Genomic DNA, 71,768 nt, shown 5'->3' on the forward strand with positions numbered 1-71,768 from the left:
ATTTGGAATGGTCCTTCCCATGAAGGTTCAGTTGCTCCAGTTCGCTTGAAATTCTTGATATAAACTTTATCTCCTGGGTTCAGGTCATGCAGAGAAAAGTCTAATGGTCCAGCTTGTACTGCAGCTCCGGATTCATGAAGTTCACGTAGTTTGTGCTGTAACTCCTGTATATAGGAAGCAATAGTAATATCTCCCCCTAATAGCGATGTATAAGCCGGGGAGAAAGGCTTAGCCTGTATAGGCGGATGTCCAAAAAGCATCTCAAATGGTGAAATATGTAAGTCTCCTCTAGGCCTGCTTCTAAGATAAAATAGGGCCAGAGGGAGAATTTCAGGCCATTTTAAATGGGTCTCAGTGCATAATTTGCCAATCATAGTCTTAAGTTCTTTATTCATCTTTCCTACTATTTGGAGAGGAGAAAAAAAAACTGAAAAAGGTTAATTAATATCAACAAAATCAATACAATCTAAGAAGAATCATCTTTATTATACTGGGAAGTTCCCTGGGCACCCTCCTGAAGGGCACCTCTCTGAGGATCATTAGTACCTCGAGTAATTTTTGGACGAGCGCCATTTCTCATATATTGTTGAGTATTATCATTAAAATTTTCTTCAATTTGAGCATTGTCATTAAATTCCCAATTCCTATTTCTATAATTCTGGTTTCTAAAGTTCTTATTTCTATATTCATTATAGTTATTTCCATAGTCATTATTATAATTTCTAGAATTCTGGTTTCTATAACCATTATCATAATTTCTATAGTTATTATTTCTAAAACCATTATTAAACTGTGTATTCCTTCCAAACATCTTAAGAAAGGTTCTACATTCCATCATTTTGTGGCCCTTCTTCTCACAGAAGTGGCAAGTAATGGATTGATAATTGGATTTCTGGAGAGGGGCAATTGTCGTTGGTTCATTATCATGCCCACTTTCTAATTTAGTTATCCTATCTATTACACATCTCATTTTTTTCTTCATTTCCTCCATGTCATCATTATTCTCTTTCTCCTTTTCTTCATTTCCCTTAAAAACATATATAGCTGTTTTTCGCAATTCTTCAAGGTCCATATCTGACCATCTTGGGCATTGTGTTTTAAAATAATTTTTAATTACTCTGCAAGAATTATTTACAAAGATTCTTCTAACTTGTCTTAAACTATTCTCTTTATTTAAGTCCCAATCTAAGTATCTGTCCCCAAACTCGATAATTCTGTCCATAAATCTGGAGGGTGTTTCGTTTTCCTTTTGCTTAATTTTTTCCAGTTCCATCCACTTATCTGTACTGTCCGCACATTCCTTCATGGCCGTGAGGATGGCCTCTCTACAACGGTATAGTTGTAGATAGTCCTCAGGATTATTATAGTCCCATTCGGGATCCTGAGATGGCCAATGTGCTGCATTACGCCCCCGGGTTTTGTTGACATGAGCAATTATTTTATTTTTTTCACGTTCACTTAAAAAAGCCTGTAGTAAGCTCTCAACGTCCTTGTAAGACGGATTATATTGAAAAAATATGTCTCCCATCTTTTTTGTTACTAGAAAAGGATCTTGTTCATATGTGGGGATATTTCGTGTAAATTCATTTATTTCTTGGGGAGTAAACGGTATCCTATGTCTTAAAGTCACCACATCCCCATTTCGTCCTATTTCAGGTACTTCTCTTAGAGGAAACAGGCCTCTAGTTGAATTTTGCACCTGTGGGTCAGTTTGACAAGGACAGGTTTCTCTAGGAGGACAAGATCTCCCTTGCATTGGAATTTGGTTTTCTGTAGGAGAAGGAACATGAGAAGCTGGGATTGCAGGGGAAGGGTTTTGGGGATTAAATTCAGACAAGATTTGCACTGCACGAGAGAAGCAGTCTGTTAACTGGGCTATAGGGAAGGTGTTTTCCATCTCTATTTCAGGGAAGGAAATTTCCTCATTCAAAGGTTCAGAAACAGGTCTGTTTCTGGTAGAGTGGGTGTTTGCCCATTGATCCTGTAAGAAACATTTTAGATCTTCTAATTGGGCTTGCATTTTTTCCTCAATTTTTCCTATTTTATCTTCCATATCTCCCATTTTATCCTCAATATTTCCTATTTTATTCTCAATATTTCCTATTTTATCCTCAAGTTTTTCTATTTTATTCTCAATATTTCCTATTTTATCCTCAATTTTTTCTATTGTATCCTCAATTTTTTCTATTGTATCCTCAATTTTTTCTATTTTATCCTCAATATTTTCTATTTTATCCTCAATATTTTCTATTTTATCCTCATTTTGTTTTATTTTATCCTCATTTTGTTTTATTTTATCTTCATTTTGTTTTATTTTATCCTCATTTTGTTTTATTTTATCCTCAATATTTTTTATTTTTTCATCTCTAAATATAGTATTGAGGAGTACAAAAATGACAGTACCTATTAATATAAAAATTTGGAGGTATCCTTCATTCCTCAATGCCCCTACTTCTTCAGCTGCCATATAATTGTCAAAGAATGTAGTACTCATTTTTATATGTATATTTTGTAATTTCACAAAACACGTGGGGAGCAGGGCAAAGCAACAAACTTTCCACAGGGTTTTTTTTTTTTTAATCCAGGAAGTTGTTCCTTAAGGGAAAGGATATTTAGAAACAGTTCTTCCAGCCAGGACTTTAGAGTCCTGTTGCTGAGATTTAAAAACAGCTGTTTTCTGTCTATCAGAGTCACACAGCTGGGAAGTATCTGAGGTCCGATTTGAACCCAGGACCTTCTGCCTCTAGGGCTGGCTCTCAATCCGCTGAGCTACCCAGCTGTCCCTTAAGATTAAAGGGAAGAAAAAGAAAAAACTGCTGATTCCAATTTAACTTAAGGAGAAAAGAGAAAAAGTTTTTTATACTCACGTGTTCTAGCAGCTGTGTCTTTAAGCCAAGTTTTTTTTTTTTTTTAAAAAGGACTAAGTGGTGAAACAGTATAGTAAAAAGGCAAGGAAAAAGTTTTATTGAGAGGATTCTTTAGACTCCCGTGTGGTCAGCCACAATGTTACAAGGGAATCACTTTAAAAGACTGATATATATTAATTTAAGGTCGCCAAGGAATCAGCTATGTAATTCCTAAATGAAAAACTCAAGTCAGCCGTCAGCCTTTTTTGGAGTTTAATTACAATAGGAGCAAGAAAGGAATTAGAGATATATATAGAGAGAGAAAGGGGAGAGAAGGGAATAGGGCTTAAATACCCCTTCTGTTTAGGCTGGGCCAAAAGGCCCAAGCCCTTAGATAGCTGGGGCAAAGAAAGGAGATCAGTCCCTTTCACTCACGTGTCCAAAATGGAGAAACAGTCTCAGAGGCCCCCACCTTCAGCTTCCTTCAGAGCAAACTTCCTCAGAGCCCAGGAACCACTCCGACCAAAAACTCAATCCTCCTTCCTCCAGTCTCCAGACCCTCCTATCTTTAAGGAAACCATCCAAGTTGCCTCCCCTCAGTCCTCACATCTACCAATCACTCTTCATCAATTTCCCTGTCAATGGAGGCTCTCGCTTAACCCAGGACCGCCCAGAGGTTTCTGGCTTTTGCACATGTCTGTTGAAGGTCATATTTTCAAATGATTAAATCTATACTCCTTTGCTACAGCCCTTTCTAAATCCTGTTAACTTGAGTATGGTAGAGATTGGAATAATTAAATTTTGATCTAGGCTGCAGCCCTTACTCAATCCTATTAGGACTGAATAGGGTGGAGATTTATTCCAAGTATCTCCATTGTATCAATTCTAAAATCAATCAAGACTCAAAGAAATTCCTGTTCTATGCTTAAGCATAGGTCAAAGTCCTTTCCATTGTTCAGCAAAGGGTTTCTGTCCTAAAGTAATCTTAAGAAGGGAAGAGAAGGAACCTCCCATGCCAATGGAGTTCCCATTCCAATAGACTATCAGTAAGAAATTTTCCAAGTATGAAATATCCCAATGGTGAAATTTCCAACATTTATAAGTCTAAGGAAATTTGAGGTTTACACCTATGAGATTGTCTCCCATTTTCTCAGTAAATGAAGAGTCTAATTCATATGGATTAAGTTTGGCATTGCAGATGTGATAATAGGACTGGAATAGCTAGTTAGAAAGTTTCCCTAAGTTTCAGTTCTCTGATTTTTAATAAAGGATGATGACTCTAGCATTTCATGTGTTGGTTATATTCATAATGGTTTTCTCCATAAGGATCATTTGATGTTGACTAAGTTTTCTGCTCTGGTATAAAGAATTTCTATATTCTTTAAATACATATGGTTCTTCCGGTTAGTTCAAGTTGATGGTGATTTCACCCTCACTACTTTAGTTCAGGCCTTCTTCACTTGTTGCCTACTAAGCTACTATGTTAACAGCCCTCTCCATGTCATGCTTCAACCAGTAGGCAAAATAACCTTCCCATAAAAGAGCTCTGTCCATACCACCCCTTTGCTCAAAAACCCATGGTAGCTCAGGAACAAAGTCTTCCATCAGTCTTTATATCCATATACTTTCTGTGTAGAATGAATTCTCTGGTGTTGAGTATACTCTCTTCTCAGGCAGAATGATACCCCGCATTCATTACATTCATAAGGTTTCATCCCAGAATGAATTCTTTTATGTTCTACAAGTTGTGTGCCCCAACAAAAGGACTTCTCACATTTATCACATTCATAAGGTTTCTCTCCAGTATGAATTCTGCGATGTTGATTAAGTTGTGCTTTCAGGCGGAAGGCCTTCCTACACTCACTGCATTCATAAGGTTTCTCTCCAGTATGAATTCTCTGGTGTTCTGTAAGCGCTGTGTTCAGACGGAAGGACTTCTCACATTCATTACATTCATAAGGCTTCTCACCAGTATGAATTGTCTGATGTTGAATAAGTTTTACTTTCTGGCTAAAGGCCTTCCCACACTCAGTACACTCATAAGGTTTTTCCCCAGTATGAATTTTCTGGTGTTCGGTAAGGTTAGAGCGTCTACAGAAGGCCTTCCCACACTCATTACATTTATAAGGTTTTTCCCCAGTATGAATTCTGCGATGTTGATTAAGCTGCGCTTTTAGTCGGAAGGCCTTTCCACATTCAATACATTCGTGAGGTTTCTCACCAGTATGAATCCTCTGGTGCTCAGTAAGAGTTGTGCTCAAGCAGAAGGCCCTCCCACACTCATTACATTCATAAGGTTTCTCACCAGTATGAATTCTCTGATGTTCAGTGAGGTTTGAACGCCTGCAGAAGGCTTTGCCACATTGATTGCACTGATAAGGTTTCTCACCACTATGAATTTTCTGATGTTCATTAAGCTGTCCTTTCTGTCGGAAAGCTTTACTGCATTCATTACATTCAAATGGTTTCTCACCGGTGTGAATCGACTGATGCTGAGTAAGCTGTGCTTTAAGTCTAAAGGCCTTCCCACATATGTTACATTCATAGGGCTTCTCACCAGTATGGATTCTCTGATGTTTAGTAAGAGCTGCACTCAGGCAGAAGGCTCTCCCACATTCATTGCATCCATAAGGTTTCTCACCAGTATGAATTCTCTGATGTTCAGTGAGGTTTGAACGCCTGCAGAAGGCTTTGCCACATTCATTACATTTATAGGGTTTCTCGCCAGTATGAATTTTCTGATGTTCATTAAGCTGTCCTTTTAGTCGAAAGGCCTTTCCACATTCATTACATGTATAAGGCTTTTCACCAGTGTGAATTGTCTGATGTTGATTAAGTTGGGCTTTTAGTCGAAAGGTCTTCCCACATACGTTACACTGATAAGGTTTCTCACCAATATGAATGTTCCGATATCCAGGAATCTCCATCCGTAGGCAGAAGGTGCTCCTATGTTCATTATTTTGAAAAGGTTTCTCTCCAATATGAATTTTCTCATGAAGGGTAAACCCTTTCTTTGGGTTAATCTCACATTCATTACAATCATAAAGCTTCTCTCCAATACATATTCTACTACTTTTGATAAAGGTTGAATTATACATAAGGCATTTCCCATATTCGTTATACTTAGACATTGTTTTATTTGAGCAGCTGTTATTGCATTTTTTTTTATCTGTATACAGTCTAAAATATTCTCCATGTGTGTCATATGCAGTTAAACTCTTTCCTACTATCTGTTGTGAAAAAAGGATTGGCTCTAGACCAAAGCTTATGTCATAACGATTATTTTCATGGACTCTAAATGATTGGGGACAGTTCTTTTGTGGGATTCTGACTTCCCAAAAAGGTTTCTCTTCATTCCTCAGATGATTTTCCAATGTGGCATCACACACCCAGGATTTTCCTAATGAAGAAAGGAGAAGACCATCCCTCTTAATTACTTCCTGGGATAATTCTTCCATTGAAATACTTAGCTTTGGAGTAGACTCCTTGGATTCATACTTAGTTTCCCAATCTGAAAGAAATGAAAAATGTAAACAACCATTGCTACTTCTGCTACTGTATATATAATGTGTACTGTTCGGCTTCTGAATCAATGGAGAAAAATCATTATCAAACCTTATCTTCCCACAAGATGTGCTTCAGTTCTGTCTCATATTCTGGTCTCCCTCCAAAAGTTTCTGTACCTAGATGGATCCAACTCTAGCAGAATATGCAATTACTTTAAGGTCTTTCTTATCTAGTGCAAACTCCTAACTTTTCTACTTTTAAAATCGGTTCCAAGTAGTTTTTGTAATGATGACATTCATTAAATAAAATTATTCTCTAAACCTATTTCCTAGCAAACTACATTCCTGTTTATTATTTTTTGTTGTTGTTTTTGGCAATTTGGCTAAAATAATTAAAGCCTGCTCCAGTATAGTTTGTGCTCTATTATGGATCCAACAGTGGGCTACCATATGCATTTTCTCCTCTTTTTAAAAAAACTTTTACCTTCCATCTTAGAATCAATACTGTATATTGGTTCCAAGGCAGAGGACTTAAGTGACTTGTCCAGGGTCACACAGCTAGGAAGTGTCTAAGGCCAAATTTGAATCCAGGACCTCCCATCTCTAGGCTTGACTTTCAATCCACTGAGCCACCTACCTGTCTCCCATATACATTTCCTTTTAAGTCTTCCTAATGGAGTACATATCAGTAATATATTTTTCTCTCTTTTAAACTAGTACTATGTAATTTTTGTAATAACTACTTTGGAAAATAATTTTAAGATCAAATGCTGCTAGACAATTTTCTATTCTTATCTTTATGGATTAATACCATTGATATTCTTAATCTCAAAGCTTTTCATATGAATTCTGGTATTGTTTTCATATTTCATAGAGAACTGTTGTGAATCTTAAAACTGCTCAGACTCTACTTCAGAAGATTTGATTAAGCTATTCCCCATTTTTAACAATGTAGGTACTTGGTCGGGAATGTATTGAGAACTTTTAAAATTACTCGACCCTGCTCAGACAGTGCCTTAGGGGAAGATAAAGTTGTAAACTCCTTACTGAACAATGAAAAGTCCCCAACTCATACTTATAGTGAAGCAAAAACCCCAAGCTAGGTGGTCTATTTTTAGATCTAATAAAAAAGAGTGCTAAGTACCTATAAAGGTTAAATTAATCACTAAAAAGTCAAGCAACTTACAAAAGGCAAGCTTAACAAAAGAGGTGTGAAGTTTTAGTCTAACTGGAGAAGGTGAGAACAAAAGATGATAAGAACTAAGAATGGGCAGTCCTGGGAAAAAGCATCTACTGTGATTGGTAGATGTAAAAATTTAGGAGAGGTGATATAAGAGAAAAAAATTTTTTAAAAGGAGAAGGATTGAACTCAGTTGTGGAATTCAAGAGTTCAGTGGAGGTTTGGAGCTTGAAGATGATCTTGTGGTGAGTGATAAAGACTGACTTGCTCTCCCCTTAGACTCAGGCCTAGGCCATTTGGTCTAGGCCCTTTCTACTATTTTCTCTCTCTCTCTCTCTCTCTCTCTCTCTCTCTCTCTCTCTCTCTCTCTCTCTCTCTCTCTCTCTCTCTCTCCCTTCCCTTAATTCTTTCATTAATATTAATTAAAATCTCCATAAAACCCAGTTGACGTGGGTATTTTCATGCTTGGGAATTTTCCCATGGCGACCACTTAATTTTTAATATAAATTAAGACACTAAAAATTATCTTTACAGTTTGGCCGAAACATTTACAGTTTGGCCGAAACATTTACAGTTTGGCAATTCACAGTCTTGAAACCCACATTTTCGCAGTTACACTGTCTTGGTAATTAAATTAGTACCACATAATAATCTGTAAACAAATTTACTAGTACTATCATGCTCATTAGATTAGTATAGTTCATTCATGAACACTAAATCTCTTTCAAATCATTTAAGTCTTCCTTTCTTTCCTAGAAAATAACTTGGATTATTATATATTATCTTCCCCGATAGAGTGAGAGTTTAGCTGATAAGGGTACCATCTTTTCTCTGAACAAGGCCCCAGCTTGAGGGAGCATGAGGGAGAGTAAAGTCTTGCCAGCTTGTCTCCAGGATCTGAGGTCGTTTTTAGTAACTCGTGGTTTCCCTATCTTTGAGCGATCCTTCCATTCATATGGCTGTAAACATTGAGTATAATGTTCTCTCTGCTTCCTCTTTCATTCAGCTTTACTTCCTACAAATCTTCCAGATTTCTCTAAATTTCTTAATGTTCACATTTTATGGAACAAAGTCTTTAATTATCATCAAATTCCTTAGTTGTATAGGCCATTCTCTAATCAGTGAGCACTCACTTCATTTCCCTAATTCATGGGCACCCACTTTGCTACCTTCTCTCGGTAAGAAAGGGCCACCCAACTCTCCTAATTGCCAGCAACTGCCACTTTTTGGGCAGATGTGTCAGGCTAGCTAAAGCAGCAGGGCACCTTGAGGGAGAGACAGGAGGCAGGATATGCCAAACCAATCTAACCACTTTCTTTTTTTTTTTTTAAACCCTTACCTCCCATCTTGGAGTCAATACTGTGTATTGGCTCCAAGGCAGAAGAGTGGTAAGGGCTAAGCAATGGGGTCAAGTGACTTGCCCAGGGTACATAGTTGGGAAGTATCTGAGGCCAGATTTGAACCTAGGACCTCCCATCTCTAGGCCTGGCTCTCAATCCACTGAGATGCCCCCAATCTAACCACTTTCATTACCATCTCCCCACAGACCCTGATAGTGAGAGTTCAGGACATTGGTGTCAATAGACTTGGGAAGTGCAGTGCTCCCAGACCAGTATCCTTAGCCATCATTCTGGGGAAACAACCTCTAGAAAGATGCATAGTAGTCACTGTTCCTGCAGGTGCTTTGGAAAAAGCAGATACTTTTTAGACCACAGGCGCTAAAGACCCAGAAACAAGATCCTTGTAACAAAATGCCTTGGGCAAGGGTGTAAAGTGGTGCAATGCAATTTGCAGTGGAAATGATATTAAAGAAGAGACATAACTGGCTTTCCGTTTTGGAATAAGGACCATGAGGCCTTTCCTTGACTTGCTGCTGGAAACTTTCCTATGTGTTGATTCTCCCATTAGAATGTGAACTCCTGGAGAGCAGAGACTATCTGAATTTTGTGTTTATATGCCCAACATTTAAAACCGTTCTTGACATATAACAAGCAAATTAGAAGCGCCAGAAACTTTCAAAGCCATAGAACTAGCTCAGATAGCAGCAATGCAAAAAGGTCTATAGTTTGAGACAGTATCTTCTCCCCTGCCAGGTAAACAGAGACCAGTTTTAACACAAAAAAGTCAAAGTCAAGAAATAAGGTAGAAAAATGAATAAGCAACAAGAAAGAACCTGACCATAAAAAAGCTACTATAGTGACAGGGAAGATTAAGACACAAATGCAGAGGAACAGAGCTATTTGCAAAGCCTCAAAAAAAAATGCAAATTGGAAAAGGGCCCAACAAAAAATTCTGGAAAAGTAAATGAACAGCAAAAAAAATTTTTTTAAATCAAATGAGAGTGGTAGAGGAAAAGTTGGAGGGAAAATGAAAATGATACAAGGAAATTATGAATAGAAAATTAAGAGACTGGTAAAAGAAGCTCAAAAAATACTGAAGAAAATAACTTCTTAAAAAAACAGAACTGGCCAAATGGCAAAAGAAGTACAATAATTCACTGACGAAAAGAATTTTTTTGAAAGTAGAATTGGCCAAATGAAAAAAAGAGGTACAAAAGCTGACTAAAAAAATGACTTCTTAAAGTAAGATCTGGACAAGTGGAAACTAATGATTCCATGAGACCTCAAGAAACAATAAAACAAATTTTTTTTTAATTGGGGAAAAAATGTGGAAAAATCTCATTGGAAAAACTAAAGTAGAAAATAAGACCAAAGAGAAATAATTCAAGAATTATTGGACTACTTCAAATATGTGACAAAAAAAGAGCCTACACAATCATATTTGAAGAGATCATAAAGGAAAACTGCCTTGATAGCTTAGAACCAGCAGGTAAAATAGAAATTAAAAGAATCCACCAATCACCTATTGAAAGAGCTCTCAAATGAAATATTGCAGACAAATTCCTGAGCTCCCAGGTTAAGAAGAAAATGTTAAAACAATCCAGAAAGAAACCATTCAACTATCATGGAGTGATGCTCAGAATCACTTAATATTTAGTAACTACTAGTATAAAGTAGTGGAGGGCTTAGAATATCATATTCTGGAAGGCAAAGTGTAAAAAATGGAGACTTGAACCCAGGACCCCAGTTCCCAGAAGTCCTTGCTCACTTCCCAGAATGCTTTGTAATCACACTGAATTCTCACCTGGGCAAGATCACAAATTATTATCTAAAGGAGTTCTCCACCTACTGAGGGGCCTTTCCTACTTCGGCTTCCCAGCAGACGCATCTTTCATGATGTAAGTGAAATTGAATGGGCCTTTCTGGGCCTAGACACATGCTTTCTTATTCTGTATTTTCTTTAATCCTTAACCTTTAATAAACCTCATAAAATATAATACTCCTTGGCAGAGAGAAACTAATTTTAACTGTTACAAAAGGAACTAGGATTAAAACGAAGAATAACCTAGCCTGGGGGGAAATTAACATATAATTAACATAATTAACATATAATGAAAAAGAGGACTTTCAAGCAATCCTTATGAAAAAATAAAAGCTGAATAGAAAATTTGATCTTAAAATACAAGATTTAAGAGAAGAATAGAAAGGCAAACATAAAAGAAAAATCATACAGGTCTTAATAGGGTTAAATGGGATTATTTGCATCCCATTATGAAAGATGATTAGTGTTAACTCCTAAGATGTTTATCATTATTAGACTAATCAGAAGGAATCTATATAGTCAGAGCATAGGTATTTGAGCCAATTTTGTTGAGATTATCTAAAAAAAATGGAGACTGCAGAAAGGAGAAAAATGGGAAAAATTATCTCACATAAAGGAAGTACACAAGGAAGATCTTTTATAGAGGAAGGGAAAACAGGAGGAGGGTGGTGCCAATGCTTGAACCCTATTTTCATACAAACTGGTTCAAAGAGGGAATAATACACACTCACACAGTCAGTAGTATAAAGGCAGTCCGTGATTAGATGCAAAACAGACTTTCGAAAAGAAACAGGGTAAAAAGAGAAAGAAGAAGAAACAGAAGAAAAAAGCAATTGAGGGAAATATAGTTAGTAATCATAATGTGATTATGAATGTGGATGGGATGAATACACCCATAAAAGAGAAACAGACAGAATAGATTAAAAACCCAAATCTAATAATGTGTTGTTTAGAAGAAATATACTTCATACAGAAAGATGCACACAGAGTTAAAATAAGGGGCTGGGACAGAATCTGTTATGTCTACGTGTAAAAAAGGCAGAGGTAGCAATCATGAACTCAGCAAAAGCAAATTGTCCTCTAGGTAAAGGGGATATACAGGGAAACTACATTTTGGTAAAAATAACATAGACAATGAAGTAATATCAATACTAAACATATATGCATCAAAATTCTTAAAGAAAAAGTTTAACGAGTTACAGGAGGAAATAGTCAATAAAACTATACTATTGGGGTACTTCAACTTTTCTCTTTTAGAATTAAATAAATCTAATCACAAAATAAATAAGAAAGAAGCTAAGGAGATGAATAGAATTTTAGAAAATTAAGATATAATAAATAAACCTCTGGAGAAAACTGAACGGAGTATATCCTTTTTCAGAAATATATGGCATATTCACAAAACCTGCCCATGTATTAGGGCATATAATCTTACAAACAAATGTACAAAAGCAGAAATATTAAATGCATCATTTTGAGATCATAATGCAAAAAAAAATTACATTCAATAAATGGTCTTGGAAGTACAGATTAAGAATCAGTTGGATAATAAATAATCTAACCCTAAGGAATGAATGGATCATAGAATAAACTGAAAATTTCATGAAAGAGAATGACAAGACAACATCCTAAAATTTGTGGGATTCAGCCAATACAATACTTAGGGGGAAATTTATATCTCTGAAGGCTTACATCAATAAAAAAGAGAAAGAACAGATCAATTAATTGGGCATGAACATGAAAAAGAACAAATTAAAATTCCTCAATTAAACACCAAAATAGGAATTCTGAAAAATCAAAGGGGAGATTAATAAAATGTAAAGTAAAAAACCCACTGAACTAAATAAAACTAGGAGCTGGTTAAAAAGAAAAATGAAGGGGGCGGCTGGGTAGCTCAGTGGATTGAGAACCAGGCCTAGAGACGGGAGGTCCTAGGTTCAAATCCGGCCTCAGACACTTCCTAGCTGTGTGACCCTGGGCAAGTCACTTGACCCCCATTGCCTAGCCCTTACCACTCTTCTGCCTTGGAGCCAATACACAGCATTGACTCCAAGATGGAAGGTAAGGGTTTAAAAAAAAAAAGAAAAATGAATAAAATAGGTAAATCATTGGTTAATTTGATTTTTAAAAAGAAAGAAAAAATCAAATTATCAGTATCAAAATTGAAAAGGGTGAATATATCACCAATGAAGATAAAATTAAAGCAATTACTAAGACCTATTTTGCCCACTTATATTCCAAGAAAATAAAACAATTTAAGTGAAATGGATGGACATTTTAAAAAAGCATGAATGACTTGGATTAACAGAAGAAAGAGAAATAACAACCCTGTCTTAGAAAAAGAAACTGAACAAGAAGTAAATGAGCTCCCTAAGAAAAAATCCTGGGGGGCAAGTTGGATTTACAAGTGAATTCTACCAAACATTTAGAAAACAATGAATTCCAATAATATGTAAGCTATTTTTTAAAAAAATACATAAGTAAAGGAATCTTAGCAAATTCCTTCTATGACACAAATACTGTTTTGGTATCTGAACAAGGGAAGGCAAAAAGAAGAGAAAGAAAACTATAGACCAGTTTGCTTAATGAATATCAAAGCAGAATCTGTGAACAAAATACCAGCAAGAAGATTACAATAACATGTCATAGGGATATTATACTATGACCGGATGGCATTTATCCCAGGATGGCAGGGCTGGTTCAATATTATGAAAACTATAAGCATAACTGACGACATAATCATATGATTATAAGTCAATAGATCTAGAAAAGGCTTTTGCCCAAATCCGACACTCATTCTTATTAAAAAAACAACAACTAAAAAGCACAGGAATAAATGGAGCTCTATCTAAAATAAATAGTCTCTATCTAAAACTAGAAGCAAGCACTATCTATGAGATAAATAGAAGCCTTCCCAATAAGGTTTTAGTACCTTTGATCCAGGAGCTTTCAAAATGTGCACACCCTTCGATGCAGCATTACCACTACTAGGTCTGTATCCCAAAGAGATCAAAGAGAAAGGAAAAGGAACTAGGTGTCAAAAATATAGCAACTCTTTTTGTGCTGACAAAGAATTGGAAATCTAGGGGATCCCCATCAGTTGGGGAGAAGCTGAAATTTAAAAACGACGAGCAGGATGGCTTCAGAAAAACCTGGAAAGAATTATATGAATGGATGCAAAGTGGAGTGAGCAGAACCAAGAGAACATTATACACAGTATCAGCAATATTATAACAATGATCAGCTGTGAAAGACTTAGCTACTCTGCACAAAATAAGGATACAATTTCAAAGGACCCAAGATGAAAACTGCTATCCACTTGCAGAGAGAGAAATGATGAACTCTGATTGCAAATTGAAGTATCATGTTTTTGGTCTCTTTCTTTTTTTCTTCTGGCAATATGGCTAATATGCAAATATGTTTAATTGATATATTTCTTACCTTTTCAACGCAGGGGAAGCAGTGGAGGGAGAGAATTTGGAACTCAAAATTAAAAAGAATAAAGATTATAAAGAAATGTAACCCTAAAAATTAAAATAGGCCAACTGAGCTATTGCTTGCAATGATTCACCTGCATGGTTGGACTCACTCACCTGGATGGCTAATCCTTTGTATGTCTCCCTCTGGGATCCATGGTGCTTCCCTTCGCTCCAGCTGGCAGATGACATATGGTTTGGAAGATGCAAGTCCTGCTCAATGGAAACAGAACAGGGCTCAGGTTCGGAGAACCACATTAGAATGAGATGCTAAATCCTGTCTCTGTGGATGATGGAAAGACCCATAAGTAACATAGGGTGCCTCTACAGGATAGCTGAGGCACGTCCCATAGAAAGTCCTTGGGAAAATGACAAAGGGAGGAGGGGCTTTGGGAAAACAGGGGACTGACTCACTGCTGGTGAAGGCATGAACTGGTCCTGCCATTCCGGGGAGCCATTTGGCACTCTGCCCTAAAATGATAACACTGACCCAGCGATGCCACTACTAGATCCATACCCAAAGGAAAGCAAGAGGAAAAGGACCCAGAGGCACAAAAATACCAATTAGAAAAAAGAAAACGATAAGGGAGCAAGCATGCATGTAGCACCTCCTATTTGCCAGGCACCTTGCTAAGCAATTCACAAATATAATCTCATTTGATTCAAAGGAAAACCCTTCTCATGTGTAAAAATGGACTGGAATCCAGGACTTCAATCCCCACAAGCCTTTGCTCCACTTCCCCAGAATGCTTTGTAATCTCACCTGGGCTGAGATCAAGAAGGGATTTAACGTGATTGCAAAGGCTTTTGGCTTTTTTTTTGGACTTCCATTTTGGAGCAAACGCATCTCTTTCATGATGTGAGGTTATCTTGTCTAGGCCTCTCTGGCCTAGGCACAGTTTTCTTATTCTGTATTTTCTTTAATCCTTAACCTTTAATAAATCTCATCAAAATATAATACTCCTTGCAGAGAGAAACTAATTTCTACCTGCCTCAGTCTCCCTAAATTTTAATCTTTACACATGCCAAGTGAAATGAGCAGAGCCAGGAGAACACAGCACCCAGGAACAGAAATACTGAAATCATGAGAGATGGGGAAAGATGCAGCTACTCTCAGCAATACAATGAATGATCCAAGACAATTTCAAATGGCCCATCTTCCACCACAGGGAGAACTGATGAGCTCTGAGGGAAAAATGAAGATGATGCTTTTCTGCTTGCTTTTTTGGGGAGGAGGGTAACACAGATAATATGGAAATGTGTTTTGCATGGCTTCACACGTAGACCTGCTATCATGCTGCTGCCTTCTCAGTGGTGGGAGACAGGAAAAAGGGAGAGAAATTGGAACTCAAACATTTTTAAAGCAAATCTTAAAAATAAATAATAAAATTTAAAAAAGAATAACTTTTTAAAAAAGAAAAAAGTTAACCCTTTCATTTCTGAACAGGAAGATTATGTGCCTCCCGTTTCTTTTGGACCCAAAAGGATTAAAAAGTCTTTGATCTGTGCATGTCAAATATTACGTCCACTCGGAATCAAAGAACCACAGAATTAAGAAGTTGTGAGGTACCTTAGCAGACATCTCTTCCAACCCAAATAGCCTACAATATTGACTAAGGTATGAACCAAAGCCCTGCAATGGGAAGAATCTGAGTACCAGTGGAAGGGGATCCTTACCCAGGCAGACCAGGTTCCTATAGTTCTCCAGCATTACATCCCTGTAAAACTCCTTCTGAGCGAAGTCCAGGTGCACCCATTCTTCCTGGGTGAAGTCAATGGCCACATCCTTAAAGGTCACTGATTCCTGAAACAGCAAATACATTTGAGTTTACTCAGGAGCCTGGTATGGAACAGTTGAGATGTGAGGTTGGGAAGGAAACAATTCATTCAATTGAATGAACTGAATACAGAAAACATACCTAACATTATACATGCAATAATTACATATATAAATACATAAAATTAATTGTACATAACAGAAATGAGGTTTTGTATAATCCCTTTGATTTTGTAGCATGGAATATTTCTATTTGTTGATTATTGTTGATGAAAAAAATCATTCCAGAACTATCATGAATGCAGTGCATTCCCATATTAGTAGAGAAAAGGGTTCCACCAGAAGAAATAAACAAAAACGAAACCCACAAAGATGGAGGAACAAAGCAAAAAAAAAAAGCTTTAATTAAGTCAAAAGTGAAGATGCCCCAAGATCCTACAAAGAAAACACCAGAACCAGAGGAGAAGGCAGAGCAAGGCAACTTGAGAATCATGGGAAATACTGTAAAATTTAAAATTAAATCTTACTAGTAAAAATATTATATTTTACAGAGGTTTATTAATTGATCATTAGAAATCAAGGAATAAAGAGGATACAAAATAAAAACCACGTGCCCATGGCTGGTTAGCCATTTTCAAAATTCCTAACTTGCCACCATCACTGCTGATTCTACATCATGCCAAAAAGAGAGAGTGGGAGGCTTTACTGCCAGTTAAATACCAATAACGTGATCTTGCCAATGTGGAGAGATTATAGGAAATTTTGGGAAATACTAAGGACTTCTGGGGAATAAAGTCAAAGATTCAAAATCTCCACTTATACAATACCACGAATGGATGAAATCCCAATACTGTAGAATCGGTCATCATGGCTCTGCACAGCCTTTAACACAGTGAGTCTCCCTCTTCTCCACAATCATGTCTCTTCGGGTGGTTTTCCTCCTCCTCATCCAATGAACGTGTCTCACTCTCCAGGGCTCTTTCCTAGGCCTGCTTCTCTTCTCCTCTCTCTTTGTACTGTTCCACGTGGCTATGTCGATAGTGTCCGTGGGCTCAGTTATCACCCCTGAGCAGATCATTCCCACTTCTGTGCATCTGGTCCTCATATCTTACATCATCATTTTCTCTCCTGATAGTAAGGCTCTTCCCAGAATCAGAGTGAAAACCATTCCCTAAGCAATGGAGAGACATGCTCGTTTTCTCATATTCTCTCCATACCTCTAACTGCACGGAGAGAGGCCCCTCAATAGCAAGACCTGTCAGTAATGACTTCCACATACCTCCCTTCTCTCAGCTCTCTTTCTGAGAAAAATGAGGCCTTCATCTAGGAGTTTCTTCTTTTCCTTTTCTCTTCACTGCAATGCTCTTTCTCATTGGGGCTCACTCTCTCCTTTCCTCTACTCTCCGGTAAGGAGATGGCCCTTCTCCCATCCAACATTGAGTCCTCACGATAGTATCCAAATCTCTAAAAAAACCTTCCCAAGAGCAGCCTTTGCTGTTGTCCTCAATTTCCCCTTTCTCACCCAGACTCCTAATGAAGACTGTTTACAGCCTCTGCCTTCCCCTCTCATTCATCCACCTTTTTTTCCATCCAGTTTCTGACTTCACCAGTCAATTGAAATGACTATATCTAAAGATATCATGGTGGTCTTCATCTAGTCTTTATCTATTATGTCCTTTCAAGGGCCTCTGATACTATTCACCACACTCTCCTAAATACTCTCTTCTTTCTAGGTTTTTGTGATATGCTCTCTTGGGCCTCCTCCCACCTGCCTGACCTCTCTCTCGGTGTCCTCTGGTGACTCATTTTATATATGTATTCCCCTTGTGCAGGATGAGATTCAGTGTGCAATTCTCAGAGTAATATTTGGCTTGTAACCCAATTTTCAAGACCTTAGACTAAAACTACCCGCCAGTCCCATAAAATGTTTCATTTTCCTGACCTACTTTCTTTCTTTTTTTTTTAAACCTTCACCTTCCATCCTAGAATCAATACTGGGTATTGGTTCTGAGGTAGAAGAGCGGTAAGGGCTAGGCCATGGGGGTGAGGTGACTCACCCAGCGTCACACAGCTAGGAAGTATCTGAGGCCAGATTTGAACTCAGGACCTCCCATCTCTAGACCTGGCTCTCCTTCTACTGAGCCACCCAGCTGCCCCCATGACCTGTTTTCAAAAACCTTGAGAAGAGTTTATTTGTAGCCTGGGGAAAATACTAGCTCTAAGGAGGAGGACAAGATAAGAAGGAACAGGGAGTTCCAATTGTATCTGTCCCAGGCTGAAAATCCCATGATAGTCACAGGTTTGTTGATCATGGGGTTCTTTAGGAGTATAGAATGTTGAAAATCAGGGGCTCAAGATCTGAACTGTCCCAGTCTACCCCCACCCTCACCCCACACTGGACAGAGGGAAGGAGGAGAATCTTGTGTTAGGATTATTATAAAAGTCTGTGATTGTATGTAGGAGGGAGGACAGTTTTGTCCCAAGCAAGCCACTTGTGTGGGCAGCGTCTCCTTTTCTCCCCTTTCCCTCCCGCCATGCCTGCTGTTTTCTCCACATAAAGCCACGTTATCCAAGTCTCCTGCCTGCTCATTAGAGTGATTTCAGGGTGCGAGCTCCCCCAAATTCCACTCCTCACACCCATAACTCTGGTTATACTTCAAAGATAGTCCCGGCCATCTTCTTCATTTATTTCCACAGCACCCTTTAATGACAGCATCACCCCTTTCACTTAAAAACACCTCCCCAGGAGAAACGGCTTTCCCCAACATTCTATTTGGCCCTGGGTGTCTGTGAGAGGCGGTTGAAGAACCACGGTCTGCCCTCAAGGAGCTCAAATCTGAACAGACGCCATGGAGAAGGCATTCTACGTATGATAGAGATAGATGTTTCACACATACAGAGAGAGAAAATGGAAAGTGTTGGCATCCTCCCAACTAGGCAGGGCCTCCTGCAGATGACTAGGTTTGATCTGACGTCCTTGAGGAAGCCAGGGAAACTGAGGCAATGGTAAGTGGGCAGAACTCCACAGGCATTCGCCTATGCAAAGTGTGAATCTTGAAATTTCTCAGACTTGTGAATGTTCAAAAATTCCCCATTGGGGAATTCTCCATTGGGACAATTCCCTATTGGGACTATTCCCCATTTTAAACAGTGAAGCTACTTAGATCTAAAATGTGAGAACTCTACTTAGATCAGAAATGGGAAGACCTCTACTCCACTGTACTTAAGACTGCTTTAGGGAAGAAAACTCCTTGCTGAACAAGGAAAAATACTTAAACCCATACTTAAGCCATGCCTATTTTTAGAATTAATACAAAGGGGTGCTAAGTACCTATAAAGGTCAGGCAACTTGTGAACTTACAAGGAGCAAAGAGGAAAAAACTTACTCAGAGATTCTAACCTACTCAGGTGTGGATTACTCAAAAGTTTAGTCTACTCAGGTGTGAATTCAGAATGGGCTGTCCTTTGGAAAACGTCTACTGTGATTGGCAGATGGAAGAACTTAGGGGAGGAGACATAGGAGAAAACCCCCTATATAAGAAAAAGACAATCTCTTGAGAAGGATCTCTTGAAGGACAATCTCTAAGGAGGTCTCTCAAGGGAGGCTGACTCTGGCTGGAACTCCCTCTGAGGAGACTCTGTCCCCCTGAATCCTCGCTTGAACAGATCTTATGGTGAGTGATTAGGACTGACTGATCTTTTCTTTTAGGGCATAGGCCTGGGTTGGCCAGGGCTGCCTGGGCCGGTCTATTCTTTTCTCATTTATTTCCTTTCTCTCTCTCTCTCTCTCTTTCTTTGATTCCTCATTGTATTATTAATTAAATTCTCTATAAAACCCAGTTGACTTGGGTATATTCATAATTGGGAATATTTCCCTGGCGACCACCTTATATTTGATTTAAAACAAGACACTGTAGTGAAAACATATTTCCTCTGGTCACATTTACTCACCCACTCTTATATCTACTACAATTTATACCTTCCACTATTTTACTCACTACAGTTTACAACCTCAACCATTTTAACTCTTACAGTTTATGACTTCCCACTCTTTTAAATGCCACAAAAGGCACAGAGATGGGAGATGACAGGTCCCATTCAAGGAAGAGCAATGGTAGTCAGTGTTGTAAGAGCAGAACATGCACAGAGGGGAGAAGGCTAAAAAGATGGAAGAGGCAAGAGGAGGGCTAAGAAACAGCACTTTCTCTTTGATCCTGGGTGTAATGGGGAGACCCTGGTGATTACGGGGGTGGGGGGGCATCACATGGGCATGCTGACATCTTAGGGAGATCCCTTGGGGAGCTGAGCTGAGGATGGTTGGCAGTGGGGAGAGATGGGGTAGGAAGGCCGCCCTGATGTCAGGTGAGGAGGGCCGGCTCCAAGGCAGCAGCAGGAGGAGGAGACACCAGAGGGCCATTTCTGGAGATCTTATGAAGGAACCACAGGACTGACAACAAATTGGATCTGGGGAGTAAGTGTGAGTGAGCAGCAAGGATGACCCCAAGGTAAAGCACAAACCCAGGAACAGAGATCTTGGTGGTGCCCTAAACAGTCATGGGGAAGGTGGAGAGGAAGGAAAGCTAATGCGTTCTATTGTGGCTGGGGGCGGGGGGGCGCAAAATGCCGAGACATCCAGTTCAAGGGATAATAAACACCCAGAAATGTATGAACGGGCTTCTCCTGCTGTGGAGAATCTATGTATAATGTCAGCCATCACTCATGTTGATTGGCTTTACCAGCTCGGACTTTTCCCTTATTTTCCTTTTAAGCTTTGTTAAAAGGGAGGGATCACTGGATAGAAATTGTTGGAGGGATCCATCCAGAAAAGGCAAACCCCCACAAAAATAAAAGACGCCCATACAAACAAGATTCTCCAAAATGAATGTGGTCAAGACAGACATCTTTGGAAGACTCAGGAACTCTAACCAACATGATAACTAATCACAGTTCTGAAAGAGTCATGGAGAAATGCTGCCTACCTCCAGAAGACACCCAGAATGTAGAGAGAAGCGCTTTACAAACACTGGAGTGTCCGTCCCAATGTAAACCTTAAAATTTCTTAGACTTATAAATGTTGGAAATTTCACCATTGGGAAATTTCATACTTGGAAAATTTCCTATTGAGAGTGGGAACTCTATTGGAATGTGAACCCCATTGGCATGGGAGGTTCCTCCTCCTCCCTTCTTAAGATTACTTTAGGACAGAAACCTTTTGCTGAACAATGGAAAGGGCTTTGACCTATGCTTAAGCATAGAACAGGAAGTTCTTTGAGTCATGATTGATTTTAGAATTGATACAATAGAGATACTTGGAATGACAGAACCAGGTCTTGGAAATTACAATCTCCACCCTACTCAGTCCTAACAGGATTTAGGAAGGGCTGCAGCAAAGGATCAAGATTTAATTATTTGAGAATATGACCTTCAACAGACATGTGCAAAGCCACAGACCTCTGGGCGGTCCTGGGTTAAGCTAGAGCCACCATTGGCACAGGGAAGACATGGACAGTGATTGGTAGATGTGAGAACTGAGGGGAGGGAACTTGGATGGTTTCCTTAAAGATAGAGGTGTCTGAAGACTGAGGGGTAGTTGGTTGGAGAGGTTTGGCTCTGAGAGTTGGTGCTTTGAGAAGTTTGCTCTGAAGGAAGCTGGAGGTGGAGGCCCCTGAGACTGTTTCTCCATTTTGGTCACGTGAGTGATAGGGACTGATCTCTTTTCTTTGCCTCAGCTATCTAAGGGCTTGGGCCTTTTGGCCCAGCCTAAACAGAAGGGGTATTTAAGCCCTATTCCCTTCTCTCCCCTTTCTTTCTCTCCCTCTCTCTCTCCCTCTCTCTATCTCTAATACCTTTCTTCCTCCTGTTTGTAATTAAACTCCATAAAAGGTTAACTGCTGACTTGAGTTTTCATTTAGGAATTACATAGCTGAATTCCTTGGCGCCCTTAAATTAATATATATCAGTCTTTTAAAGTGATTTCCTTGTCACACCAAGGCAGAAGTATGGCAGGCAAATTGGATTAAGTGACTTGCCCAGAGTCACACAAGTAGGAAATATCTTGGGTCACATTTGAACCCAGGACCTCGTGACTCCAGGCCTCTATCCAATGAGCCACCTGGCTGCCCCAAGAAGCATATTTTTAAAAGCATGTCTAAGGAGGGAATTTGTCTTGCTTGACTCTACATATTTGTAGTAGGGGTATCGCTTTTCTTGCTTTCTAGTTTTGGGGGGAGTACACGAGGAAATAGTGGAGGTGGATAGAGAAAGAGGGAGAGCATGGTGACATGTAAAATGGATCATTTTGAGTCGTTAAAAAGGTTTTGTACAATGAAAACAACGAATGCCAAAATGGGAAGGAAAGCAGAAAATTGGGGGAAATGCTCAGAGAGGTCTCACGTCTAAAATACAGAGAACCCTGTCAAATTTCTAAGAGGAGGAGCCATTCCCCCACTGATAAATGGGCAAGAGATATGGATAGACCGTTTTGGAGGGAGACATCAAAGCCACATACAGGTATGTGAAAAAAGGCTCCACATCAGTCTTGATCAGGGAAATGCAAGCCAAACCGTCCTGAGTCTCGTCTCCCATCCAGGAGTGGCTACAATGACAAATGGTGGAGGTGACGCGGAGTGGGAGGCACTAACACACTGCTGGGGGAACTGCGCATCCGAGCCACCATTTGGGAGAGCCAGCGGGAATTCCTCCCAGTTACCATGGTCGGCACGTTTCCCCCGGCGACCAGGCAGACAGGAGGGGCCCCTCCATGTTCCCAATGTGGCTAACAGCTCTCTTGGTGGTGGCAAAGCCCTGGAAACTGAGGAGCCGCCGGGAGCCGGGGAGCAGCTGAGCAAGTTGTGGCATATCCTGGAGACGGCGCCCGGCGGCGCTATAGGAATGAGGGCAGGTTCAGCTTTAAGAACCTTGCCCAGACCTACGTGAGATGGAAGAGCCAAGAAGGCCACCGATCAGTATCTGAGGAGGAACGCGGCTCGGCCCCTCCAGAGGGAAGGGACGCCACTGGCCATCTCCTGGCCCAGGGAAGCCACAGAGCTTAAAGAGAGAAGGAAGCCCGCTTACCTGCGGAGGCCCAGCTGGCAGGGGCACAGGGGCCATCTTCTCCTCCCCAAGGCTGCCTCCTCCTGGGCCGGGCCGGCTCATCTGAAGCCAGAGCTGGGAAGGAAGAAGGGACTGTGAGGGGAACGGAGGCCCGACCCCACCGCGCGGTGCTCAGGGAGAGCTCCCGGGCATTCCTGCGCTGGGGCCATTTCAACAAGGCCCCGTGTCCAAAGAGCTCCATCAGTGAGGAAAGCGCGTCTGCCCTGGAGGGGCGTACAGTCTAGCGCCATGCACACACTCGGGGGCTGTCCCTTGCCTGGCAGAGCCAGTGAAGGCTAATGGGAGCAGGGAGAGCCCGAGAAGGAGGGCTGCGGCAGGGGCCTGCGGAAGGGCGTTCCCAAATAGCGCCCAAGAGAACAAGGCCTGAGAAAGGTCCCTGGCCTGGGGCTTGGAGAGGGGACTTCCGGCTGCAGCAGGAGCCCAGGAGGCCGCCCTCCGAGGGAGCGGAAGCGAGCGGAGGAGAGCTAGCAGAGCGACCAAGGCTCCACGCGTGCTCAGGAGGGACAGTGGGGTCCCAGGAGCTTACGGCTTTCTTAGGGGGGCGCGACAGAAGCTGGGAGAAAGAACGGAAGAGGCAGAGCACGCCTGGGAGAGGAGGGCTCCCTTTGGAGCTGCCAGGCCGCCTCCCTTCTCAGGCGGGGGCTGCCCAGGGGCCCCCGAAGATCTCGCTCAAGGCTCCTCCTTCTCCGCGGTGCCATCGCCTCTGCCTGCCCCTCCCTTCGGCTGGGGGGGCCTGGATGCTCGGTGCCACTCCCGCCCCGGCAGCGCCCAGCCCTCAGCGGGATCCGCCGAAGCCCCGCCCCCTCCTCCACCCTCGCGGTCCCCGCCCACAAAGGCAGCGGTCCGATCCAGGAGGGCCGGAGGACTCGCCCAGGGTCACCCAGCCAGTGTCGGCCAAGGGAGGAAAGAGCAGCGGCCCCGAGGCAGCCGGAGCGGAGCGGCTGGACGGTCCGGAGACACCCCGGATCCGTGCCCTGAGCCAGAGCCAAGCTTCCAGGGAGCACGCCTCCGCCTGGTGCCCAGAACCTCGGTCACGGCAGGGCCGGGGGCAGGTACCGCCCATTGGCCCCAAGCCACGCCCCCGACGTCCAATGGGCGTCTCGACTCGCCAAGGGGGAGGGGCTGACGCAGGGAAGGTGTCCTGCGTTCTCCTCCCACCCGCGAACCTTCCAAACGAGGCTTCGGGCGCTGGGCGTTCCTCGCTCGCCCAGGCCCGTCTTCGGGTTTCCCACTTACCGCAGCTTGGGCCGCGGGGCTCGGGCTCCGGAAGCGGCTCCGGACAGCGCGGAGCCGAAGCGACCGTCAGCCAGCGTACGATTCCTGGGAGCGGATGTGACATGTTATAACCCCGCCCCGCCCCGCCCCCGCTCGTTTCCGTTAGAATCCGAGGCCGAGGCCGTTTACTTTTTTTTCTGTACTAGGTATTACCTGGATTTGCCACCCGGGACAGTGCACCCTCACCTGGGCTGGCAAAGCCTCCTAGGAAATGTAGTTTGGGGGCAGGCTGCGCATGCCCACCAGAGGGGGAGCCCCGCCTCGGGGTGCAGGCTGCCCACTTCTGGCTGCCCCGAAGGTCTGCGCGTGCGCGGGCCTGGTGGGCGAACTGGACATCCAAACTGGTGCCAGGGCGCCATGTGCCCCATGTACCCAGGGAGCGCTTCTGAGCCCTGTCACACCTCTGCCCGGACCCTGCGCTCACGGCCATGGTCAGCCGCAGCCTCGGCTCTGCCCCCATTTCTCTCCCTGCCTCACCCGAGGAGATGGCACAGACCCCCCTCCCTCACCTTCCATCTCTTCCGGCCTCCCTACGCCTCCGCATCCTCCGGAAGGCTCGCTTGCCCCTTCCGTCCCGCCCCTTCTCACCTCGTTGTAGGCCCCCCTTCCTGGCTGAGCTGCAGCATCCCCCGCGGGGCTGGATGGGGAAGGGCGCTGCGTTGGGGCGGGGCCCCTGCTCTGGCGGCGCCAATTCACCTGCTCCCCGGCAAACGGAAAGCGGGATGTCGCTGACCCGGTACTGAGTTCCTGCCCTGGTCAGCAGCTCGTGCTCCCAAGGCCAGAAGGGCCGGGGCGGGAGGCTCAGCAACAAGGGGCGCCATCGGTGCCCGCTGGGGGCAAGCTGGCAGCGCGGCAGGCCGGGGTGGCCAGGAAGGACCAGGCGCCGCTCGTCCAAAGGTCGGTGGGGTGAAGCGGGGGCTTCCAGGGTTCTTGTCCCGGCACTGGCAGCGGGGAGGGACATCTCAGCTGCTCAGGCCTGCGGCGATGAACCGAGCCCCCACCCCCACCCCCCTGCTCTTCTTAAAGGGGCCACAGGCAGGCTAGCCTCGCTTTTGATGACTGACCAGCTGCCCGGCCTCTCCTCCACGGTCACTGCCTCCTTGGGCCGGCTTCCCTTGCTCTGGGCAGACTCCAAACCTTCCTCTTGGCATGCAGAACCAGCTGGTGCAGCATGAAAAGGCCAAGGGCAGTTCAGGGCCCGGGCACAAGTACTTCCGGAGCCGCGTCTGTGCCTGGCACCATGCCAAAGAAGGCCCAGGCAGAACAGGTGGGAGAGATCGGAGAGGGAAGACACCAGCAAGGGCGAGGATGGTGTAATAATGAAAATGAATGTAATATGTGATCACTAAAATGCTGCGTGTATTATTTAGAACTTGGTTTTGTTCAATAATATTAGCAAAAAAAAAATTGTGGTGGTCGCCATTTATAAATGAACTCCTGCGCCATGAGGATAAGCCATGAGGATGGTAGTATCTTTTAGCAATTTAATTTACTATAAATGTAGTAGAAGGAAGAAAGTAGAAAATCATTTTCTAGCCTACCACTCTAGAGTCTGATCCATAGAACTTCAGATCGCTCCCCAACAAGGTTCTAGTCTCCAAGGGGAAGTCTGGTGTCTCTTCAGTCTTACCAGCCCACAAGGGTGTCTTCTGCCTAAACAACCAATGCCCAATGGAGTAGAAGATTCAGCCCAGAAAACTGATGCCCAAGGACCTCGATCTCCTCTATGGTCTCATCTTTTATAGCCCTTTTCTCCATGTCACTTCCTGTCTCTCTGAGCTAGTCTATCACATCTCGGGAACCAATCAAAGTCTCTCTGACCCAGACTCCTAACCTTCTGGGTCATGTTCCATGGGCTCTTATCGGGTAACCTCTGTTTGGAGCGTTCCAGTCATGCTAGTGGGATGGGTCAGAGCAGAAGAAAGTTCATGACCCTGGGAGGAAGGGGTTCTCTTTTCATAATGGGTAAGATTTCTTGCAGAAGGCTGAATTGTAGGTGGGAGTTGGAGGAAGCAGGGGAATCCAGGTAGTGAAGATGAGACCTGAAGACCACCCAGTGGAAAGGCCTCCACTCTAGAGGTTGTGTCTCATTTGAGGAAGGCAAGGAGGCCAATACCTTGGATCTTAGGGCTTGTAGGAACAGTGGGAAGAAGGGACGAGGCTGTAAGGGGCTGGGTTATGGAAAGCTTTACAAACCAAAGACAGGATTTTGTATATGAGCCTTTAGGGAACAGGGAGCCATTGGAGCCAAAGGGAAGGATGGGTGGGGGCAGGGCTAACATGACCACACCTAGGCTTTTGAAAGATCCACTTGATAGATGAATGGAGGGTAGTGGAGACAAGAGAAAACCTTGAGACAGGCAGGCCCAGCAACAGGAACAACTATGGCAATCATTCAGGCATGAGGTGAAGAGGACCTGGCTCAGAGTGGTGGCAGGATAATAGGGAAGAGGACATATATGCTAGAGATGTTATGGTGACATTGATAGGCCTTAGTAATGATTTGTGAGATGAGAGCATTGTCATCAATGTCAATAATAGCTAGCCTTTGTATAATACTTAATGGTTTACAAATATTAACAGGAACTCAGCAGATGTCAAATAGCCAACAGGGTACAGGATAATCCAAACAGCAGGTAGGAGGTGAAGAACAAGCAGTCAAATGCCACAGGAAAAAAGCTAATCTCCTCAAGTCCACCCAGAGAGAAAAGCCACAGCCCCCAGACTCAACTGTCCCTCTCCAACAACAGCTGCTCTACCCCAGAATTCCAGAACTCTGCACTCTGCTGTCCATCTGCAAACACACACCTTACTTAACTTTTCCTTTAACACAATGGCCTTGGGATAGGTGTCATTTCCATTTTACAAACTGGGAAATTACAGTTGAATGATTTTCTTAGGATCTCACTAACCCTAATGGCTAATCCCTGGACACTCTCTCCAGAACTATCTAGAACTGTGGTGACAAACCAATTGCATGTATGCCTGAGTTCATTACTAGAAAGTGTTAAAAGTTAAAAACTCCAGGTTCCTTATTTCCATGGATTTTATTAATAACCACTTGAAATAGAGAAAGCAGATATATAGAGATTAAAGCTAATTTAACTTTAACAAAAGCCAGAGGGAGGCCAGGCCAGGGTGCTCCCCTCCCCTTCTCTACACAAACATGAGGAGACCACAGGCCCCTCTGCCTAGCAACCTAATGGAGTGCTCCCTCCCTCCCGTCTGGGGTAAGGGGAGCAGGACCTGTGAGGCATGGCACTCCATCTCTAATAGTTTTGCCATCACTGATCTAGACTTTTTCCCATGTACCTCAATGCATTGGGCTGGGATCCCATCCATACTTCACATGGAAAAGGTTTGGAATTCTGGATATAAGGAGAGAAAGGATTGGAATAACCACTGGGGGAAAGGCTTTCCCTAAATTTCAGTTTTCTAATTTTTAGTAAAGTTGAGTAAAGTAAACTTTGGTTTAAATACTTCATAATCTACTCATATCATGTTTTTCCACATGAAGTATCTGATTCTGAATAAGTTTTACTCTCTGGTTTAACCACTTTTAAGTGATTCATCAATCAATCCCCATAGTAAGAACCAGGCCCTGTGCTAATAAACACCAGGGATAAAAAGAGAGAAAAGACAATCTCTGCTCTAAAAGAGCTTAGAATCTAACAGGGGAACCAACATGCACACAAATGTGTACAAAGCAAGCTAGAGACATGAATGATATAGTGAATCATTAAAACAGAGAGGGCACTGGAATTAAGAGGGATTTGGAAAGCCATCTTGCAGAACATGGAATTTTGGCTGGGAATTAAAGAAGCCTGGGAGGTCAACAGTTGGAGCAAAAGGGTGGTCCAGGACCTGGAAATAAAACAAACAAACAAAAAATAGCTGGAGCTCAGAGCTAGACTTCCTTGTTGTGGAACAGCCAGAAAGTCAGGAATAGGTGCCAGGGAAATTGGCAAGGTAAGAGGGGGAAGGGTATTTATTCCTGGAAGCAACAAGATGCCTGATGTGTGTGGATCTGTGCTTTAGGAAAACCACTTTCCTGGCTAGAGGACAGACTGTAGAGGGCAGAGATTTGAGGGAGGTTGACCTATCAGCAAGATAATAAAGGGGTGTAGTGAGGAGGGACTGCACAGGGTGGGGGCAGTGTCAGAAGACAGAAGGAACTGTATTCGGGAGAAGTTGTAAAGGTGACATCAACAGGCCTTTGGCAACAGCAAGAAAATGTGTGTGTGGGGGGGTGAGAGATAATGGGGAATCCAAGATGACCCTTAGGCTGAGAACCTGAGGAACTGGATGATGCATCCCTTGACATTTACAGGCAATGTAGGAGGGGGGTTTAGGGAGAAAAAAATACTAAGTTATGTTTTGGAAATACTGAGTTTTTTATTTCTCTTGGCATTTTAACATGTCTGAAAAGCATGAGAGATTGGAATTCAGCAGAGAAACTGAGGCAGGTAAGCAAGATTAGAGAATAATCAGCATGGAGAGGATAATTAGATACCTGGGGGCTGATGTGACTGCCAAGCAGTGATGAGGGAGAAGAAAAGAGGACCCAGGATGGAACCCTGAGAGACACCTAGAGTTAGAGGGCTGATCCAGAGGATAATGTAGCAAAAATGAGTACAATTCTTGTTCTGAATTAAAGCTTTCTCTCAGCCATCATATCAATATAGTTTCTTTGTAGAATGCATTCTCTGATGTTTGGTTAGAGCTGTATTCCAATAGAAGGCTTTTCCACATTCATTACATTCATAAGGTTTCTCTCCAGTATGAATTCTCTGATGCTGAGTAAGTCCTGTAATCCATCTGAAGACTTTCCCACATTCGTCACATTCATAAGGCTTCTCTCCAGTATGAATTTTCTGATGTTGAGTAAGTCCTGACCTATGTCCAAAGGCCTTTCCACATTCATCACATTCATAAGGTTTTTCTCCAGTATGAATTCTCCAGTGCTGACTAAGTTGTGCTTTTAGACGGAAAGTCTTCCCACATTCATTGCATTCATAATGTTTCTCTCCAGTATGAATTCTTTGGTGTTCAGCAAGTCCTGTGCTTAGACGGAAGGATTTCCCACATTCATTACATTCATAAGGTTTCTCGCCAGTATGAATTGTCTGATGTTGAGTGAGTTTTATTTTCTGGCTAAAGGCCTTCCCACACTCAATACATTCATGAGGTTTCTCTCCAGTATGAATTTTCTGATGATCAGTAAGATTTGACTGCTTACAGAAAGCTTTCCCACACTCATTACATTTATAAGGTTTTTCCCCAGTATGAATTCTGCGATGTTGATTAAGCTGCGCTTTTAGTCGGAAGGCCTTTCCACATTCAATACATTCGTGAGGTTTCTCACCAGTATGAATTCTCTTGTGTTCAGTAAGGGTTGTACTCAGACAGAAGGCTCTCCCACACTCATTACATTCATAAGGTTTCTCACCAGTATGAATTCTCTGATGTTGAAAAAGTTTTAGTTTCTGGCTAAAGGCCTTCTGACATTCAGTACATTCATAAGGTTTGTCTCCGGTATGAATTCTCTGATGTTCAGTAAGGTTAGAGCGCTTGCAGAAGGCCTTCCCACATTCATTACATTGATAAGGTTTCTCACCACTATGAATTTTCTGATGTTCAGTAAGCCATCCTTTCAGTCTAAAAGCTTTTCCACATTCATTACATTCAAATGGTTTCTCACCAGTATGAATTGACTGATGTTGATTAAGCTGTGCTTTGACCCTAAAGGCTTTCTCACATATATTGCATTCATAGGGTTTCTCACCAGTATGGATTCTCTGATGTACAGTAAGAGCTGTACTCATGCAGAAGGCCCTCCCACATTCATTACATTCATAAGGTTTCCGACCAGAATGAATTTTCTGATGTTTAGTAAGGTATGTGCGATGGCAGAAGGCCTTCCCACATTCATTACATTTATAGGGTTTCTCACCACTATGAATTTTCTGATGTTCATTAAGGTGTCCTTTTAGTTGAAAGGCTTTCCCACATTCATTACATTTATAAGGTTTCTCACCAGTGTGAATTCTCTGGTGTTCAGTAAGGTTTGAGCGCCTGCAGAAGGCTTTGCCACATTCATTACATTTATAGGGTTTCTCACCAGTATGAATTTTCTGATGTTCATTAAGCTGTCCTTTTAGTCGAAAGGCCTTTCCACATTCATTACATGTATAAGGCTTCTCTCCTGAATGAATGGTCTTATGTTGATTAAGTTGGGCTTTTAGCCGAAACATTTTCCCACATATATTACACTGATTAGATTTCTCACCATTTTGAATGTTCTGATGCATGGGAATTTCAGTCCTTAAGGAAAAGGTACTTGCATATTCATTACTTTGGTAAGGTTTTTCTCCGTTATGAATTTTGTCAGGAAAAATACATTTCCTTAAGGAAGTCTTTTCACATCCATTAAATTCATAAAACTGCTCTCCAATATTTATTCCAGAACTGACAACAGAGGCTGAATTATAGTTATTGTATCTCCCATAGTCTTTATATTTAGCTGTTTTCTTTGAATATTTGAGACTACATTTCTGTTGATCTCTATGCAGTCTGATGTACTTTCCATGTGGGTCACATGCACTCAAACTCTTTTCTGCTTTCTGCTGGGGAAAAATGGTTGGTCCTGGTCTGAGGTTTCTGTCAGAACTAGTTTGTTCTCTTTGAGTTCTAGATGTATTTAGAGGTTTCTTTTGAGTTATTCTGACTTGCCAGAAATTCTCTTCTTCATTAGTTAGATGATTCTGTTGCCTAGCACCACATTTCCTGGATTCTCTCAGTGGGGAAAAGAGGAGACTATCCCTTTGGAGTATTTCCTTGGATGACTGTTCCATTGAAATGCTCAATTTTGGAGTGGGCTCCTTAGATTCTTCCTGAGTTTCCCAATCTGGAAGAAATAAAATACATAAACTCCCTTTGCCTGCTCTATACAAAATGTACCTTGTCGTTAAGGATAAGTGAAGACAAGGGCATTTTCAAACTCTGTTTTCCAGAAAAAATGCAATCAAGAACTGTTAGTAGCTCTCATCAAATAAAGAACACCTTCTTCCAACAGTCTCTGCTCATGGCTGGATCCAACATTAGCAGCCATATACAATTACTTCTAGGTCTTTTTTGGTCTACTGAAATTGATGGACCTTTCCATTTAAAAAAAAAGTTCTTGAGGGCAGCTGGGTAGCTCGGTGTATTAAGAGCCAGGCCTAGAGACAGGAGGTCCTAGGTTCAAATCTGGATTTAGACACTTCCAGCTGCGTGACCCTGGACAAGACACTTGACCCCCATTGCCCAGCACTTACCACTCTTCTGCCTTGGAACCAATACACAGTATTGATTCCAAGATGGAAGGTGAGGGTTTAAAAAAAAAAAAGGTCTTGATGGATTTCAGAATGACTACATCCATCAAGAAAAATCAGTCCATAAAACTAGAAAACTGTTTCATTATGTTCTTGTAAAGAAAATCTTAATAATTCCCAAACATTCATTAAAAACAAACAAAAAACAACATTTGAAGACAAGAAGGAAGCAACCAGACCAGTTCTTTTATTTTTTTTTTTGCATGTGAAACAGGACACTTTAAGATGTACAAAAAAATGAACAATCTAGTGAGGTAAAGTAGGAATATGACTGCTACTCTTGAGGCAATGTCCAAGAAGAGAAGAGGCCAAAGGCTCATTGAAGGGGCTCATGACAAGCAAGCTCAGATTGGATTCATAGCCCTAGGAAACTGGAAGAGGGGCTCTCTCCTCAAAACCTTACAGAGGATTCACCCTAAAGAACCACCTGAGCTAATGTCTGCAATGATGTGCCTGCCTGGTTGGACTCACTCACCTGCATGTCTAATTCTTGGGATGTCTCCCTCTGGCATCCATGGTGTTTCTCTTCGCTCTAGTTGGTAGATGACATATGGTTTGGAAAATGCAAGTCCTGCTCAATGGAAATGTAACAGGGCTCAGGTTCAAATAATATATTAGAATATACAATAATTGATCACCTCAGTGGGGGACCCTCATGAAATATTATTAAAAGGAAACAAGCATTTAGATAGCACCTACTATGTGCCAGGTACTCTGCTAAGTAATTTATAAATTACAAACATAATCTTTTTTGACCAAAAAGCAAAAACTTTTACTGATCAACAGGAAGCATATGTATATCTAATCTCTCTTGGGCCCAAAAGGATTCAGAATCTCTGATCTCTGCATTCCAAATATTAAGGGCTCAGCACATGAGATACTCCAAATGAACAAATCACAGAATCCAAAAGCTATAAACTGAGTAGCCATATATTCTAATCCATATCTACAATATTTACTAAGGTATGAACAAAGGCCTGATGGGAAAATTCTGAGAACCTGGAGAAGCTATCCTTACCCAGAAAGACTAGGTTCCTATAGTTTTCCAGCATTACATCTCTGTAAAACTCCTTTTGAGAAGAGTCTAGACACATCCATTCTTCCTGGCTGAAGTTCACAGCCACATCCTTGAAGGTCACAGCTTCCTGAAACACCAAATACATTTGAGTTTATCAAAGACCCACATACAAATATTGTAAGGGGGTCAAACAGGGTATTAAAAAAAAAAGAAATATTTGTTTTTGCTTCATTAAATTAAAGAAAATTTTTAAGAAACAAAATGCACATAAATTATTCATTTTCTGTTTATTCTATTTTTGTGTTTTTAAAATTCATAGTTTCAAATATAATCCTCTTTTTTTGGTTTTGGTATACACTAATAGTTCTGTAGGCTAAGGATCATTAATGATTTTTTAAAGTATGTATTTTAAAAATCTTCTTAATGTATTGAACCTCCTGACAAACACAATTTCTCTGCCAAATTATAAAGAAAACAGATATGGACAAAGCAAAAAAAATTTAATGACTTGGGATATTACAATACAAAGCATCACAGATGGATTAGTTCTCTTATTTTCTCTTCTCCTTCTGACTTCTAGATCCAGGGTCGTAACTGAATAGATTCTCATTAACTAAATGGAAGTTTATTTCTTATTACTTGTCACCCTCAAATCATGTGTAAAATTTAAAATTAAATCTCAATAATAAAAATATTAAATTTTAAGGGATTTATTAATGATCATTAGAAATCAAGGAATAAAGAGGATACAAAATAAAGACCACGTGCCCATGGCTGATTAGCCATTTCAAAATCCCAACTCACCACCACCATGCTGTAAACCTTAAAATTCCTTAGACTTATAAATGTTGGAAATTTCACCATTGGGAAATTTCATACTTGGAAAATTTCTTACTGATAGTCTATTGGAATGTGAACCCCATTGGCATGGGAGGTTCCTCCTCCTCCCTTCTTAAGATTACTTTAGGACAGAAACCTTTTGCTGAACAATGGAAAGGACTTTGACCTATGCTTAAGCATAGAACAGGAATTTCTTTGAGTCATGATTGATTTTAGAATTGATACAATGGAGATACTTGGAATCAATCTCCACCCTACTCAGTCCTAACAGGATTGAGGAAGGGCTGCAGCATAGATCAAAATTTAATTATTCCAATCTCTACTCTACTCAGGTTAACAGGATTTAGGAAGGGCTGTAGCAAAGGATCAAAGATTTAATTATTTGAAAATATGACCTTCAACAGACTTGTGCAAAAGAGACCTCTGGGCGGTCCTGGGTTAAGCTAGAGCCTCCATTGGCACAGGGAAATTGATGGACAGTGATTGGTAGATGTGAGAACTGAGGGGAGGGAACTTGGATGGTTTCCTTAAAGATAGAGGGGTCTGAAGACTCAAGGTGGTGGTTGAGGAGTTTGTCTGAGTGGTTGGAGAGGTGCTCTGAGAAGCTTGCTCTGAAGGAAGCTGAAGGTGGGGGCCTTTGAGACTGTTTCTCCATTTTGGTCACGTGAGTAATAGGGACTGATCTCTTTTCTTTGCCCCAGCTATCTAAGGGCTTGGGCCTTTTGGCCCAGCCTAAACAGAGGGGGTATTTAAGCCCTATTCCCTTTTCTCCCCTTTCGCTCTCTCTATCTCTAATTCCTTTCTTCCTCCTGATTGTAATTAAACTCTATAAAAGGCTGACGGCTGATTTGAGTTTTCATTTAGGAATTACATAGCTGAATTCCTTGGCGACCTTAAATTAATATATATATATATATATATATATATATATATATATATATATATCAGTCTTTTAAAGTGATTTCCTTGTCACAATGCTCACCAAAAGGGCCAAAAAGAGGACAGACCCCTTATGTCCTTGCCTAATACTCCCTGTCTACAGGAAGTACGAAACGACAGGAAGCCCGTAGGCTCCTGTGAAATGTAGTTCTTTTGGGGGGAACAGATTTTCAGTTATGTACATGCAATATTAAATACTTAATAAATTACAAAATTTTCCTTTTCCAATAATTACTCTTATTTCTCTGCAATTAAAAAACAAAAATTTAGAAATACACATAATTCAATAAATACCACTGATGAAAAAGACACAATTATTTCTAATATTTGCAATATTATATTCCTTACATATAAATATATGCAATCATGAGTGGTAAATAGTATCAAAGACCACTGGGAGGACAAGATAGATAAAGAGATTAGAGGGAAGGACAATGGTCAGTGATGCCAAAGGGCTTTGTATTAAACAGAAATTCATGCATTATGGGTCCATTTTTGTCAGTAAAGAAGTGAAGTCCTTGTAGTCAAGGCAGAGCCGTAAGGGTTAAAGCCCTCCTCTTCCCCCCGCTTGGGCTGCATAGTCAAGGTCATGGGTTGAACTGTGTACGACCTGCCCAGCTGCATGCTCAAGGTTGGAATAGTCAGTAGAGGGAGGTTTGATAATGATTGTGAGAAACTGCAAGGTTGGAATAGTCAACAGAGAGAGGTTTGATAAATACTGTGGGAAACTGTGAGAGATTTGTTTCTCTGCCCTTTTTTGGAATCCTCTCGGTTCCTCCTTGTGCCTGGCAGGTAACGTCATGAATTCCTATGAAGTTGCCCAACTATTGGTTCCTGCTGTTGCTAGGCTGTAAAGTCATATCTTCCAGTGGTCTTAACCTATATATGCTTTGTCTGATCCAATAAATTTTGTCTTTGTGCATTTTCATATTGTAGCATCCCAAGCATATTCACATCTATGAAATATAAATGACTGTATGGTGACTGTGTCTCCAAGCATAAGGTTATACCAAGGAGGCTTGTGAATGTAACCTTGAACTGGCCATGCGGCCCTTGGCTAAGACAAACTCATTAACATGCTCGGACTCAATTCCCCGGGAAAGCGTGGTTTGCAATCTACACGCCCAAAGGTGTTCCCTCTACATTGCCACCCAATCTTAATTGTTTATACTTTGTGATGTGGTTACTACGTGCTTGGGAGTACCGCCCAAGCAGGACAGGAATAAATTCGGAGGCAATCCCATGAACTTCCTCTTGGCTCTTGGCCTTTCTCCTTTTCATGGAGCTCCACTGGGCTCCTCAATGACTATCTCTTTCTCCTCTTGACCTTCTCCTTCCTGGAGGCTGTAACCATCTCGGCCTGGATTTCCTACCTTAATCTCCTCATCCACCTCGTGTTCCTTTGTACTCATACTCCCCTATCAAAGGGAGTATCATAGGGATTGCCTGCCCTATCCAACCACTGACTTGTCCTTGTCTTTCATTTCCACCCTGGTTCTAGGTTCCTACCTCTCCTCGGGTCCCATCACAAAGGTGAGCCCCTTCCCTTGTGGGACCCTGCTGGTCAGGGAAGTCCATTAAGGAAAACCCCACACATATAGCTTCCATTCATTACTCTTCACTTTTCGTTACCCCAAGTAAGGTCACACAGGGCTGGCTGACCCTGGCGCTGAGCCTTACAGTCCTTAAATGGGAAGGTGGAGGAGGAAAAGTACGTGGAAAAAGGTGAGGCCAACTAGGTCCATCAGTGAATAGAATGCCGGGCCTGGAGTTTGGAGGACCACTCTTTCCTGGATGCTGTCTTCTCTCCATTTTTTGGTGATCCTGCTTTCTCTTGGGTCTCCTCCAACCTGTCTGACCTCCCTCTTTGTCCTCTGGCGACTCCTTTTATGTATCCCCCTTAACTCGGGGTATAATACGTAGAGCCCCATCCTGGGCCTGGTCTTCATTTTCATTTCTCGCCGTCCTTCAGTGGCAATGTCACTCCTTTCCAGTTAAAATAAAATCCCGGCAACACAAAGGGATTTTCCTAACATTCTCTGAGAGGCACTTGAAGTTATACAAATTAATTTACAATTCATCTGCGGCTAGTTCTCGAAAGTAATGAAATTAAGTCAAATGAAAAGTAAAGGATAATTACACGGGCACATTTCTGGGGGAGGCTGTGAATCTGTTGTGGCTTTTAAGGCTCTCCTTGTCTGTCTTAAGGCTGCAACCAGAACCACAAGGTCACGCGAAAGCCAGAACGGAGCAGACTGCTCCTCCTGCCAGGTGCCACAGCACCATCCCCTGACATGTGCCTGGGGAGCTGAGCACCAGGGCCAGAGAAAGGCTTGGAACCTTCCCCAACAGGCCTATTACCCTCCCGGACACATTCCCCACATCTTCTTGCATGCCCCATCTCCGGGCAATGCCTGCCCAACCCCCAAAGAACAAGCCTCGCCTCTCCTCCCCAGCCGGATGTCTGCTGCCTCCATCATCGCCCTCCACATTAGCCTGTATGTGTCTCGTTGGTCACTGCCAGCAGGCGCTGAGCTCCTGAGAGCAGGGCCCGCACGGAGGCCCAAAAGAAATGCTTCTTGTTGATCCCATTCCATCTCTTCTGGGTGCCTCCTGTGCCCGGGCCTGTGCTGGCAGCACTGCATCCCCAGTTTCCGTCCTCATCACTCGCTGGGCCTCCGGGGGCCGTTCTACCCCTTGTCCATTCCTCTACCGTTATAAGGAGACAAGAAGTTGTGCAGGAGAGCGGGTACGTTTGCAGGGACCAGCAGGAGACGGGCAGGCGGATGCTGGGACGCGGAAGGAAGGGCTGGCTCGTCCTGAGGCTGATCTCCACAGGCAGGGCTACATGGCCTAAGTGGCGGCTGCCCTTGTTCCCGGCGCTGCTTGCTGTCTTCCATGGAAGCAGAACTGGGGATCCTGCCCACACTCTGCCATGGCTGAGGCCAGGCCTGGGGCCTCTAGACCTGGGACCTTCCCTCGGCCAATGGGCTCACACAGACGCTTTTCTTAAAGCCAGCCAAGGCGGGTTTCGTTGTAGTTCAGCCAAGAACAGAGGCTGAGAATTTAGGAGCGAGGAGAGGAGGAGCGCAGGAAGCCACTGAAGAATCTCTGAAGAGGCATCCACTCCCTGGAGCTTGTCCCACACCCTTCGGAAGGCCCTATTCCAGCAGTCTGAGGGGGCTGTGCCTGGCGGGGTCTGGCTGGCCTCCCCAAGCACAGACAATCTTCCGATAGGGCCCAACCCTTCTGGGCCCCAAGCCCCTCCCTTTTTACACTCTGGCGATGGCACCTACCCGGCACCTACCCAGCCCATCTGCGTCCCTCTGAAGTCGTTGGCTAACAGCTTCCCTCCAGCCCGGGACAGCCTGACGTCACCGTGCAGCCGGCTGGGCCAGGCATCCCCACCATTTCCTTTTTTAACCCTTACCTTGTCTTGGGATCAACACCAAGTGTCCATTCTAAGGCGGAAGAGGCCCATTTAAAGCCAAGACCTCCCCACTACGGGCCTGGCACTCTCCACCTGTGCCACTCGGATGCTGGTACCTCTCTGCTGTGACCTCCTCCCCCGGCCCTCGCCTCCTCCTGATAGGTCCGTTCTCCCACCTTCATCGGAGGGAGGCGGGGGCTCTGAATGCCGGGACTCTCACCATTGCCCATTCGCCATCCCGAAGAAGCCCAATGAACAAAATCCACAAGCACTCAGCGCACCCTTACTGTGTGCCAAGGATTCCAGGTCACACCACACAGGCGCAGGGCACACACAGACACACGTGCACACACTCACACAGACACGTGCATACTCTCACACACACACTCACACACACAGACACACGCACACTCTCTCTCACACACACACACAAACACACAGACTGCCCCAGTGTTCAAGGACACCCAATACGAAGGCCAAAGTCACGGCATCCTGAGGGGCCCTAAACACAGCCTGGGGAGTTCACACGAGAGCGGAGACATTTCGCTCTATTTTGGAAACCCTAAACCTCCACTGGCTCCGGGACGTTTAGTTCCGAGGAAGAAATCGGCCTCTTCGTCTGGTGGCAGCCAGCCGAGATGAGAGGAGAAGCCTGTAGGGTCCTCGGACGCCCGGCTTTCTCGCTCCGTCTTCCTAAAGCCTCAGGTAGGGGCCGGCTTGCCGTGTACGGCTCGGAAAGGGACAAAATGTCCAGAAATGCAGAAAACACGAAAATAAGATACCAACAAAACCAAACCGGAAACGGTTTCTAATCAGTAAAACGGAAGCCCAGGACGGTGGTGAAGAGCAGCGTCCTGGAAAGATTTAGGAACTGGGGCAAAGGCAGCAGCAGCCCCGGCGAGGCTCCCAGGGGGCATCTCTGGCGGTTAGCCCTGACTGGAGGCCTTTCTGGTCCCTCTTTCTGGGTCCGAAAGGGGAAGTTTCCTAACACACGCGTACATGTACCACAGCCATAGACGAGCCTGAGTCAAACCAACAGACGAAGGTGGTGCCCGGCCGGCTCTCTACAGAGCCAACACGGGGCTAGAAACCATGCAGGCAGGCAGGAGGAAAGCCGTCCTCACGAGCCATGACCCAAGGAAGGGAAGCCCAAGAAAAGGCGTCCGAGCGAAGCTAGCGCGAGAACCGGCCGCTCACCTGGGGGGGCCCAGCTGACAGGGGCGCGGGGGCCATCTTCTCCTCCTGGGCCAGTTGGTGCTGCGAAGGAAGAAGGTCCGTGAGCCCTGCGGCCCCCCGCCCCGCCCCGCCCCGCCCCCCAGGTTCCCGCGGCATGGCCGGGCCGGCTCATTCCATCCGGGGCCCCTCGTGTCCAAAGAGCTGGGCCAGCGGCCATGCCCAGGGTGAAGAAGGAGGCTCCGCCAGCCCCGGGGGGAGCCACATACTACAGGGGAACGCGGCGTGGGGCGGGGCGAGGGAAGGCTAACGGGTAGGGGCGGGGCAAGTCCCTGGGCAGTCTGGGCAGCTCCAGGTCACCCCTCCTCGGGCCCAGGGGACGGAGCTGATGGGGAGACCCAGGCAGGCAGACAGAGGCCGAGCCAGCCTGGGCAGGGCGGACCCCGCGTCCGTTCGCGGAGCCAGAGCGGAGATTCCTAAGGGCGGGACCCCGAAGAGGTTCCCAAGGGCCACGCCTCCACCTCCTGTCCCGAGACTCGGGGACCTAACGCCGGGACCTCCTTCGGGGGCCGGGTCTGGCGGCCGCCACCTCCCATTGGCTCCAAGCCGCGCCCAATGACCAATGGACGCCGCGGCTCGCCTAGAGGGCGGGGCTGACGCTAGAGGAGACGGCCGGGGTCTTACTCCCACCCACGAAGCTTCCAAACCAGATTCCGACAGCTCGGCATTTTCCGTCAGTCTGGTCCCGTCTTCGGGCTCCCCACTTACCGCACGGAGCGCGGGGCTTGGGCTCCAGCAGCGGCTCAGGGCAGAGCACGGCCGAGGCAAGCTCCAGCCAGAAGAGGACTACTGAGAGCCAACGCAACGAGCGGATGTGACGTTAGTAACCCCGCCCCCATCTCGCTCCTGCTCCAATCCGGGGCTGTCTTTCCTCCCCGCCCTTGCTGGGTCGTACCTAAACTGTCACTTCACCCCCACCTGGGCTAGCAAAACCTCCTGGGAAATGTAGTTCTCGGGCCAGCTGCGCATGTGCACCTGATTAGGAGCCCCGCTTCTAACCGCGGTGCAGGCTGAAGAGGTTCGGCTGCCCTGAGGACGAGCTCCGAGCACAGGCTTGGAACCCCGGCTCAGTCAGGGACCGGACATCCAGACCAGTGCCAGGGTGCCGCGTGTTCCTGGGGTCCAGCTGAGGGGTTTGAGCCCTCGCCGTCCCTCCCCCTCTTGGCCAGGACCGGGGTGCAATCCTGTCTCTGCTCCCCCTGCTCTGTCCTCCACCTCTCCTCGCGCGTCACCAGCTCTCCTCCTCCTCCTCCTCCTCCTCCTCTCCCGTCATCTCCTGTCTCTATCCTCGCCTCCTCTTCCTCTTCTGTCACCAGCTCCTTCTCTCTCCTTCCCTCTGGTCCCTCATAATGCTTCCTCCTCCTCCTCCTCCTCCTCTCCCTGCCTCACCTAACGAGATGGCTCCTGTCCGTGCCAAAGCAGCCCTTCTCCTGCCTGCCCCAGAGACCCCCCTCACCCTCTATCTCTCTCTGCCTCCCTCCCTCCCAACTGCCTACAATTGTCTCTCCATCCCCAGCACACTCACTTGTCCCTTCCATCCCCCTCGCCCTCCCCTCCGCCCCACCACAGCCCCTTCCCTTCCACCTATGCGGCGAACCTCCTTAGATGGTCTCGTTTAGACACCTTCCGGACTGTTTACCAGGGAAGGCCCCAGCAGCTGGGGATGAAGGCAGACTTCTGTCTCCCTTATCTGTCACTGGAGGGGAGCTGGGTGGGGTTGGGGCTGGGCCCTTCGTCCCCTGGTACTGGAGCCCAACCTGTTATCCTGGCAGTCCAGCCTCTCTTACTTTTCCAATACCTTTTCAGTGGATCCATTAAATCAAGCTTTTCATTAAACATCATTTACTGGGTCCCTGCCCTCCAGGAGGTGACATTCTCTTGGTGGTGGCAGAACCCAACATTCCCAATAAGTAAGTAAGTGTGAGATTGTTTGGAGGGAGAAATTCTAAATGGGAAGACCCAAAAGTGTTTCATCTGGGACCACAGAGGGCTAACGATGCTACGAAATGAAATGATGATTTTTCAGGGTGGTCAGCCTGAGCAATAGCCTCGAAATGGTTTGCCTCTGAACTACCACAGGGGGCCCAGGGCTCTAAAAAGGACTGGCAAGGGGGAACTTGGGGGAGGCCACCTGGCTGGACACCTTTGACCATAGGCTACAGTGAAAGATTTGTCCCAGAGCAGGCCAGCTCAGCAGGTTAACTCAACTGGCCAAATCCAGTATACCAGTAGAGGACTGAGAAAAGAGAAGATTTCAGCCTCAGGGCATAACAGCTCAAACACTCTGGTTCAGTAAATCAATAGAGAGACAAATCTATATAGTCTATAAGGAGAAAAAAAAAGTAAATAAAATGAATAAACAAGAGGGGGAGCTACAATTGAAAGCTTCTAAAGGGGTTAATACCAAAGAACAGAACCAATAGAGCAGGGTGATATCCAGGAAACATCAAGCAAAGCCTCAAAGAACCCAGGGAATTGGATGCAGGTTATGGAGGAGCTCAAAAAGGATTTTAAAAATTAAATAAGATAGGTTAAAGAAAAATGGCAAAAGCAAAAAAAGGTCATCTGGAAACAGAGGCACAGGCTTTGAAAGCCAGAATTGACCTGCTGGAAAATAATGCAAAAAAAATGGAAGAAGAGAAGAATGATTTAAAAGGAATGGACCAAAGGAAAAGGAAAATCAAAAGGTTATGGAAGAAATTCAGTCTTTAAAAATTAGAATTAGAAGCTAATGACTTTAAGAGACACCAAGACATATTAAAACAAAATCGAAAGAATAAAATAATTGAAGATAATATGAGACACTTCATTGAGAAAACAATTGACATGGAAAGTAGATCCAGGAGAGACAAGTTAAGAATTATTAGACTACCAGAAAATCATGACACAGATACACACACACACACACACACACACACACACACACACACACACACAGCAGCAGCAGCAGCAGCAGCAGCAGCCAGATTTGAATTCATCCCAATTCTAGGTTTGCATTCTGTTCAATGTGCCACTTAGCTGCCTAATGAACTTTAGAGTGGAAAAAAGGTGCCACTCACAACCCTTTTTTTTTAATTTTGGGAAAAAGATACATTTAAGAGGAAAGATAAATCCCCTTTTGGCCATGTTGAGCATAAAAGATGCTAATCAGAGGCAGTTTGGTACAGGGAAAAAAATACTGGCTCTGGGATCAGAGGACCTGCATTCAATTCTCATCTCTGATATTTTCTGCCTATGACATCAGTCAAATCCTATAACCTCTTAGTGCTTCAGTTTCCCCTTTTATGGAAAGGGAAGTTTGGACTAAATGGTAGGTATCTGAAGTCCCTTCTAATGCCTCATCTAGGATCCCATGGGATTGGAGCCAAGCATTTCTGCTAAATACACAATAAATTTGCTATATAATCTCACTTGATCCATTGCCTCTGGAAAACAGAGGTCTTTAATTCCTAATTGACTCTAATCCACTCCCCAAAGCAATCAGTCCAAAGTCTCTTATTTGGACACTACCATTCCTTATTTTCCCCCCTTCCTTTACTGCTAAAGACATTATATATGTTATTGAGTAAAGAAGGGCCCTTCCTGATGGCCTCAGTCTTCCACCCTCTCTACATTTTACAATCCCTTGATATTGTAGAATTTAAATTAATGTCCAATATTTCAATTATTATATTTTATAAAGCTTATTATTTAGCAAAATAAAAACCATGTGACTAAGATTTTCTACCTGCTCAAAAAGCCCACTCCACCAAAGCTGAGACAGGAAGACAAGAGAGTGAGAGAGAGAACTCCACAGAATTTATATTCTGGCTACCTCAACACACAATAAGAGGATGAGAGTGGGATGCTGGGAATTGTAGTTTTTTTAGTGTAACAAGATTCTAATTACACAATATCATCCCTCAAGCTCTCCTCTTTTATAATGATGAAGGGTAGACTGAGTAGGAAGGGGGCCCAAGAGGGGTTTCCTTGCATGTTCCCTAGATCCCTGCCATTCCAGCCTCCTCCCAATCATTGCCATGTTCTCATGAATCTTCAATCCAATGTTCTCTCTCATCCATTGCTCAGGAGAATATACAGAAAAGTTGCCTGCACTCACCATCTACACTCCTCTCCCCTCACTTCCAACTTTTGCAGTCTACTTGCAATCCTCAATATTAAAAAAAATGTCCAAAAATCTCTTGCCAAGACTAATGGCCTTTTCTAAGTCCTCATCCTACTTGACTTCTATACTGCATTGGATCCTGGACCACCCTGTCCTGCTGAAAATTCTCCTTTCTGAGTTGGTACAAAGACAGTTTAGAACCAGATAGTAGAAGTTTTAAATGCCAAGGTGAGGAGTGGTATTGCTTTCTCTTGGTTCTTCTATTGACCACTGTTATATTATAATACATGTCACAACTGCTGCAGCTCTGTGCCAGGTCCTATCCTCTTTTCTCTTTATGCCTTCCTGGGGACCTCATCAGCCCATATGGGTTTAATTATCATTTTTATGACTTTCAGGTTTCTATAATAAGTTCTCTAGGGTCTATTCTAGTTCTCTTGAGTGTAATTCCATATTACCAACTGCCTACTAGATAGTTCAACCTAGATGTGGCATCTTAAACTTAAAACATATCCAGGAATCTTCATTATTCTCCCATCCCCAACCAATCTCTCTTCCAAACTTTATTTCTTCTTGAAAGCCCCATTATCCTTCTAGTTCACAACCTCACTGTCATCCACCATAGGGGAGCAATGGACTACCAGATCAAATCTGGAAAAACAAGAAAATCCTCTCTGTATATAGTGGAGATTATCTGTTTTATATTCAGATCTCTTTCTGTTCTGTGCATAGGAAAGGTATTTTTTAACCCAGGGTCCATAGATAGATTTCGGGGACTTGATGAATTTGGATGGGGGAAAATGACTTCCTCAATTTCACTAACTTCTAACTGAAGTTTTGCATTTCCTTCTAGTATAAATTTCTTAAAACCATCATTCTGAGGACTAGATGGGCTTCATTAGACTGCCAAAGAAAGGAGTTGATGCCATGAATATAGGTTAAGGATCCTTGGTCTAGATAAATGTTCATATTTTTTATTAGTTAATAATAACAGAAAAGAAAATGTCTTTAAAAGGTTATGTATCATGACCACTCGACCTCCCCCATGACCATAGTGCTCTCCCTTTTGTCAAGTATATCCAAGCAAAACAAATTGATAAATTCTAAAATGCATTCTTCCCTTTACCTCCACCTGTTAGCTTCATTTAATGCTCAATTTCAAGGGCCCCTACTAATGGTACCTCTTTGGGATCCCCTTAGTTGGGTCTGATATACCCACCTTCACATTATCTGCTTATTTAATTAGGTGTCCCTACATTAAAGCCCTTAGAAAACTCTTAGAAAGCTCTTGATTAATTTAAAATTTGTATCCATGTATTTGTTGGACTTAGCCTGGTTTCTTATATATTTATAGTAGAAAAATCAATATTGATTGATTTGGATTGGATGGTTTAATTAGATAGACTGCCTGGTATTAAGCAGAAGAGTAAAAATGCATCACAGCAGGAGTGACATCCTGGGCCAGCAGGAGGGGATGGAATTACAAGGACAGGAGATGAATGTCTAAAAGAAATGGAAAGATATGTACTTCTTTCGATGGGAATAAGTGTTCATGGTAGAGAGTTCTCAGACTTCTGAGTAGGCATATTTAGGAAGTGAGAATGTCTTCAATTTTCTTAGTAAATGAAGAGTCTAAGCCATCTGGAAGAAGTTAGGAATTGTAAATTTGAGGAGTAATAGGATTTGAATAACGACTGTGGGAGTTTTTATTTGAATTTTTAAACTTTCATTAAAGGATGGTAACTTTGGCTTAAATAATTCATATATTTGGCATTACCTCCTCATTATCTCATCTCCTAAGCAAGGCCTATCTAACAGACCTCTGCAGTATCTTTCGAATATGCCCCCTTTCTCTCCTCTGGCATGGCCCCTCCCACAGTGCAAACTCTCAACACCTAATGGACCATGACAATAGTTGCTGGTGGTTCTGCCTGCCTCAAGTCTCTCCCCACTCCAGTCCATCCTCTATTAAGGGACCAAAGTGATTTTACTAATGCCTAGTCTGATCATGTCATCCCTGCTTACTCAATTCAAAGCCCTTCAAAATTTAACCCCCTCCAACCTTTCCCTTCTGTGACAAGGAAATCACTTTTAAAAGACTGATATATATTAATTTAAGGTCACCAAGGAATTCAGCTATGTAATTCCTAAATGAAAACTCAAGTCAGCAGTCAATCTTTTATGGAGTTTTTAATGACAAACAGGAGGAAGAAAGGTATTAGAGAGAGAGAGAGAGAGGGAGAGAGAGAGAGAGAGAGAGAGAGAGAGAGAGAGAGAGAGAGAGAGAGAGAGAGAGAGAGAGAGAGAGAGAGAGAGAGAGAGAAAGGGGAGAGAAGGGAATAGGGCTTAAATACCCCTTCTGTTTAGGCTGGGCCAAAAGGCCCAAGCCCTTAGATAGCTGGGGCAAAGAAAGGAGATCAGTCCCTATTACTCACGTGACCAAAATGGAGAAACAGTCTCAGAGGCCTCCACCTCCGGCTTCCTTCAGAGCAAGCTTCTCAGAGCACCTCTCCAACCACCCAGAGCCAAAACTCTCCAACCACCCCTCAGTCCTCAGACCCCTCTATGTTTAAGGAAAGCATCCAAGTTCCCTCCCCTCAGTTCTCACATATACCAATCACTGTCCATGTCTTCCCTGTGCCAATGGTGGCTCTAGCTTAACCCAGGACCGCCCAGAGGTCTGGGCTTTGCACATGTCTGTTGGAGGTCATATTCTCAAATAATTAAATTTTGATCTATGCTGCAGCCCTTCCTAAATCCTGTTAGGACTGAGTGGGGTGGAAATTGTATTTTCCAAGACCTGATTCTGTCATTCCAAGTATCTCATATCAATTCTAAAATCAATCATGACTCAAAGAAATTCCTGTTCTATGCTTAAGCATAGGTCAAAGCCCTTTCCATTGTTCAGCAAAAGGTTTCTGTCCTAAAGTAATCTGAAGAAGGGAAGAGAAGGAACCTCCCATGCCAATGGGGTTCACATTCCAATACACTATCAGTAAGAAATTTTCCAAGTATGAAATTTCCCAATGGTGAAATTTCCAACATTTATAAGTCTAAGAAATTTTAAGGTTTACACTTCTTAGGCCAAACTCCCCACTATGTACTCTTTAATCTACTGACACTAGTCTCTTTACTGTTCCAGAAACAAGCCACTCTTTCTCTCTACTCGTCCAGGTCTGGGATCCTCTTGTTAAAATTAATTGTGGTTGAGACTGAAATATATTATTAGGTGGTCGCCAGGGATTTAATTTCTAAAATCCCAAAATAAATTACTAAAGTAAAAGGAATTTATGGTAGTTTATTTACAATAGAAGAAAGATATTAAGGAATAAGAGAGAGAAAACTCTGGCTTCTTCTGATATCAGTTAGAATTTCTAAGCCCAAGCCAGGGGAAGAGAAAAGCAGGGTCACTAAAGTCAGCCTTTCACTCACCAATGGTGACAGTCTAAATGGAAAGAAGTCTGGGTGTCAGTCTTCCAGCCATTCCTCAAGGGTCTGTCTTCCAGTCGCTCCTCCAACTCCAAGTCCAACTCCAAGATCCTTCTCCAACTCGAAATTCAAATCGAATATCTCTCAAATCTCCTAATGTCCTCTTCTCACCTTTTGTCCTCTTTTTAAAGATCTTTTTCTTGTGTGTCACCTCCCCTAAATTTCACGTCTACCAATCACAGCAGATGCTTTTCTCCAGGACTGCCCACTCTTTAGTTCTTGCCTTCTTTGGTTAGATTATATCTTTTTGGGTTACTTAACACCTCTTTTGTTTAGTTCACTTTTTGTAGTTACTTAACACCTTTTTGTGGTTAAAATGGGTAGATGTACTTCAAATACTAAGTTATCACCTTTTTGTAGATTAATAGCTAAAAATAGATTGTAGCTTACAATTCTAGCTTCACTATAAAGGAAGAGCTAAATACCTTCATTGTTACAATCAGGAGATTACAATTTTATCTTTACAATAAAGGAAGAGCTAAGTATCTTCATTGTTACAATCGGGAGATAGCTAAATCCAATATTCACAATCTCCTTTATATCTTTGCTTTCTGTCTTCCCTAATTTCTGTTAGGTACACATTAAAATCCCATTTTTTTACTGGAGATATTTACCAACCCCTCTTAATTCTTTTCTATTTGTTCTTCATATAGCTTGTTTGTATATTTTTGTTTGTTGTCTTCCCCATTAGACTGTGACCTCTTGGAGGGCAGGGACTGTCTTCTGGCTCCTTTTCTATATGTAGCACTTAGCAAAATACCTGGCACATAGTAAACAGTTAATAAGAGTTTATTAGTTGATTAGAGTCACAAGAGTTTTTGCCATATGAATTACTCTAATATTGAATATATATTTTTGTGTTCTGATTTAAGAGCTGTCCTCATTCATTATATACATAAGGCTGCTCTGATTAGTGCAAGCTAATGGTAAATACATCACTGACTCAGGAACAGAGCTTTTCCTCAATCATTACAGCTATATAGTTCTGTTATAGAGTGAAGTCTGATGCTGAATATACTTTCTTCTCAAGCAGAATACCATTCCATATTCATCACATTCTTAAGGTTTCTCCCAGAATGAATTCTTTTATGTTGCATAAGCTGTGTGCTGAAGATTTTCCCACATTCAATACATTCATAAGGCTTTTCTCCAGTAAGAATCCTCTGATGCTGATTAAGATGTGCTTTTAGTCAGAATGTTTTCCCACATTCATTACTGTAAATCTTGAAATTTCTCAGACTTGTGAATGTTAAAAATTTCCACATTGAGGAATCCTCCATTGGAACAAATTCCCTACTGGGAAACATTCCCCATTTTGATGTGAGAACTCGCCAGGATCAGAAATGGGAGGACCTCTACTCCACCCGTACTTAAGACTGCTTTAGGGGAGAAAACTCCTTGCTAAACAATGAAAGTACTTGGACCCATGCTTATAATAAGGCAAGGAGTTCTTTGAGCCAGGCCTGTTTTTTAGAATTGATACAATGAGATGCTAGGTACCTAAAAGGGTCGGGCAAGTTTTCTCTTAATGAGATTAGTTGACTCAGCTGTGTTTTCACTGGTTCAGATTTACTGAGGAGATTAGTTGACACAGCAGCATTTTTTCTGGTTCAGACTTACTGAGGAGATTAGTCGACTTAGCAGGAATTCAGATGGGCAGTCCTTTGGAAAACGTCTATAGTGATTGGTAGATGTAAGGACTTGGGGGGGGTGACATAGGAGAAAATCCCCTATATAAGAAAAAGCAGAATCTCTTGAGAAAAAAAATCCTTTTGGAGGATCTCTGATGAGGATTGCTTGGGAAGAATCTCTTGAGAGAGGCTCTGGAGAAGGGAAGCTCTTGGAGGACAATCTCTAAGGAGGTCTCGCTGGAGCTCCTCTGAGGGGACTCTGTCCCTCTGGAGGCTCTGGAGAGAGGCCCTTTGGAACAGTCTCTGGCTGGAAGGCTCTTTAAGGAGGACTCTGGCTGGAACTCTCTCTGGTGAAGTCAGCTGAGATGGAGCTGGCCTGGTGTCACTAGAATCCTTGCTTAGACAGACCTTGTGGTGAGTGTTAAAAGATTGACTGACTGATCTCTCTCTCTTAAGACTCAGGTCTAGGCCATGTTGGCTTAAGGCCCTTCATACTTATTTCCTTTTTCTCTCTTTCTCTCTTTTCCTTAATTCCACATTTGTATTAATTAAAATCTCTATAAAACCCAGTTGACTTGGGTATTTGAATAATGTAAACCTCAAATTTCCTTAGACTTATAATTGTTGAAAATTTCACCATTGGGATATTTCATACTTGGAAAATTTCTTACTGATAGTCTATTGGAATGGGAACTCCATTGGCATGGGAGGTTCCTTCTCTTCCCTTCTTAAGATTACTTTAGGACAGAAAACCTTTTGCTGAACAATGGAAAGGACTTTGACCTATGCTTAAGCATAGAACAGGAATTTCTTTGAGTCTTGATTGATTTTAGAATTGATACAATGGAGATACTTGGAATAAATCTCCACCCTATTCAGTCCTAATAGGATTGAGTAAGGGCTGCAGCCTAGATCAAAATTTAATTATTCCAATCTCTACCATACTCAAGTTAACAGGATTTAGAAAGGGCTGTAGCAAAGGAGTATAGATTTAATCATTGGAAAATATGACCTTCAACAGACATGTGCAAAAAGCCAGAAACCTCTGGGCGGTCCTGGGTTAAGCGAGAGCCTCCATTGACAGGGAATTTGATGAAGAGTGATTGGTAGATGTGAGGACTGAGGGGAGGCAACTTGGATGGTGTCCTTAAAGATAGGAGGGTCTGGAGACTGAAGGGGTTTTTTTGAGTTTGTGGTCGGTGGTTCCTGGGCTCTGAGGAAGCTTGCTCTGAAGGAAGCTGAAAGTGGGGGCCTCTGAGACTGTTTCTCCATTTTGGACACGTGAGTGAAAGGGACTGATCTCTTTTCTTTGCCCCAGCTATCTAAGGGCTTGGGCCTTTTGGCCCAGCCTAAACAGAAGGGGTATTTAAGCCCTATTCCCTTCTCTCCCCTTTTCTCTCTCTCTCTATATATCTCTAATTCCTTTCTTGCTCCTATTGTAATTAAACTCCAAAAAGGGCTGACGGCTGACTTGAGTTTTTCATTTAGGAATTACATAGCTGATTCCTTGGCGACCTTAAATTAATATATATCAGTCTTTTAAAGTGATTCCCTTGTAACATTGTGGCTGACCACACGGGAGTCTAAAGAATCCTCTCAATAAAACTTTTTCCTTGCCTTTTTACTATACTGTTTCACCACTTAGTCCTTTTTAAAAAAAAAAAAACTTGGCTTAAAGACACAGCTGCTAGAACACGTGAGTATAAAAAACTTTTTCTCTTTTCTCCTTAAGTTAAATTGGAATCAGCAGTTTTTTCTTTTTCTTCCCTTTAATCTTAAGGGACAGCTGGGTAGCTCAGCGGATTGAGAGCCAGCCCTAGAGGCAGAAGGTCCTGGGTTCAAATCGGACCTCAGATACTTCCCAGCTGTGTGACTCTGATAGACAGAAAACAGCTGTTTTTAAATCTCAGCATAAAGTCCTGGCTGGAAGAACTGTTTCTAAATATCCTTTCCCTTAAGGAACAACTTCCTGGAAAAAAAAAAAAACCCTGTGAAAAGTTTGTTGCTTTGCCCTGCTCCCCACGTGTTTTGTGAAATTACAAAATATACATATAAAAATGAGTACTACATTCTTTGACAATTATATGGCAGCTGAAGAAGTAGGGGCATTGAGGAATGAAGGATACCTCCAAATTTTTATATTAATAGGTACTGTCATTTTTGTACTCCTCAATACTATATTTAGAGATGAAAAAATAAAAAATATTGAGGATAAAATAAAACAAAATGAGGATAAAATAAAAAAATGAGGATAAAATAGAAAATATTGAGGATAAAATAGAAAATATTGAGGATAAAATAGAAAAAATTGAGGATACAATAGAAAAAATTGAGGATACAATAGAAAAAATTGAGGATAAAATAGGAAATATTGAGAATAAAATAGAAAAACTTGAGGATAAAATAGGAAATATTGAGAATAAAATAGGAAATATTGAGGATAAAATGGGAGATATGGAAGATAAAATAGGAAAAATTGAGGATAAAATGCAAGCCCAATTAGAAGATCTAAAATGTTTCTTACAGGATCAATGGGCAAACACCCACTCTACCAGAAACAGACCTGTTTCTGAACCTTTGAATGAGGAAATTTCCTTCCCTGAAATAGAGATGGAAAACACCTTCCCTATAGCCCAGTTAACAGACTGCTTCTCTCGTGCAGTGCAAATCTTGTCTGAATTTAATCCCCAAAACCCTTCCCCTGCAATCCCAGCTTCTCATGTTCCTTCTCCTACAGAAAACCAAATTCCAATGCAAGGGAGATCTTGTCCTCCTAGAGAAACCTGTCCTTGTCAAACTGACCCACAGGTGCAAAATTCAACTAGAGGCCTGTTTCCTCTAAGAGAAGTACCTGAAATAGGACGAAATGGGGATGTGGTGACTTTAAGACATAGGATACCGTTTACTCCCCAAGAAATAAATGAATTTACACGAAATATCCCCACATATGAACAAGATCCTTTTCTAGTAACAAAAAAGATGGGAGACATATTTTTTCAATATAATCCGTCTTACAAGGACGTTGAGAGCTTACTACAGGCTTTTTTAAGTGAACGTGAAAAAAATAAAATAATTGCTCATGTCAACAAAACCCGGGGGCGTAATGCAGCACATTGGCCATCTCAGGATCCCGAATGGGACTATAATAATCCTGAGGACTATCTACAACTATACCGTTGTAGAGAGGCCATCCTCACAGCCATGAAGGAATGTGCGGACAGTACAGATAAGTGGATGGAACTGGAAAAAATTAAGCAAAAGGAAAACGAAACACCCTCCAGATTTATGGACAGAATTATCGAGTTTGGGGACAGATACTTAGATTGGGACTTAAATAAAGAGAATAGTTTAAGACAAGTTAGAAGAATCTTTGTAAACAATTCTTGCAAAGTAATTAAAAATTATTTTAAAACACAATGCCCAAGATGGTCAGATATGGACCTTGAAGAATTGCGAAAAACAGCTATATATGTTTTTAAGGGAAACGAAGAAAAGGAAAAAGAGAATAATGATGACATGGAGGAAATGAAGAAAAAAATGAGATGTGTAATAGATAGGATAACTAAATTAGAAAGTGGGCATGATAATGAACCAACGACAATTGCCCCTCTCCAGAAATCCAATTATCAATCCATTACTTGCCACTTCTGTGAGAAGAAGGGCCACAAAATGATGGAATGTAGAACCTTTCTTAAGATGTTTGGAAGGAATACACAGTTTAATAATGGTTTTAGAAATAATAACTATAGAAATTATGATAATGGTTATAGAAACCAAAATTCTAGAAATTATAATAATGACTATGGAAATAACTATAATGAATATAGAAATAAGAGCTTTAGAAACCAGAATTATAGAAATAGGAATTGGGAATTTAATGACAATGCTCAAATTGAAGAAAATTTTAATGATTATACTCAACAATATATGAGAAATGGCGCTCGTCCAAAAATTACTCGAGGTACTAATGACCCTCAGAGAGGTGCCCTTCAGGGGGGTGCCCAAGGAATATCCCAAACACAATGATGGTGCCCGGGGGGGGCTGGGGCACAGGAATCAGAGGATACAACCTTTGATTTCCCAGACCCTGATGTCCTACTACCCGTTGTCCCTATCCACTGCCCTCCCCATACTAATGAACCCCATGTTACCTTAAAAGTGGGTAACACCTATTATGATTGTCTATTAGACACCGGAGCTTCCTGGTCTGTATTAAAGAGAACACCTGATTTACAATGTTATTCTATTGGCTCAGAGAATGTAATGGGAGTATCAGGAATAACCCAAAGAGTTAAAAGACTTCCTCCTAGAATGGTGTCTGTAGGACCCCTGGAGGTACAACACTCCTTCCTTTTGATGCCTGACTCCCCTTTAAATTTGCTGGGGAGGGACCTTCTATGCAAACTCAGAGCCACAATAACCTGCTCCCCAGATGGCTCATTATCATTAGAAGTACCAGAGGAATCTTTAAATTTACTCCCTGTACTTCTCTCTGAAAACCAGGAGGCAAAAGAACCTTCCATTTTTGAAATACCTAAAGATATACCGGAGTCCCTTTGGGCCACATCTTCTTCTGATGTAGGCTTACTTAAATCTGCTGTTCCTGTGCAGATAAAAACTAAATCTAGCCCACCTCCTTCTATCCCTCAGTATCCCCTCTCAAAGGAGGCAATTGAGGGTATTACACCAGTTATTAACTCATTAATAGAACAGGGAATAATAATCCCTTGCAAATCTGAATACAACACGCCCATCCTGCCAATTAAAAAACCAAAAAAAGGACCCGATGGCAAACACATCTATAGATTCGTACAGGATCTAAGGGCAGTGAATAATCACGTTATAAAGAGACACTCCGTAGTTTCTAACATACATACTATTATTTCATCTATTCCTAGCACAGCTACATACTTTACAGTAGTAGACTTGTGTTCAGCTTTCTTTTCCATACCAATACATGAAAACTCCAGGCATATTTTTGCTTTCACCTGGAAGGGCTCACAATATACCTGGTGTCGGCTGCCACAGGGTTATGTCGAAAGTCCGAGCTTATTTGAGCAAATTTTGAGCCAAGACACAGACAATATAACATTTAAAAATAGCAAATTAATCAAATATGTAGATGATCTACTCTTGGCTTCAACAGATGCAGAAACATGTCAAGAAGATAGCAAACACCTTCTTTTGGAATTGCACAAAAGAGGACATAAAATCTCTAAGGATAAAGTTCAATGGTGTCTCCAAAAAGTAGAATATTTGGGATTCATCTTGACTGCGGGTGCTCGTTATATTTCTCCAAAACGAATTGAGAACATTCAAAAATTGAGTGCTCCTACCACTAAGAAACAGCTGAGAGCAATTTTAGGAGCAACAGGGTTTTGTAGACAATGGATTCCATGCTATGGGGAAATCACTAAACCCCTTATAGCATTAACAAAGGATTCGGTTCCTGAACCCCTCAAATTAGAGCCTGAACACTTGTCAGCTCTAACAGATCTGAAAAAGGCTATCATGTCTGCCCCTGCTCTAGGCATCCCAGATTACAACAAGCCATTTACTTTATATGTGCATGAGCGAAGAGGAGTAGCCTCTGGTGTGTTAACTCAGACTTTGGGACCTTCTCAGCGCCCAATTGCTTATTATTCTGCCCAACTAGACCCAGTAGCAGCAGGAGCACCACCATGCCTTAGAGGAGTAGCTGCTACAGCCTTACTAGTAACAAAAACCGTTGATTTAGTATTGGGATGTCCATTAACAATAATGTGCCCACATGAGATTGAAGCATTATTGGTAAAACATAGAACACAGGCATTCTCGGATCAGAGAATTACAAGGTATGAAATAACCTTATTAAATAGTGAAAATATTACCTTGAAACGCTGTTCAACTCTTAACCCTGCCACCTTGCTTCCAGATTTACCCACTTCAGGAGAACCACTACATAACTGTGAAACATTAGTGTCCATGGCAGAAAAGCCTCGAGATAATCTCTTGGACACTCCCTTAGACAATGCAGATCTGATTTTATTTACCGATGGTTCCTCTTTTATGAGGGATGGCATACGTTACACTGGAGCTGCCGTAGTCTCAGAATTTGCCACTGAATGGTCAGCTTCACTACCTTCTAACATTAGTGCTCAAGGAGCAGAACTCATAGCTCTAAAACAAGCTTGTATAATTGCCAAGGATAAAAAGGCAACAATTTATACGGATTCTAGATATGCTTTCGGCATTTGTCACTCAGTCGGGATGCTATGGCTCCAAAGAGGATTTTTAACCTCAGCTGGAAAATCCATAGCTAATGCAGAAATTATTAATGAAGTTCTTTCTGCTCTCAAACTGCCTAAAGCCCTAGCTGTAGTTCATTGCTCTGCCCATACAGGTGGCTCTGACCCTGTCTCTAGAGGAAATGACCGAGCAGATGCCGCTGCAAAACTAGCAGCCATAGAAGGACCTGGATTAATTTTAACATTAACAACCACTGATAAATTAAATTTATCACTCTCCTATAATGAAAAGGAAGTGGAAAAATGGAAACAAAAATTTAAAGCAAAACAAATTAATGGAGTATGGGTGTCACCTGAAGGAAAACCCCTGCTCCCTAGAAGTTTCTATAACCAAATTTGCCAATCTATTCATAAAAATGGTCATTTTGGCACCCAGGGCATCGTGGACTCTGTCAAGAGAGTATGGATAGCCCCTGGTATAACTACTGTAGCCTCTAAAGTATGTTCAGCCTGCCCTATTTGCCAGGCATATAACCAACATGCATATCGTGGAAAAGCCTTTGGGGGACGTCCTCTGGCTTACACACCTTTTGAACACCTACAGATAGATTTCATAACAATGCCAAAGGCTGGACGTTATAAATTTTGTCTAGTAATTGTAGATCAACTAACCAGATGGCCGGAAGCATTTCCTACAACCCGAGCCACAGCAGATTTTGTTGCAAAGATACTTTTAAAAGAAATTATCCCTCATTTTGGCCTACCAGCACGTATTGACTCCGATAGAGGGAGTCATTTTACCGATTCTGTCTTAAATCAAATATATTCTTGCTTGGGGATAACTCCAAAATTCCATGTTCCATATCACCCCCAGAGCTCAGGCCAAGTGGAGAGGATGAATAAAGAACTTAAGACTATGATTGGCAAATTATGCACTGAGACCCATTTAAAATGGCCTGAAATTCTCCCTCTGGCCCTATTTTATCTTAGAAGCAGGCCTAGAGGAGACTTACATATTTCACCATTTGAGATGCTTTTTGGACATCCGCCTATACAGGCTAAGCCTTTCTCCCCGGCTTATACATCGCTATTAGGGGGAGATATTACTATTGCTTCCTATATACAGGAGTTACAGCACAAACTACGTGAACTTCATGAATCCGGAGCTGCAGTACAAGCTGGACCATTAGACTTTTCTCTGCATGACCTGAACCCAGGAGATAAAGTTTATATCAAGAATTTCAAGCGAACTGGAGCAACTGAACCTTCATGGGAAGGACCATTCCAAATATTATTAACTACTCCAACATCTATAAAGATTGGAGAAAGAGACTCTTGGATTCACTGTTCACATGTGAAGAAAGCATCTTCTGCTGAGACTGATTAACTCTATCTTATCATATGAATTGTGACTCTATCTTATCATAAGAATTGGAGATAATAATCCATAGACAAATGGATATTTTTTTTCAAGAATATATTGAATTACTGATTTTTTTCTTATTTTTTCTTATTTCTTTTCTTTTATTTTTTTATCAGAATATTTGATTTTTTTCTCATTTTTTGTACTGAAGGTACACATAATTAATATTAATATTTTTTTTCCCTGCAGTAATACAAGTTAATATATATACTCTTGCTATAATATCAATATATGCCTAAAAGCTTTAAACTATGGGAACCTGCCATTTATTGATAAAATATTATAGGACTGTGATTAATGTTTGTGTCTGATTCCAGGAAAAGGGATAAAAACAAGGAGCACAGACTAAACCTGAATAGTGCCAATAGAGCACACATGAAATATTAAAGTGAGACTCAAGGTTGCGACGCTTAACTTATGTTTAAGTCGTAGGACTTCCTTGTATCTACACTCCTTTCGAAGTACTCAAACAAGTACAAAGCTTGACTATCATGCTGGCTCCCTATATCTCTGAAGGAAAAAAAAATCAGACAAGGGAATGACATTTCCCCATCAAAATAGAATTCTAATTCTTTTCTTCTTATATTATGGCAACTTCCTGTAGTCTTGGCTACAAATGGCTAAGTGAAATATTACTGCATTCTGTTCTACATACTTGTGGGATAGAAATTACTTTAAACTGGACCTATACAAGGTCTATTTTGAGTTTTTCTTATGTTTTTGATTATTTTTTCTATTCTTTTGATAATTGACACATACAACCCCATAACTGAACATTGCATTCTGAGCTAAACTTGATATATTTTTTTAATACTTACTTCAGGGGGGATTGTATTTTAATTTAAAATCTAAGAATTTTTGAATTTTTTTTTGTTTGAGATTGTATTTTTATAAAAATCCAAGACTTTTGTTTAAGATTTTACTGTTATAAAAAAAAAAAAATTTCAAGGATTTTGATTTTGTTCGAGAAAAGATCTTCAAGAAAGAAGCTTGAAACTTTTATATCCAGAGAATGAACTTTTGCAGAAAGATGCCAAAAACCTACACTTCATCAAGAAGATCAAGAATGAACTTTGGATGTGATTGATTGGACTGAACTTTTGATTGAACATTTATTGTAACATTTATGCCAAAAGGGACTGCCCCTAATTTGGCTTTCTGTCAATGCGCCTAGCAAACATTGGTTTTGCTTTCTTTTCTTTTCTATTTCCTCTCTCACTATTCTAATTTCTCTTAGAAAATTGAATATTGTGTATATCTTTAGTTAGAAGTGAATTTAGAACTACAAAATGATTATGTTAAATGATCAATGGGGAGACTAGTCTCCCAATGATCATCAGGGGGGATTGTAAACCTCAAATTTCCTTAGACTTATAATTGTTGAAAATTTCACCATTGGGATATTTCATACTTGGAAAATTTCTTACTGATAGTCTATTGGAATGGGAACTCCATTGGCATGGGAGGTTCCTTCTCTTCCCTTCTTAAGATTACTTTAGGACAGAAAACCTTTTGCTGAACAATGGAAAGGACTTTGACCTATGCTTAAGCATAGAACAGGAATTTCTTTGAGTCTTGATTGATTTTAGAATTGATACAATGGAGATACTTGGAATAAATCTCCACCCTATTCAGTCCTAATAGGATTGAGTAAGGGCTGCAGCCTAGATCAAAATTTAATTATTCCAATCTCTACCATACTCAAGTTAACAGGATTTAGAAAGGGCTGTAGCAAAGGAGTATAGATTTAATCATTGGAAAATATGACCTTCAACAGACATGTGCAAAAAGCCAGAAACCTCTGGGCGGTCCTGGGTTAAGCGAGAGCCTCCATTGACAGGGAAATTGATGAAGAGTGATTGGTAGATGTGAGGACTGAGGGGAGGCAACTTGGATGGTGTCCTTAAAGATAGGAGGGTCTGGAGACTGAAGGGGTTTTTTTGAGTTTGTGGTCGGTGGTTCCTGGGCTCTGAGGAAGCTTGCTCTGAAGGAAGCTGAAAGTGGGGGCCTCTGAGACTGTTTCTCCATTTTGGACACGTGAGTGAAAGGGACTGATCTCTTTTCTTTGCCCCAGCTATCTAAGGGCTTGGGCCTTTTGGCCCAGCCTAAACAGAAGGGGTATTTAAGCCCTATTCCCTTCTCTCCCCTTTTCTCTCTCTCTATATATATCTCTAATTCCTTTCTTGCTCCTATTGTAATTAAACTCCAAAAAGGGCTGACGGCTGACTTGAGTTTTTCATTTAGGAATTACATAGCTGATTCCTTGGCGACCTTAAATTAATATATATCAGTCTTTTAAAGTGATTCCCTTGTAACAATAATTGGGAATATTTCCCTGGCAACCACCTTATATTTGATTTAAAAACCAAGACATTGTAGTGAAACATATTTTCTGTGGTCAAATTTACTCACCCTCTCTTATATCTATCACAATTTATATCTTCCACCATTTTAACTCACTACAGTTTACAACATCACTCTTTTAACTGTTACAGTTTAAGGCCTTCAACCATTTTAAATCTAACATTACATTTATATGTTTTTCTCCAGTGTGAATTTTCTGATGTTCATTAAGCTGACCTTTTGTCTAAAAGACTTACCATATTCATTACATTGATAAGGTTTCCCACCACCATGAATTCTCTGATGTTTGGCAAGTTTTGAGGACCAACAGAAAGACTTAACACATTTATGACATTGATAAGGTTTCTCATCACTATGAATTTTCTGATGTTCTCTAAGTTGTCCTTTTTGTTGGAAAGCTTTTTACCACATTACATTACATTCACCGGTGTGAATTGACTGATGTTGAGTAAGTTGTGCTTTGTTCTTACCACATATGTTACATTCATAGGGTTTCTCACCAGAATGAATTCTCTGATGTTCAGTAAGTTTTCCTTTTCATTGAAAGGCCTTTCTACACTCATTACATTTATAAGGTTTCTCACCTGTATGAATTCTCTGATGTTGAGTAAGTTGTGCTTTTGTCCAAAAGGCCTTTGCACATTCAATACATTCATAAGGTTTCTGTCCAGTGTGAATTTTCTGATGTTCATGAAACTGAGCTTTTAGTCAGAAGACCTTTCCACATTCAATCCACTGATGAGGTTTCTCACCAGTATGAATTCTCTGATGTTTAATTAGAGTTGTGCTATGGCAGAAGGCCTTCCCGCATTCACTACATTCATAAGGTTTCTCATCACCAGGAATGTTCTGATGTTCATGGAACTATCCTTTCTTTTGAAAAGTCTTACCACATTCATTACATTTAAATGGTTTCTCACCAGTATGAATTGAAAAGCAGGCTATATTCAGTCATTTTCAACATAGGGTCTACTTGCTCAGTATGTTCAACTATAATAGGCATATCATCTGGACATTCAACATTCCTAAATAGATTACAACAACCTGAAAAAAATGACAGTACAATCTAATTACAAAGGAAATCCTGAGCAAAAATATATCAAATTAACATAGAGAAGTAAAAGATCAAGAGCATTAAAGGAAATGAAGTTAGGGATGGCAACGTTAAGCATAACAAGAGCTCAAAACCATCCCATGAAGCAGGCATGGAAACTACTTGCTACTGGTTTTAAAAGACAGAAACGTTGGTATACCGTTCAGTGGTATATCCTTCATGAAGAAGACTTAAAGCGTATGCAAACAGCTGTCTCATGTTGTATGAAGAGAAAAACTAATGGGGACAGGAACCTTTATTTGATGTGAGCTGCCAGAAGAAAATTTGCTAAAAAGTCTGATGAAATATTTTTCTAATGAATACAGAGATAGGATTGTATCAGTCTAGAACACTAGGTATTATTTCTATTTTTTCATTTCTTTCAGATGGGAGATTCAACAAGAATCCAAGGAATCATCTCAAAATCTGAGTATTTTAATGGAAAAAGCATCACTGGAAAGACTGGTAATGGATGGTTCCTTTTTCTCCAAGTTGAGAGAAGCCTGGGAATACAATCCCAGCTTAGAGAGGGAAAAGGACACTGGAGAAAACCATTGCTGGCCAGTCAAAGCTACACAAAGGAAAATTGCTAACACTGAGAAACCATGAACGTAAAGGGCATTTTACAGATAGCAGATACACATACTATACAGCTTTGCATATTGAAACGGCATTAATAAAGTCAACACTACCTCCAGCACTTCTACTGACACCTACTGGGCTTACATGCCCTACCCTCCGTTTGTACGGCCAGTCACTTGGGACTTTCCTTTGCCCCTTCCTATGTCCAGTGTATCCTGTTTTCACCTTACTATGTCCATTGAATGACCTGCTCAAGGGAACTTCAATTTTTCAGCCCAGACCAATATCCCCATCATCTGTTTTAGTCTCACTTTGCAAGCTGGTTGTGTATAGTGGGCTCCTGACCAACCCCTCTACACTTGTCAGTGAATAAGTCTCGGTTGGTTACTTCTTTTAATAACAATTTTTGGGATGTTCTCTATGCTCCATTATCTCCCAGCCTGAGCCGAATGAAGGTTCTAACAATTCCTACACCCCAACAGAATGACCTTTTGGGTACCCCCTTGCGGAAATATCATTGCCTCCTCTATTTTTACCAGTGTACTTATACTCCCCTGCGTGGTCTTCATGTTCCAGATTGTTCCCCTGGATCTTTTTTTGATTGGAACCTGCCTGGCTCCATATCTACTCAATATTACGATCCACAAGGATATCTTTTACCTACCATATGAAATGTTACAATTAGATTGGAAGGGTTCTAGGGAAGAAACACAGAGGCAATACATATAAATAATTTGATTTTATTTGAACAGAGAGGGGAAAGGGAGAAAGGAAGAAAAGGGACATCAGACTGCTTAACCCCTAGTTTAACCCCCTAGCTAATAAGCCTATCTTCCTACAAGGCCAGTCCAACAAAACTCAGAGATCTCTCTCTCTCACACACCCACACATATGTGTGTGCGTGTGCGTGTGTGTGTGTGTGTGTGTGTGTGTGTGTGTGTGTGTATGTGTATATTAGAGAGAGAGAGAGAGAGAGAGAGAGAGTCCTTAGCAGGTAGATGCTGGTATCCAGATGAAGGTCCTCAGAGGTCCAGAGCATGGCTGAAATCTTCCACTCTCTTCCCTTAGTCCACCTAAGAGTATTGGGGGAACTCCTGCTCAGTCTTATTTGAAGATCTGCTTGTCCAAGGTCCAGTGGAGTTCATGAGAGAGCTAAGATCTGCCACCGTCAGGTTTCCCTGTCAGCTCAAACTCCAGTTGGGGCAAACTCTGTCTTCAACAGTTTTGGGAGCTTCCCTGCCAGCTCTGAACATTCTCTGTCTTGAAGACCTGTCAATCGTGCTTTGCAGCCGTACTGCTACACATACAATATAAAAATAGCACACATAGATATCTATGGGCTTCCCTTAAGGCTCTAACTCCCCTGACATCATCATGGCTCAATAGTTCTTCCCTTACTTGTCTCCCCAGGGCTCCATGTCAATCCAATACTCCTAGTCCGACAACCAGCCCATATTCTCATCCCGGTAAATATTTCTACCCCTTGGTATCACTCCTGGGGTGCTTACGTGATTCAACAAATCCAGAATGAATCAATGCGTGCCAAAAGAGCAGTTGGTCTTCTTAACACCGCTATAATTTCTCTAGTTATGATGCTTATATCTCCCACACTGCAGCTGTAACCATTACACAAGAAATCAAACCTGCTGCTTACATTAATAACCTCACTGCTAACATATCCAGTTCCTGGCATACAAAAACAAATAGATTTGAATATAGAGTCCAAATTAGACATCCTAGAAAACAACCTTCTCTGGCTCGGGAATCCTATACAATCCATTGTTCTTGGGCAACAACTCACTTGTCACGCCAATTATACTGCAATTTGTGTTTCCCCCTTAATCCTAAATCAATCCGCACGGGACTTAATGGAACGGGACCTCCTCAGCCAATGGAGCAAATTTAATGATACTGGCTTTCTGGAGCAACTCCATCTGGATACTTTACCCCCATTTCACCCAGCTGATTTTATTCCTTTGGGCCTTCCTCACTCACTCACCATAGGAGCACTGGCCCGTCTAGCTTGTATTGCCATTCCCTGTATTATTAGAGTTTTTATGACATGTTATGATCAGCTCCGAGTTGCCTCTCATCACCTTAAGTTACATCAGCAGTTAAGAAAAGGGAAAGTTTGACGTAAAATCATGCATTTTACATCATGGTTTGCCTATTGTAGTGCGTAATATTGATTATAGTTTGCTTCTGATTGTTTCATATTCAAACCATGTATTTTGTTTTGCATTTAAGCCATATAGTTGACAGAATTCATTTTCAACTTTATATGCTCCTGCTTATAATCAATTATTTGTTAAATGTGTTAATGCTAATCATTCTCATATATTGTTATATTCTCCCCTGTTCATAGGCTTCATCTAGAGAACACAATCTAGGACTGCAATGAAAACAAAGAAGGACAAGATGTCACAGGTTGATAACTTGGAGCTCATGTAAGCTATAGGTCTGAGCGCCCTCTGTCAAGAGGTTGAAACTCAAAAGTCTGTCTGAAGAGTGAGCCCAAGTGCCCTCTCCCTCCCCTTCTCTAGGCCTCTCATGGTAATACATGTCTGTTGCTGGCAAAGACACGCTGTTGCTGACCATTCCATGAACCCTGGATGGTGCTTGAATCATTCTCTTACCCCAAGTGCCTATCTGCATTTCTTGGAAATATTCTCTCATCCTACTTCCTGGAATCCTTATCTTATACCCGGTGTCATATCTACCATCCTTGTACTTTCCCAAGGACTGTCTGAGCCCTTTCCCAGGGATCCATCTCAAAGGGATGCTTTCATTCTTTATGATCTGTACCTTTAAAAGCTGGTAGCTGTCTGCAATAAACTGTATTTGTCTGCCATGAGTGGGCAAAACCCTTCCGACTCCAGGCTTTGGTATTCTCTTTTATTTTCCTTCATCCTTACCTGGGGAATTCTGGTCTCAGTTCTGCCCCTCCCTCCCAGGGGCTTTAACACTGTAGTCCATCAAACCTTACTGAACATGAAAGAATTCATACTAGTAAGAAATCTTTTGATTGTAGTGAATGTGGTAAGGCCTGCTGGAATACAGCTCTGATTAAACAACAGAGAATTCATACTGGTGAAAAACCTTATATGTGTAAAGGATGTGGGAAGACTTTCAGATGGAGTACAGCTCTTACAAAACATCAGAGACTTCACACTGGTGAGAAACCTTATAGTAATGTAAGAGTTAAAATTTGGGTGCCAGTAAATTTAGGGGAAACTGAGGCAGGTGAAAATTAGTTTCTCCCTGCAAGGAGTATTATATTTTTAGAGGTTTATATAAGATAAGGAATTTAGGAAAATACAAGTAAGAAAGGCACGTGTTAGGCCCAGAGAGCCTATTCACAACCACTCACCTCTTGCCTGCTAGGTGACGAGCCGTGTGTGCTCCGAAGCAGAAGTAGGAAAACAGACCCCGTAGCCTTTACAGCCAGGTTAAATAGAAATTCTTGACCTCACCCAGGTGGAAATATCAATGAAATTAGAGGGCATTCTGGGAGCTTTCAAGTCTCCATTTTTACATTTCCCTGTGTGATCGTTTGGGGAAAAAAAGGATCATGAAAACATAATCAATTTAAAGATTACAATAATTTGAGGATAAGAGGAAAAAACAAAACAAAACGATTAATGGCCTCCTCCCTGCTCAAGTTCCTAGCACCAACTGGCACCTAGCCCTGTCCACAGGAAGTGAGCGAATTCCAAAGGCTATTCCCTACCTCACTTCCTGTGCCTCACAAGTGCCAATGGTGACTCAAGCTTGGCTTAGGACAGCCCAGGTGGGCAGTTAGTCATCTCTGATTTGCCATTGCCTAGCACATGCCCATGTAGTGTGGGTGTGCACAATTTTGGGTGCTAGACCAAACAAGATGGAGATTTAAAAATCACAGTAATGAATGTGGGAAAGCCTTCTGCAATCACTCAACATGAGAGAATTCATACTGTGGAGAAACCATATGAATGTAATGAATGTGGGAAGACTTTCCACTGGAGTACTAAACACCAGAGAAGTCATACTGGTTAGAAAAATTTATGAATGGAATGAATATGGGAAGTCATTCAGCTGGAAGATAAGACTTATTAGCATCAGAGAATTCATACTGGTGAGAAACCTTATGATTGTGATGGCTGTGGAAAGGCTTTCCGACTAAAAGGACAGCTTAGTCAACATCAAACAAGTCATATGTCTAAGAAACTTTTTAAATGTGATGAATTTGGGAAGGCCTTTAGAGGAAAGATAAAACTTATTCAACATCAGAGAATTCATATTGGCTAGTGTAAACCTTAAAATTTCTTAGACTTATGAATGTTGGAAATTTCACCATTGGGAAATTTCATACTTGGAAAAAATTTCCTACTGATAGTAAAAACTCTATTGGAATGTGAAACTCCTTGGCATGGGAGGATCCTTCTCCTCCCTACTTAAGACTATTTTAGGACAGAAACCTTTTGCTAAACAATGGAAAGGGCTTTGACCTATGCTTAAGCATAGAACAGGAAGTTCTTTGAGTCATGATTGATTTTAGAATTGATACAATAGAGATACTTAGAATGACAGAACCAGGTCTTGGAACTTACAATCTCCACCCTACTCAGTCTAACAGGATTTAGGAAGGGCTGCAGCAAAGATCAAGATTTAATTATTTGAGAATATGACCTTCAACAGACATGTGCAAAGGGGGCAGACCTCTGGGCAGTCCTGGGTTAAGCTAGAGCCACCATTGGCACAGGGGAGACATCGACAGTGATTGGTATATGTGAGAACTGAGGGGAGGGAACTTAGATGGTTTCCTTAAAGATGGTGGGGTCTGAGGACAGAGGGGAGGAGAGTTTTTTGCTCTGAGAGGAGAGAGGTTTTGCTCTGAGCGAGGTGGTTCTGAAGGAGGACTGAGGAGGTTGCTCTATGGGAGGACCAGGAGAGAAGGCTGGCTCTGAAGGAGGAGAATTCTCTGGAAACATTTCTTGAAAGGAGACTCTCTTGAAGGTGGAGCCTGAGGTTGGCATGAGAAGCCTTACCTAGAGAGATCTTGGGTGAGTGATAAAACCAACCGACTGATTTATTCATTCTTATTCGTTTCTTACTTTCTCTCTTTTTCTATTGATTAATCAATGTGTTATAAATTAAATTTCTCTATAAAACCCGGTTGGCTTGGGCATATTCATAATTTGGGAATATATTCCCTGGCGACCATCTTATATTTATATAGAACCAAGACACAGTAGGAAACATATTTCAGCGGTCATAATTGTTATATATTTCCCTTACTCCCAAACATTTTAATTGTCACAGTTTATGACTCCCACTCTCTTATCTACAACTATTTGACGCTCAAACTATTTTAAATCTAACACTAGACTATAAACATGAATGTGACAAGGTCTTCCACCTGAGTACCTCACTTATGGAATACTAGTGAGAAACTAAGTACAATGAATGTGAGAAGGTTTTAGTCATGGTTGAGAACATTAACAATATCATGGGATTCATATTGGAAAGAAAACTTATGACTTATGTTAAATGTTGGGGTTAGGGTGGGGCATGAAGCTTTTGGTCCCTTTTGTTCAGATTGAATTTAGTTAGTAAAGCACTCATATTCCTGGCGAATCCTGATAGCTCTATTTATTTGGCTGTAGCTGAAATCAAGGATAATAACATTTTCGTTGAGATTTTGTAGACCTGAAGTAGGGTTCTTTGCAGGGAAATTATGACTGCCGTTCCTCCTTTTCAAGACTTTGGGTTTGAAAAGCACAATGTGGGCTGGTGCCCACAGAGTGAGAGTCCCCAAACCAGATAGAGATGCCTATGATGAGCCACTTCAGTCTTCTTATACCTTATTTCTTTGATCCAGTGACACTGGGCTCCTGACAGTCCCATAAATAAGACGTTCCACCTCTCGGCTCCAGGCATTTTCTCTGACCTTCCCCCTGGCCTCTCCTCCCTCTGTTCCCACTATCGGTTTCTCTGATTTCTTCTAAGTCCCAGCTGCCTTTCCACCTATGAAAACAGCACACTGTACACATAGCACCGATCCAAATTGCCATGGGATCTGTAATGGGTAGAAAACGTGAGGGGCTCCTATAAAAGGCTGGACTGGATCATTCAATATTAGGATTGCCAGGAATTTTATGAAATTCCAAAGAGATTTATTTTAACAATTTATTTATAAAATATAGAAAGCGTGAAAGTAAGAAAATCCGAGAGAGGCTAGGGTAAGATATCTAGGCTACACACTAAGTATTTTGTTCCAGCCCTGGCTCAACCCAGGCAGGGCTAATTAGCCCTTAGCCAGAGGGGCACTGGGGGATGTCAGGAGCCTCTCTCAAGAGGATGGGTCTCTCCTGAGGCTGGTCCCTTCAGAAAATCCAGGAAAGGAGTCAGCCTTTTTCACTCACCACAGGTCAGTCCAAAGGGATGCAGAGTTTCAATATGTAAAAATGGAGATTTTGAACCCCAGACTTCAATCCCCAGAAGCCCTTGGTATTTCCCAGAATTCCCTATAATCTCACCTGAGTCTCCACATAGGTGAGATCACACTTGGTGTTTAACTGGCCGTAATGCCTACCACGCCCTCTTTCTCTTCAATTGCAATGATGTAGGAAGTTAGTGGTAAGCTAAGCGCAGGGATTCTGAACTGGCTAATCAGCCTGGGGCGCGGGGTTTATTTTGTATCTTCTTTATTCCTCGATTTCTAATAATCCTCATAAAATATAATACTTTTATTATATTGTAGAGACGAATTCAGTTTTTACAAATGGGGCACTTCCCGAGATGGGTTTTGGTTAGTAAATCAAGTCAGTGCCCTCTGCGCGTCTTCTCTCATCGACATCCCTTACTGACGGAACTGATCTGATATTGCCCTCTCCCCAGTCTCCGAAAAAGCCATGTGGAGGCACACTACTTGCACTCTTTCCCCAAAAGGTCAGGCTCACAAAACCAAGCCCCGAGGCACTATCGTGGACCGGATTCTGCTCAGGCATATAATCCCCACAAAGCCGTGCCCAGAACCCCGTACTCCGAGCCCGGGCGCAAAGTCTCCTAAGCCCTACGGAAATCATTCATAAGGAGAGCCTGTACAATGTGCTTTCGTAGAGCAGCAGCTTCCACAGAAAACGGGGCTGAGCCTGGAGCAGCTCCCCAGCCACCTCCCAGAAGGCCCCTCGTGCATCCCACTCAGGGTTGGAGCCGGGGCATCTCTTGGGGCACGGCGTCCCTGCTGGGGTCATTCTGGTCCCAGACGTCCTTTGGGTGGTGGTACTTGGCCAGAGCCAGGAAGCCCATGAGGAAGCTCTGAGCACACAAGCTGGACCCTGTGCACTATATTTCTGCGAGTCATGGCCACCGCCCGATGTTCCCCTGGGGCCTCGGAAGGCACGGAAGCATCACGGGAGGCACCGTGCGGGGCTGAGACGCGCCCTTGGCTCCCTCCTGCGGCCTCAGCCAGCTGAGTGCGCCCGTGCTGTGGTCTAGGACATCAGGGGACGGCCCTTCTCTAAGGGGAAATGGAATCCATGAGCTCAGAATCGTTTGGGGAATGAACATGGAGCTGCAGCTGGGATTTACCCTAAGAGCCGCAGCTATTAGCAGGCTGAGGAGCCGTGTCTGAGGCACACTAAGCAGGCAGAAAGATCCAGGGATAACAGCTACAAAGAGTGGCGGGTCAGCAATGAAAGCAAGATGTATTCTGTGCACCCTTGCCCCGGAACAGGGCAGGGGAGGCCCAGAGAGCTCGCCCCATGGGTGCCACAGTGACAGCCTGAGAGCCGCTCATCTCAGCCCTGCCTGTGCTGATACTTGAGAAGTAAATAGCGGTAACCTCTAGAACTCGGGGCCTCGGACCCTTCTGGGGCCTAAGTCTGCTTCTGGGACCTGCAGCTCTCCGTTTTTGCTCTCTTCTATTTCTTTGAACACTGCTATGAATCCCAGCCTTTGGGAAGACTCCGGCTGTGCCTTGGTGGAGAGCCGCGCCTTGGCCACCCAGAGACGGAAGGATGGCCGAACGGGCCAGTGTGCAAATGGAAGCCAGGGCCCAATCGGCACCCTCCCGAGAGCCTGCAAGAGCAGCGCCCGTCCTTGATGCTTCCCAGCCAGCCTCGGGGGCATCTAAGGACAGTTCTGCCTGCTCTCCTTACTCTTCTCCATTGTCTTTCCTGGCTCTGTGGTCACAGGCAGCACCTCCTCCTCGGCCTCCAGTCCCCTGAGTTCCTCCGGAAGGCTTCCAGGGCTTCTCCCAGCCTTCCAAGTAAGGACAGCTCCTGGCCACCGAGGAATGCCCTGGATCCGAGTCCCAAACACTCAGTGAAGGGAACCCACGCTGTCCAGGGGAACCCTTTCCCCTGGGGCACCCCCAGGGTTCCGGCTTGGCTGCTTTTGCCCACTTCCCCAGTTCTGCCCCGCTGTGGGGCCAAGCAGAACAAGCCTTTGGGGTGCTGGAACACAGCTGTTGCCCCCTTGCAAAGCTCCCTTCCCCGGATTAAGCTCCCAGATTTCTCCAGATTCGGAAGGCCCTTCAGCCGCTTCCTGCTGCCCTTGGGCCGCCCTGGAGCTTCAGGGCGGCCCTCAGACCCGGACCCGGACCCGGACCTCTCTTTGGGGTCCGATGAGGGCACGAGCACTGGGCGTCCCCCCGCCGCCCCGCAGGCAGCTACCACCCTGGGCCTGCCTCCGCAGCCCTCCCTGGGTGCCCCCCCCCCCCCGTGATCTTTCGGCCCCGAAGGCCAAGTGTCGGCCAGGCACACGGGAAGCCTGCAGGAGGGCACCCACGGGGTCGGCCGGGGGACCCTTGGGGGCAGGGAGCGCGCCGTAGGGCGTGACCGAATTCACTTCCCGCCGGTACCCGGATGTCCCGAGGGCGCCCCGGAGCAAGCAGCACCTTGGAGAGGGCTCCCCAGGCCCCAGCTCCTCGGGCGCCTAGTCTAGCTGTGGGAGGGCAGCGATCAGCACCGCGGAGAGCTCCCGTCGGACCCTCGGAGCTGGGCACCAGGCCAGTCTGGGCCAGCTTCAAGGGGCTCCACCGAGCACCAGGCACTTGCCCGGGGCCCTCGCGGGGCCCCGCCTCCCAGGCTGTCTCTGGACAAGTCACTGCGTCCTCGTCCCAGAATAGGTTAGAAGCCGCCCCCTTTCCCCCTCCCCCGCCAGGGCGCGGTGGGTACCAAAGGGGACCATGGACCCTGGCCTGGGCGAACGCGAAGGCGGTAGAGAAGTGCTAGCTAGAGAGGTCTGTGACCCGCAGCCCCGGTGGGCTTCGTGGAGGAGGAGGCGGCCTCTCCCTTCGTGAGCCTCGAAGGCCAGCCCTCTCTCCCTCCCTTCGCTGTTAGTTCCAGGAGTCCCAGAGGCAGCAGCACCAGGCGGGGCTTGGGGAGCCCGAGCACTATCCAGGCGAGCCTGGCCGGGCATCAGCGTCGCCGCACTACATTTCCTACAATGCTTTGCCGGTTCAGGGTGGCTTTTGTCATGGCAACGGCGACAGGCGGGGCCCGAGAGGCGGCAGGGAGGAGAAGGCTCTTCACGGGATTGGTTGCGAGGAGACATGGGGCGGGTCCAGACGGGAGACGGGCGGTTCCAATTGTCTTCCGCTTCCTTCCCTGCTCCTCGCGGCTCCGCCATCAGACCGGCCCGGACCCCTGCCGACTCTGCTTGTTCGCGGCCTGCTCGGCTCCGCCGCCTGCTCAGCCGCCGCCGGTGCCCAAGTCCTGCGTCGTGGACCGGGGTGAGTGGGAGGCCGAGGCCGGTTGGCCCGGGCAGCGCCTGCGGTCCGAGCTTTCCGAGGTCCCCGATCCCCTGGGGAGGGGGAGGGGTGCGGCCTTGAGAGACGCGCATGCTCAAGACCACTCCGCGCCCGGTTGAGGGCCACACCCCTCCGGGAGCCGACGCGTCTATTGGTCAGGAGGAGAGAGGCAGGGCTTGAAAGCCAATCAGGAGCGCTGCTGCTCTTCCTCCCCTCCTCCGCCCTCTTCCAGGTTCGAGAGCCTCCCCCTTCTCTTCTCCCTCCCCCATCCACCTCGGCCTGTCGTCCCCCTTTGCCGACCACTGTGGTCAGGAAATATTTATTAGGCTCCGGCTGTGTGCCAGGTCCTGGGCTGAGTGCTGGGAATGCAGGAGGAGGTTCCGTGGGCCGCTGGGGTTGGCAGGGAGCGCCATAGACCGGAGTCAGGATCAGGGGAGGCGTCCGAGGGCTTCCAGGAGGAGGCGGCCGGGGAGGGCGAGACCTTCATGCCCTGAGGTTCGGAGTCGGGAAGGCCCGAGTTTGGTGGATCTCCAGCCTCCCTCTCTTCCTAGCGACATATCCCGGGCCCTTAGCCTCCTTTGCCTCAGTTTCCTAGTCTGCAAAACTCGAGTGCTTCTCGCAGGTCCCTTCCGGGCTGCTCCTAAGGATCAAACGAGGTGGTGTCGGCGCGGTGCCTGGCACGCCGGAAGTGCCCACCTGGGAGCCGCCCAAGGGGTTGTGGAGGGAGCCCAGGAAGGAGCTGAGGGTGCCCGGAGGGGGACGGGTTGAGTGGGAAGAGGAGAGAAGGGGTGGGGTGGGGGGGGGAACCCAGGCCCCGCCTCAGCCTGGCACCGCAGGGGTGGGGGCGCCCTCTTGGGAGTCCGGGCCTTCCCGTGGAATAGAAGTGGGGGATGGGCAGGGGCGCCGCCCGTACCCCCCCCCCCCCGCCTTTTGGCGCGCCCCCCCTTCTCCCGCACCAAAGCCGGAGGCTCGGCCTCCTCTGCTGTGTCGGGAGCCCTGGGCACCGGCTCTCCTGCCAGCTCCTCTGGGCTTCTCTGTTGGGGCTCCCTTTGGGCGCCCTGGGCCAGGCCCCGGGCTGTGGCTCTGGACAGCCCCTCCGCCCGGCCCCTCCTTCCCGCTTCGGACCCACCGCCCGGCCAGGCTTTCCTCCTCTTTGGGGAGCCGGGGTGGAGGGGGCTCAGCAGCCGTGCGGGACCCAGGCCTCGTGACCCTGGACCAGTCACCTTTCTCCTCCGGCCTCTTCCAGGGTAGGGGCAAGCCTGGGAGGGCTCTGCCCCTCTTCAGGCCATTGTTAGGGGGCTCTCCCTGGGGCTGACGGGACTTGAACCCGCCTCTCCTGTGCCCCTTTCCCTGGCCCCGGAGTCCCCTCAGCCCCCAAACCCTGTTGTGCAGGGTTGGCCCTTTGCTGCGCCAGCCCCAGCCTGTCTACCCTGGGAACGCAGGCAGGCACAGCTGGGGGGGGGCAGAGCAGGCTCCTCCCTCGCCCCCTTCTCCGGAGGAGGCCAACCTTCCGGTGGGAGCACCCTGGAATGGGCAGTCTCTGCCCTAAGGAGATACACGAACAAGTGCCGGAGGAGGGGGAGGGGGGGAGGGGAGAGGGGGAGGGGGAGGGAGGGGAGGAGGAGGGGGGAGGGGAGGGGGAGGGGGAGAGAGGGGAGGAGGAGGAGGGGGAGGGAGGGGAGAAGGAGGGGAAGAGGGGGAGGGGAGGGGGAGGGGAGGAGGAGGGGGAGGAGGGGGGCTCTGCTGGTCAGCCAAAGGCTGCTCTCCTACATTGTGCCGGTCAGGCTGGGCACAGGATCAGGGCGGGTGTCCCTGGCCCCGAGAGGTGGCAGTGCGGGGTGATGAGTAGAGAACCAGCCCGGGGGCAGGCGCTTTTGCCCGATGGTCTCCCGTGGCAGAGGGGGAGCTCTTGGGCCGGTGCCCGAGCAGGTAGAGGGTCCCTTGCTGTAG

At 43.6% G+C, this 71,768-nt stretch overlaps 2 protein-coding genes and 1 pseudogene across 7 annotated transcripts in view; 1 reads left to right on the forward strand and 2 right to left on the reverse strand.

Annotated features, from left to right (window-relative positions):
* Positions 1 to 4,480: 4,480 nt before the first annotated feature.
* LOC100016031 (zinc finger protein 883-like) lies at positions 4,481 to 23,108 on the reverse strand (annotated as a pseudogene).
* Positions 23,109 to 28,710: 5,602 nt separating this feature from the next.
* Positions 28,711 to 40,010, reverse strand: LOC100617124 (zinc finger protein 345-like). 6 transcript variants are annotated; one of them, XM_007490159.3, is made up of 5 exons: positions 39,877 to 40,010; positions 39,133 to 39,192; positions 32,727 to 32,853; positions 32,184 to 32,279; positions 28,711 to 31,242 (listed from the first exon to the last, which is right to left on the reverse strand). In XM_007490159.3, exons 2-5 carry the CDS (start codon positions 39,166 to 39,168, stop codon positions 29,012 to 29,014), a joined length of 2,490 nt encoding a protein of 829 aa, XP_007490221.1. In that variant the 5' UTR covers positions 39,169 to 39,192; positions 39,877 to 40,010; the 3' UTR covers positions 28,711 to 29,011. The 6 variants fall into 6 exon arrangements, with proteins under 6 accessions (XP_007490221.1, XP_056676219.1, XP_056676221.1 ...); XM_056820241.1 differs by lacking the exon at positions 39,877 to 40,010 and adding an exon at positions 39,630 to 39,719; XM_056820243.1 differs by lacking the exon at positions 39,877 to 40,010 and adding an exon at positions 39,420 to 39,640.
* Positions 40,011 to 69,620: 29,610 nt separating this feature from the next.
* LOC100617160 (zinc finger protein 883-like) overlaps positions 69,621 to 71,768 on the forward strand; it is a 13,506-nt gene continuing 11,358 nt past the window's right edge. The window contains exon 1 of the mRNA XM_007490289.3: positions 69,621 to 69,800. Within this exon, the coding sequence (XP_007490351.1) occupies positions 69,621 to 69,800 (180 nt within the window). The remainder of the gene's footprint in view (positions 69,801 to 71,768) is intronic.

This window comes from Monodelphis domestica, chromosome 3 (genome assembly GCF_027887165.1).
Source record: "Monodelphis domestica isolate mMonDom1 chromosome 3, mMonDom1.pri, whole genome shotgun sequence".
NCBI classification, from domain to species: Eukaryota; Metazoa; Chordata; class Mammalia; order Didelphimorphia; family Didelphidae; genus Monodelphis; species Monodelphis domestica.

Excerpts from the sequence above, each read along its gene's own strand:
- LOC100617124 (XM_056820241.1), bottom strand. The coding sequence starts at position 39,704 with ATGGGAGGTGGCGGCCGCCAGACCCGGCCCCCGAAGGAGGTCCCGGCG. Across the intron at positions 32,854-39,132 it reads TGTCAGCTGGGCCCCCCCAG|GAAGCTGTGACCTTCAAGGA; the intron begins GTGAGCGGCCGG and ends TTGGTGTTTCAG. Across the intron at positions 32,280-32,726 it reads TAGGAACCTAGTCTTTCTGG|GACTTGCATTTTCCAAACCA; the intron begins GTAAGGATAGCT and ends TCCATTGAGCAG.